General features: G+C 42.0%; 3 protein-coding genes across 4 annotated transcripts in view; 1 reads left to right on the top strand and 2 right to left on the bottom strand.

Annotated features, from left to right (window-relative positions):
• Positions 1-2,109, bottom strand: part of SNAI1 (snail family transcriptional repressor 1) — a 6,907-nt gene extending 4,798 nt beyond the window's left edge. The window contains exons 1-2 of the mRNA XM_070744633.1: positions 1,704-2,109; positions 1-137 (exon numbers count right to left, since the gene is read on the bottom strand). The exon at positions 1-137 is cut by the window's left edge and continues 385 nt beyond it. Coding sequence (XP_070600734.1) covers positions 1-137; positions 1,704-1,782 — 216 coding nt within the window. The 5' untranslated portion in view covers positions 1,783-2,109. The remainder of the gene's footprint in view (positions 138-1,703) is intronic.
• Positions 2,110-30,469: 28,360 nt separating this feature from the next.
• RNF114 (ring finger protein 114) lies at positions 30,470-41,539 on the bottom strand. The gene is made up of 6 exons (XM_070744634.1): positions 41,282-41,539; positions 38,808-38,958; positions 36,629-36,735; positions 35,835-35,949; positions 34,758-34,865; positions 30,470-34,408 (listed from the first exon to the last, which is right to left on the bottom strand). The coding sequence occupies exons 1-6, from the start codon at positions 41,413-41,415 to the stop codon at positions 34,343-34,345; spliced, it is 681 nt and encodes a 226-aa protein (XP_070600735.1). The 5' UTR covers positions 41,416-41,539; the 3' UTR covers positions 30,470-34,342.
• Positions 41,540-44,534: 2,995 nt separating this feature from the next.
• On the top strand, positions 44,535-57,525 carry SPATA2 (spermatogenesis associated 2). 2 transcript variants are annotated; one of them, XM_070744635.1, is made up of 3 exons: positions 44,535-44,845; positions 51,136-51,553; positions 54,023-57,525. In XM_070744635.1, the coding sequence occupies exons 2-3, from the start codon at positions 51,242-51,244 to the stop codon at positions 55,259-55,261; spliced, it is 1,551 nt and encodes a 516-aa protein (XP_070600736.1). In that variant the 5' UTR covers positions 44,535-44,845; positions 51,136-51,241; the 3' UTR covers positions 55,262-57,525. The 2 variants fall into 2 exon arrangements, with proteins under 2 accessions (XP_070600736.1, XP_070600737.1); XM_070744636.1 differs by having other exon boundaries at positions 44,597-44,767.
• The last annotated feature ends 14,564 nt before the right edge of the window (positions 57,526-72,089 follow it).

Raw genomic sequence — 72,089 nt, forward strand, 5'->3', positions numbered from 1 at the left:
CGATTCAGCATTGAAGAAGTTAGAGAACAGCCCAGTGTCCCAGACTAGAGGAGGGTAGTAAGAGCCAGCACTCAAGAGGTCTGGTTGAGGGATGACAGACAAGGGGCGTTTGTCGTACAAAAACGGAGAGACGATCACTGCAAAAAAAGAGAGAGACCAAAGGCAATTAGGAAAAACAATCCTGCAGAACTGGACACAAACCTCTTTTTTTGAGATCTGTCGGCTTTTGACATGCTCAGGGGGGCTCTTGCATAAGTTATCTGGACATATGCAAAAGGCCAGAAATCTGACAAACAACATCTTAAGCGTCCTTTGGATTGGAATTAGCCACAGAGGGAAGTCAAAATAGCAAAAACTCCAGCACACCCACCAGCACTTCTTTGGAAGGACCGAAAGGTTCCCTGGCTTCAGGGCCTGGTTTTAAAGAGTCGTGGCAAAGAAATAGAAAGAAATTTATTGGCCAAGTGTGATTGGACACATGCAGAATTGGTCCTTGGTGCATATGCTCTCAGGGTACATAAAAGAAAATATAGATTTGTCAAGAATCAATTAATTTATTAATTTAATTATATGTCCTCCAACTCCATAAGGACTCTGAGCGGCTTACCAGAAAGGGAAACAACGTTTAAAAGAAACTGTTAAAATGATTAAAGAAACCCCTAATAAAACCATACATATCTCTCACTATTGCTCACGGCCAGATCTACATGGTACCTCATTCAATCAACGGCCTCAGGCCTGCCGGAAAAGCCAGGTCTTTACAGCTTTCCGGAGGGCCCGGCTCACAAGCCACTTAAATGATTGTTATATGATCCAAAGAAGCAATTGTATGTATGTATGCTGATAGGACTTGGCGGGTTTTGCATTTCCAAAGTCAAAAGCAGCAGGGTTTTTTTTTATTAGAAAGCATTCCGTTGCAGAGCGCTCCTCGGAAGGAAGGCCCGCCCAGCCCCAAAGGGATTTTTAAGTCCCAATTTACTACTTGCGGGAGCTTGTCTCCCAACCGAGCCCGACTGGATGGCAACCCAGGATTACTTTCTTCCCTAATTGCTAGGTTTAGCATCCGCCGCTCCGCGTCCTCCCGCAAGGCGACGATCCACACATGTTTCTCATCTCCCAACAAGTTATTCAGCCCGAGACGCTGCACTGAACCCGGCAGTCCCCCGACGGGCCGTTTAAAGTTAGCTCGGAGGTCTTCAAACTTGTCCATTTTTTAAGACTTGTGGACTTCAACTCCCAGAATTCTCCAGCCAGATAAAGCAAAAGCATAAGCCCGGGATAACTGGCGGGAGAATTCCTGGGAGTTGAAGTCCACAAGTCTTTAAAAGTGGCCAAGTTTGAAGACCTCTGACTTAGGCAGTCGTATGTATGTATGTATGTATGTATGTATGTATGTATGTATGTATGTATCTATCTATCTATCTATCTATCTATCTATCTATCTATCTATCTATCTATCTATCTGTGTTGGAAGGGACCTTGTAGGTCATCTAGCTAGTCCACCCCTCCTGCGTAAGCAGGAGACCCTACACCACTTCGGACAAATGGCAGTCCAATCACCCCTTTAAAGTCCCAAATGCTCACAACCTTCGCAGGCAAAGTTGTTCCACTGGTTGATCGCTCCTCTTCCCCGTCCCCTAAGCAGCAGCCCCCATACCAGCGCCCCGCCACCCTCTCTCTCTCTTCCCGGGCGCCGCGCCTACCCGTCTGGCTTTCCAATTCGCTGTAATTGGGCTTCTTGCTGGCCGAAAAGTGTTTCTTGACGAGGAAGGAGCGGGGCATCTTTCCGGCGACGCGGCTCCGATGCAAAGAAAAGGGGGTAAAAAGGCTACTGCGGAAAAGAACTGCAAGTCTCGCCGCTTTTCCCTCCCTCTCCTTTCCCAAATAAACCCGGATCCTCCCTCCCGCGTCCCGCTCGCCAGACCGCCGCGCTGTAAAGCAATCGGAGCGGCTCGCAAACCACGAGCTTAATATGGGCCGGGCGGCAGGTGGGCGAGGCCGGCCCGCCTCCCCGCTCTCCTCTCCCCCCCTCCCCCGGTGTCACCCGGCAAGCCAATCGACAAAGCCGGGGAGGGGTCCAGCTGCGAGCCTCCTTCCAGCAGGTGCTCCTCAAACAAAACCCCCACCGGCGAGGCTTTGAGAGGGTGGGGGCTCGTCTGAAAGAACCGCTCGACACACAAAGCTTTGCGGGGCGCAAAAGGCCAGGCCTCGAAGGTCCGGCCGGGTAATAACCTTCCGACTCGGGGCCGGCATTAAGAAGCCGCCTGTGGGTCGGTTTTCCTCAGGAAAGCGAGGGAAACCTTGCCTGAGAGGAATTGGGGTCAGCGTTGAGTTGCTGCATTGCCCCTAACCCTCCGCGACGTCTACCATGCCTGTCTTAAACTATATTGTAGTTATATTGTACGTGTAAGGGGTATTTATATGTTTTTTCTATTTGGTGTGAGCCGCCCAAAGTCCTTCGGGAGTGGGGCGGCATATAAATCCAAAGTACTGTAATAGATAACTAAAGCCAGGGGTCCCCAGCTTTGGCAACGTTAGGCCTGGAGGGACTTCAACTCCCAGAATTCCCCAGTCAGCTTTGCTTTGGGACTTAAATTGGATACGTATAACCAGCTTTGCTGACTGGAGAATTCTGGGAGTTGAAGTTCCTCCAGGCTTAACGTTGCCCCGTTGGAGACCCCTGCCTTAAAACCATTCCTGTCAGAGTGACTCGAGTCAGCGGGCGTCTATTCCGCAGGGTCGAGTTTTCCTTTGGAATAAGCCCCCCCCCCCCAGTTCAAAGAGGGTTTTCCCCAATATAAAACACGTGGAGCGCGCTTGTAGCTTTTCGCTCAAACCCCCGGCGCTTTGGAACTATTCACACCCACAAATCCCCGACCTGCTTAGAGGTTGTGCTTGCCTTCCCGTTCCAACGCATAAAACGCTTGCAAGCGTTAACGAAAGGCACAAGTAACACCCCGCCTCAAGCCTTCACCCGCCTAGGAGGCGCCGTCCCGGGATTCGCCACCCTTATTTCGGGAGCCTCCGGCGGTGTGTGTTTGTGTGTGAGTCCCGAAATATGGGTGGCGATCACGGGACGAAAGACGCGGCCTTTCCTGACGCGTTTTCGCGGGAAATGGAGGAAGGCGTGGCTCCTGCTCTCCTCCTCCTTCCACGTTCTCTTGAAAATGCTGGGTCAGCGTTTGCTTCCAGAGAAGGAGGAGGCGCCGCGGATCGAAATCACTGCCTTGGGTTCCCTAGTAGAGGGGGAAATGACGGCGCGCCACCCACCCACCCCCATCTCCTGTAAAAAAAAAAAAAGGGCGCTCCCGCAAGCGCGCGCCGTGGCGGTCCGAAACGGGAACCGCCCGCCCGTCTTCCTGAGGGGGAAATCCGCAAAGCGGTTTAAATCCTCTCCGTATCTTCCTTCTTCCCCGCCGCCCCTCATTCCTCCCCCCGGGGCCATAACGGTCATCCATGTCGCCCCTCGTGGGGTTTTTTCCTCTCCGGTGGGAGTTGCGGGGTGGGCTTCCATTTCCCGGGCGTCAGGACGAGCGAATTATTTATTTAGAATAGAGTAGAATAGAATTCTTTATTGGCCAAGGGTGATTTGACACACTAGGAATTTGCTCTCAGTGTATATAAAAGAAAAAGATACATTTGTCAAGAATCATGAGGTACAACACTTAGTGATTGTCATAGGGGTCAAATAAGCAATGAGGAAACAATAGTAATAAAAATCTTAGAATACTGTACAAGCAACAAGTTACGAGTCCTATAGCCCTAAATGGGAGGAAAAGGATAATAGGAATGATGAGAAAAAACTAGTAGAAATTGTTTGTTTGTTTGTTTGTTTATTATTAATGTAATTTATATGCCACCCAACTCGCCAAAGACTGGGTGTTTTACAAGAAAGTAATCCCCACTCCCTCCCTCTCGCCCAGTCTGCCTGCAATCCCGCAAATGCTTTTGGGCTGAGTTTGGAGAAAGGTCGATGCTTGTTTTAAAAGGAAGTAGAGTAAGGGACCAGAGTTCTTCTCAAGCCTGACAAATTCAACAGCTTGTAAGCTAATTTAGTGTCTTAAAAATCCAGCCACAGTAACTAACCCGGCCGGCTCCCTTTTTCCTCACTTCAACCACAATAAAACAGGAGCACACAACAGATACAAACTTAAAAGTAAATCACTCTAAACTCGACTGTAGGAAATACAACTTTAGTAACCGAGTAGTTGATGCATGGAACTCACTACCTGACTCTAGTATCATCATCACCTAACCCCCCCTTAGACTATCCACTGTTGACCTCTCCTGTCCTGATTCCTAAGAGGTCAGAGTAAGGGGCATGCATAAGTGCACCAGCGTGCCTTCCGTCCCCTGTCCTAATGTGTCTCTTTATTATTATTATTATTATTATTATTATTATTATTATTATTATTTAATTAATTAGATTTGTATGCTGCCCTTCTCCAAAGACTCGGAGAGGTTTTGGGAAGTCTTGACACATGGTTCCTAACCCGTGAGGCACAAAATATTGTGGGAAAAACCCAAACAAAATGCATGCCCTGCTCTAGAAAATAGTATATAAAGGATTGGCGGTCATGTTTTGGCTTTATTGCAGCGCCTGCTGTTGGTATAAAGAAATCAAAGTACACAGAGAGAGAGAGGAGAGAGAGAGAGAGAGAGAGAAACGATTTAATGAATATCTTCATTTGACGCTCTGCAAAGGCTATGAGCGCCCTCTATGGGATCCCTTCAGCAAAGCCCTTCAAGCAAAATTTAAAACGCTTTTCTTATATTAAGTCCACCCAGGTACCTAATTAATGCAGGATCACAGCCTCAAACAGTTTGTTTTGAACTTCTAGTGAAATTAACTTTTAATATTCCTCATGTTGGCCAGTTTTGTCCTGGATTTGTTACTTGGATACGAACTGATTGCTAACAAGCCACCATTTTTTCCCTTAAATGCGGTATGCAGAAGCCTTCAATATTAAAACTTTATGCTAATGGCGTACTTCCTGCTAATAGTGTTCACGGGACTACACTGATTTGGATACACTGATTTGTATTCTTGATGACCAAATAGTCTTTTTCCATGATCATCCAGATAGTAAAATTGTTTCCCCATCTGCTTTTGTCCCTGGTGTCATTAAATATAGTTATTAAAATGACAATGGGAGCAGGGGGAACTGGAGGTCAGTTTAACAGGTGGCACTATGGTTATGTTAAATAACCCAAACTGCAAACAAAATTCAGTTTGTGAACTGAGATTGCAAACAAGCCAAGATATGCAATGAAATGCAAAGATCCCAAAATTTGCTACTGATAAGCACATCAAATATCCAACTGAGACAAGTGAAATAGTTTTAATAGTTGCCAGCTTCCCTCTTTTTGTCTAAAGGATTAGACAAATTATTTGTAATGAAGATCATCTTCATTGGATTTGGTATTATGTACTGTACTGTTTTTTATTATTGTTGTGAGCCGCCCCGAGTTTGCGGAGAGGGGCGGCATATAAATCCAATAAACCTAACCTAAACCTAACATAAACCTAACCATCTAGATTAAGATCACCCAGAAAGGTGTAAATGCAAATTAAGGGACTGCTGTTGCTAACAGAGAATGAGGTTTAATTGGATTGTTTTAAATGCAATCAATGGATTATGTCTACCTGAGAATTTGCAACAGCATGACTTGCCATATAAGGGGAACTCTAGATAAAATTATTTTCATCTGAACAAAGGAAAATGAATATTTCAAGACATTCACAATTACGGTAGTTCCTTTAAGGGTATAGTTATATATAGTTCATAATTCTTTGGAAGTAATTTTTTAATTTATATATAGTTCATAATTCTTTTGAAACAATTTTTTGGGCTCAGTCCTATACATATTTATAAGATAAATCCTATTGAAACACCCTATTGCCTTAAAAACACCCATCAATCTTTGGTTTAAAGATTGCATATTTGCATATATCATACTTTCAACATGGGTGATGCATGTTGATCTATTAAAATGATGAAAGTGAGAAACAGTTTAGTTTAATGAATACTGATAGGTAGGTTCATTAAAGTAAAAAGGGAAATGGTAATAATGATACAAGACCTTTATTAAACTATTCTACGTGGAACTAGAAAGGGTTTTCATGTCATGAAAATATTAATCAGAATCAGTACAAAGCAAAAGAGACTAAAATGAGGCATTGCATACAAAACTGAAAAACACAAGCCTGCATTTTACAATAACTTATGACTTGCTTCATGTATTGCACCCTAAGCCATAATGTGATTTACTTAGCCTGCAGCATGCAGAATCTGATTGTGACTTATTAAATTAAGCAAAAAAAACCCAACAATAACTGCTTCCTAATCAAAATTTCTAACCTAGAAGAAATGTATGGTGGTTTTTTTGTGGGGGTTTTTTCAATTGTATGGGCACAGAATTAACATTCTACCAAAACAAATTTGGGGTTTTCACATTAATCAAAGAAATACTAAGGAGAATTCAAATGTCAGTTAAACCTATTATTGACACCACCATCCTGCTCAAAAAAGAAAAAGAAAAGAACAATAAAATGAAAGCAAAGCATCTTTAGACCAGTGGCCAAATGGTAGGAATAACCTCACATTTAGGATTATGAAAGAATGTGGGCAAAACTGGTCCTTGATAAATTCTATAGTCCCAAGGCTGTGTTTGCAACAATGTGCTAAGTTAACTCCAGCCAAAGTAAACACCCATTCAACCTTTCAAAGGCAAAGCCTCTGTCCCCATTGACAGAAACAAGGGACTCTTTTCAAACAAGAGAGGGCAAGGCAATGTCACCATAGTGGTAAACTGCTTATTGTGCTAAAGTGTTCCAAAAATGAATACAATTAGGTGTATTTAAAGATGGGTTTATACATTAGTCAGACAATGGTTGCTGGTCATAAAGCGAGATAGCTATTGACTGAAAGACTTAGGCCCTGTTGATTCACTTAGACTGATTAAACTCAACTACAAGGGAATGTTTGGGGGAGGGGGGATTTGGAGAAGAAGTTCTAATTTAACTTGCCAAGAAAAAAAATAGTTGTACTGTACAAGCATCTACTTTTCCACAGGGTGTTAATGTCCTTTGAATAAGTTCTCTGCAAGACTGATTTGGGGGGAGGAGAAGTGAAAAAGGAACACCCATGGTTTCATCAAAGGAGATTGCATACCTTCAGTTTGTTTGTGTGTGTGTGTGTGTGTGTGTGTGTGAGAGAGAGAGAGAGAGAGAAAGAGAGAGAGATAGTCACGAGTAAGTAAACAGCTGCAGTGATCTTCTCACCTTGGTCTGGTGATTCAGGAAAATTCTGATCAGGTAATGATAACTTCATTGTAAAGGGACCTGTTGGAAGACAGGATGTAGCCACAGCCAGATCATGTGCCTTAAATTGCATTATTCACCTGTAATCCAATCAAAGTCATCAATGAAAAGGAATGGAATTTTATCACAATGGTGTAATACTTGCAAAACTACCCTATATTTTTCCATTTTGCATCCGTGTTGCATTTTGCAACACACGAGCACAAAACAGATACAAATATAAACTCGCCTGCAGGAAATACCACTTTAGTAAAAGAGTAGTTCTGTTCTATTCTAAAAATTCTATTCTATTCTAGTTTATGCATGGACCTCACTACCTGACTCTGTAGTATCATCCCCTAACCCCAAAAACTTTACCCTTAGACTATCCACTGTTGACCTCTCCCGATTCCTAAGAGGTCAGTAAGGGGCGTGCATAACTACACCAGAGTGTCTTCCGTGCCCTGTCCTAATGTTTCTCTTTTACTAGTATCATGTATATAAAGGTATATCTTTGTATACCACCAATACGTACATGACAAAACAAACAAACAAATGTTTTAGTGGCTTAGATTGGATGCATTTGTTGAATGGGTATTCTCAACGCTATAATAAAAATCTGAATGAAAGTGAAGGCAGACTTTCTGAAGTCTGAAAGCATGCACATAGAGGTAGAAGAATGCCTCTAAGAAGGAGGATGAAAAATGATGAGAATTTGAAGGCAAACTTTCTGAAGAGATTAATTTATGGGTTGTGGTTAAATGCCTTGGACCCCATTTGTACTCATGACTTGTAGGTTAGGTTAGTTAATAAATTTATATGTAACACACACACCCCATCTCACAGTTAGAGGCTAGAACGTGACTAATGTGTGTTCTCTTGAATAAGTAGGATTTAGCTGTGATTAGATATTGTTTTTTATGATGAATAGGAGAAAAAAAAAGTTAATTTTCCTTTGAAGGTAGAAATGGCTAGCAGGAAAAGCTATGAAATGTGGTTGTTCCAGCCATAGCATGCCGCTCCGTGTCTCCGGAGAGGGGTGACATACAAATCTAATTAATAATAATAATAATAATAATAATAATAATAATTCTCATTTTTCATCCTCCTTCTTAGAGACATTCTTTTACCTCCATGTGCATGCTTTCAAACTTCAGTTGGTGTCTTTAGATTTTACATCCTCAAAAGCCATTCATTGTATTGATTAGCAAAGGCGGTTGGGATATTGCCCAACAACATTGGTCATTTGCAAACACTTGCTGGACATTTTTCCACGCGGAACATGGAATATTTTTCCATGGGGAACCAGGAATAAGTCTTATAACTATAGTTCCCAGCTGAGCATGGATCAGCATAAGGTGCAAGTGCATCAGTGTTTCTTTTAAGAGTCCAGGATTTATATATTCAATGGCATTTGAACTTGAGAGATGCAGGTTCAAATTCTACTCCAGCTGGGAAACTATACAAATTACAGTGAAACCCAGTGGGGTGTAGTAGCTAGGAAGCTGGATCAAGATATGAAACACTTAAGACCACACCCACATTTCCACTGCAAATTCACTAGGTAACTTAGGGTCAATCAAAGGCTCTTCTGTGGTTTTATAAAACCTTATTCCTTTTAATAAAATATGTTAGAAAAGTCACTGTGAACTTCTGAATTAGAGTCAATCATTGTCTCTCACCTGACAAGGTTGTGGAGAAAAACTGGAGCAGTGAATGTTATGCACTGCCATTTTTGAGCTTTTGCAGGAAAAGTGAGATATTAATGAAGGAAACAAGCAAATAACCTTGTACTTTTTCAGACTAACTTGCCTCAAAGGCAGTTGTGATGAAAACCTTGCCTCTCGGCTCTGAGAGAAAATAAAGATGGAACTAATACTATCCTTGATATTACTTTTAGTCACTGGGAAGAACGTTTATAATGAATTTGCAATATTTATCTTATTTTAGGCAAGCAATGATTTATAGAATTATTTCCCAATCTCAGGCACTCGATATACTGTTGCAGCCAGCATGTTGGGGGAAGTTCACACATTGTTGTTGAGGTTAAAAAATGCTGGTTTATATTGTTTTTAGTAAAAAAAAAAAAAATCTTACATAGGTCTTTACAGAATCATCTGCAGCCCAATTAAGGATATAAATTTTCATTTTCGTTGGTCATGAAAAATATACAGATGGGGTACAGTTGAGCCAACATTATCCAAAGTTTCCCCCCCCCCCCAACATTGCAAGTCAAAATGTCCCACTCTAGGTTGCTCTGTGAAGACTTCTGGAAATACATGTCTGAAATGTATGTTGAAATGGCTGCAAGGCAAAAGAGGAAATGCGGAAAAGGGCACATTTTAATCATAAAGGAAACCAGGCAGCACAATTGCCCACTCATGTTTCTGTACTAAGTATTTCCAAAACACTTTCAAAACAGAACAGTTGGGTGGGTGGGGGACCTTAAGTGCTAGCTTGCTACCAAGACTCACAATCATATACCATCCATGGCTTGGCTGACTTCAGATCCATGTGTGTTACTGAATGCATACATAAAAAATGATTTTCACATTTACAAATATAGTAGCCAAAACAATTACCATAGATAAGACTTACTCATGAGGGATATGCCTGGTACGTGCATGTAGTGGCTGAAGGTGGTTTTTTGTTGACAGGGTGTCGCAATGCCTTTTAAAATTATGGCCTGTAGGATTATTTGGGCTCAGCTGTGATCTTTGATTTTGGGAATTTTAAAGGAATGTTTGAGAAAATCCTCCCTCTCAGGCAAACTTTGTGGAAATGTTTACTGAAAAGCAGTTCTACTGAAGCCAGATTTCACATAGCTGGGTAATTTAGGTAATTTGTGTAGAAATTTCAGACCTAAAACAAGGTTTGGTAACTTTTTAAAGCAGGGCTTTCCAACCTTGGCAACTTTAAGACTCGTGGACTTCAATTCCTAGAATTCTGGGAGTTGAAGTCCACAAGTCTTAAAGTTTCCAAGGTTGGAGACCCCTGTTCTAAAGCAAGGATGCCCAGTCTTGGCAACCTGTACATTTCAACTCAGAATTCCCCAGCATAACTGAAATCAACAAATTTTAAAGTTGCAGCGTTGCATATTTATTTATTTATTCAATTTTTATGCCGGCCTTCTCCTTAGATTCTGGGCGGCTTACAACATGTTAGCAATAGCACTTTTGAACAGACCCAGTCTATTGCCCCCACAATCCGGGTCCTCATTTTACCCACCTCGGAAGGATGGAAGGCTGAGTCAACCCTGAACCGGTGATGAGATTTGAACCGCTGACCTACAGATCTACAGTCAGCTTCAGTGGCCTGCAATGCAGCACTCTACCTGCTGCACCACCCCGGCTCTTATCCCCATTCTAAAGTAATCTTCTTCAGCTGGGCACATGTTTTAGTATTACAGTACTACTTCCAGAGTTCATAGCCATTCTGCTTAAAAACATTTACTATAATAATTTTCACTGTTGAATAGCTCTTAAAGTATGAAAGTAAGACAGATCCTGATTTTAAAAAAAACTTCACTTAAATCTGCGGTCCCATATCCTGCATTTTGACTGAGATCATTTCAGGTCTAGAAAGAATGACATCATTCCTACCCTCCTTTTCTCAAAATCTCCTAATCTTTCTATTGCAGGGGGATTGGATTTAGTCCCCTAACCAGGATTGTTCTGAAACCCTTCCAGCACATCTGAATACAGCTACGGAAGGTGGAATTCGTGGTTCTAAGTCGCCTCCCAGAATTAAACAGTAGCAGAATTCGTTTTAAAACAATTACTGATGTCTTAGAAACGTGATAAATCTGCAGATTAAAAATCTCCAAAAGGTCAGTGTGCAAGTAACATCAAAGTCAAATGAGATAGAAGACTCAGCAGACTCCTATCTCATTTGACTTTGCTCATTGATAATTGCTGTAAGATGCCTTGTCCAATTCCTAATGCATTTTCCGTAAATTCATTTGGAAGGGAAGGGGTGGGGGATGCAAGAGAATCAGAGGAGCTAGAAAACAGCTTCCTCATCCAGGCCCCCTGCCCAGAAACTCCAGGTCTCATTGGCATGTTCCCTGAACTAATCAGCGGTGAAATAGTCAACTGCATTATCTAACTTTTTACCTATAGGTTCTATGAACTTTGTAAAGGCATCTTATATTTCAACAGAGCTAATTAAAAGGTCTGTTGGTATCTAGCCTAACACTTACAGTGGTTATTAAGGCATAGGTTCAAATTACTGGAAAGGATTTAGTGAAGAATCTCTAGAATTTTTATGTTAAAAAAAGGGAGTGTTTTTAGAACATTCTCTCAACTGAATATAAAAGAGTACAAATCTTCAAATAAATAAATAAATCTAGCTAATAGCAAGTGCACCCTTCCTCTACAGTTGTCAAATTTAAGTTTAATTTTGTTTGCTTAGCTTTATATGGATCCAAGATGAAAGAAAAACAGTCCATTCCTGCCCTCTGTATGTTATGATAAGTAATACAGGTGTTGATCTTAGGAGCACCTGTATTATGAAATAAACCTGTCTTCAGAAAATTCTGAATCATAAAAAGAGTGGTGAATATGTATCTCCCATCTTATGTAAAGGTAAAATCAATATATTTTATTTATTTGTTTGTTTTTGTCAATCATGTATAATAATAATAATGATAATGATAATGATGATGATGATGATGATGATGATGATGATGATAATAATAATAATAATAATAATAATAAACATTAGGCCATAACAGCATGTTAGCAATAGCACTTTTTAACAGAGTCAGCATATTGCCCCCGCGATCCGTGTCCTCATTTAACCCACCTCGGAAGGATGGAAGGCTGAGTCAACCTTGAGCTGGTGATGAGATTTGAACTGCTGACCTGCAAATCTAGCAGTCAGCTTTAGTGGCCTGCAGTACTGCACTCTACCCGCAGCACCACCTCGGCTCTATGTATAAGATAATAGATATCATAGTTCCCTCTAAGCTGAGCAGTGAGCAATCGCTCACTTAAAAATCATAATCAACTCAGAGTTTTCCAAACCTGCCCAGAAGCCGAGAGGGAAATTATATTATTATTTCTGGGCCGCCCAGTCCCGAAGGGACTGCCGCTCAGACACTATACTTTTCCGCCCACCCCCCAAAAAAATTAGAGGAAACACTGATAGATATGTATATATAAGATTATGAAAAATGAAATCAGTAATGGGCAGCCAACTGTGAGTATGGCTTATTTTGTGGGTGTGGCTTAATGGTAATGTGACTGGGTTTCGAGTGGCTTGCCAGCCATATGATCAGATGGGAGTGGTTTGAACGAGCATCATCGTTCAAATGAACTGTTAAGTCTTCAACTTACAACCTTACCAGTGTCGCTCGCTGGGGTGACAATTTGCTTCGCGTTTCCCGCGCTCTCCTTCCTGGGTCCCCCCTGCCTCAGGCTGGGTTGCTAGGCGAATGAGTGCTGCCAGAAGCATAAATGCTGCCAGCGCCGCTTCCACCCACGCCTTCTGCTTGCACCTCAGGTGGGAGGTGGCTGCGTGAGGCTGGAGGGGAGCCAGGAGAGAGGGAAACTCGTCCGAGGCCAGGAAGGAGGAAAGAGGAAAAAAGCAAGGAGCGCAGATGCAGCAGCAGCAGCAGTAGGGGAAAAAGGAATCAAACCAAGACCAGTAATCCAGGAAGTGACAGCCGCCGATCAGCTGGAGCTGCATACACATCTTTATTTCCGCCAGTGGAACTATGTTCCACCCCGTCCTGCCTGCTGCCCACCCCTGCATGAAATGGATACAAATAAATGGGGTCATTAGAATAGGGGTGGTGTTCTGTCTGGGTTTTCCCAGACCTCCACACCCACTGAAAAAACAGCCAGACACTCTGGTAAAATCCAAAAGTAGTTTATAGCAGGAAAAAATAAGCACAAAGGAAAACCTGTCTTCACAGCAGACAGGTTACAATACGTTACAACAGGGTCCTGATGTCCAGTCAATTTCACAAGCTTCTTGCTGGCACACCCCCCCCAAGGTTTCAATAGTCCAAGGCACAAACCAGGATTGTAGCCACCAAAGTTCACAGACAGGTCTCACGAATCTCCAAGATAAAACTCCACAAGCCAGGAAGGGTGGGGCCGCCTTTTATCCTTTCCCAAGCACCACACCCAAACCCAGCTGTGACCTCTAATGCTGGAAATACCTAGCCAATTGAGTTCGTCTCTGATTAGCTCTCCTTTGTCGCATATCTATGATGTCATGAGCATCTTCCCCCAGGGAATCCAGGCTGCTTGCTGGGGAGAGCTCCCCCTGGTGGAACTCTGTCTGTCCTTCTTCTTCAGCCTGGGATTCCGCTTCCTCGTCAGTCTGCACCTCCTGGTCCTCAGCCTCTCCCTCTGAGCTGGAAGCCGACAGCAAATCAGCCATTCCCGGAGGGGTCCCAGGCTGAACCACAACACCATCCCCCCGCGGAAGGCCCCTCCCCACCTGCCAGCGGAGAGGACGCGGTTTCTGAGGGAACTGGGCGTGAAAAGCCCGAAGAAGATCGGGAGCGTCCAACAACGCCGCTTCCACCCAGGAGCAATCATCCGGATCCCCCTCTACCCATTGCACCTTGTACTGGAAACACCCATCCACCCAACGGGAATCCACAACGTCATGTACCATAGCTTCAGGGAGGTGATCACGAACACACAGGGCAGGAAACACGGGAACATTGGGACGGAGCGGACAATCGGGAGGGACAGGGACTAGCAGCGAACGGTGAAACACAGGGTGAACCCGCAAGTTGTCCGGCAGGGTGAGCCGGTAAGCCACCGGATTAATCACCCGCTCAACGGGAAAAGGACCCAGGAACCGGGGATCTAGTTTGTGCCGGGGTAATTCAGAGGCTACATATTTCGTGGACAACCACACCTGATCCCCCACCACCAAGGGGGGCACATCCCGTCTGGAGCGATCAGCCACCCTCTTGTAGTCCTCCTTGGCTTTATTCAGGTATCTCTTCACCATCTCGTGAACCGCCTGCAGCTCTGAGAGAAAGTCCTCAGCAGCAGGCACCGGGGAATCTAGGAGGGTCAAGGGAAAGAAGCGAGGGTGAAATCCATAATTTGCGAAAAAGGGCGTGAGCCGGGTCGATGAGTGACGGGAATTGTTGAAAGCGAACTCCGCTACAGGGATAAACCGGGACCAATCCGTCTGGCGATCCGCCACTACACACCGCAGGTATTGTTCCAATATCCCGATCACTTTTTCTGTACCGCCATCGGTCTGGGGGTGCTGCGTCGAGGCGAGGCACACGGACACATTCAGGGCCGACATCAATTCCCGCCAAAACCGGGCTGTGAATTGTGTGCCCCTATCAGAGACCACTCGATCCGGAAGCCCATGTAACCGAAACACGTGACTAATAAACATTTGAGCCGTGAGTTGGGCAGTGGGCACCCTAGTGCAAGGGACAAAATGCACCATCTTGGTGAGCATGTCCATCACCACCATGACTACCGTGAAACGAGCAGAGGAAGGCAAATGAGTGACAAAGTCAATGGACACGGCACCCCAGGGTCTCTCAGGCGTGGGCAAAGGTTGCAGTAATCCCGGTGGGGCTCCAGTCACCCCCCTTGGCCGTACGACACTGGACACAGGTGGCCACATAGGAACGCACATCATCTTGGAGGCGTGGCCACCAGAATGTCCGAGAGACTAGCTCCAATGTTTTAAACAGACCAAAATGCCCCGCCACTGGACAGTCATGACACTGGGTCATAATCAACCCTCTCACTGGGCCGGCGGGAACATACAGCTGCCCCCGGTACCGAAGCAGACCGTCTTGAAACGTCCATGGGGAATTGGGTGTTAACTCCCGCACTCTCTGCGCTACAAACCCATCCTCACGCTGCGCCTCCCGTAAACGGTGACGCAAGTCTACTGGGTCCTGAGTGGCAGCCAAAGCTGCAGGGGGTAACACTGTCTGCAGAGGGGCCAGCTCCTTCGGGTGCATGTATTCTGGCTTGCGCGACAAAGCATCCGCTCGGGGGTTCTGGGCACTGGGAGTGTACCTGATGCGGAAATTGAACCGCGCAAAAAAGAAAGACCAGCGGATCTGTCTCTGGTTTAATTTCCGGGCCGTCTGCAAATACTCAAGGTTCCGATGATCCGTCCGTACCTCGATTTGATGACGGGCCCCCTCCAGGTAATGCCGCCAATGCTCAAAGGCGGCCTTCACCGCTAAAAGTTCCTTCTCCCAAATAGTATAGTTCCTTTCCGAGGGAGACAGCTTCCGGGAGAAGTAGGCACACGGGAACAACATGTCACCGGGCCGATGGGCTTGGAGAAGCACTGCGCCAACCGCTACATCTGAAGCGTCGGTTTCTAACACAAACGGCTGAGCGGGATCAGGATGGCGCAGAAGCGGTTCCGCCATGAACGCCGCTTTCAGGGCATCAAAAGCCCGCTGTTCTGCCTCCCCCCAACCAAATGGGACTTGTTTTTGTAACAACCGAGTCAAGGGCGTGGTTAACGTGGCATACCCCGGAACAAAAGCCCGATAGTAGTTTGCAAACCCCAAAAGACGTTGTACGTCTTTCACCCGTCGTGGAGGTTGCCAAGACTGAAGTGCGGCCACTTTGTTCGGGTCCATGGAAATGCCACCTGGAGATAAAATGTGCCCCAGGAATTCGACGGTAGTCTGGAAGAATTGGCACTTCTCCAGCTTGGCATACAACTGCTGCTCCCGCAACCGGAGCAGGACCCGGCGCAAATGGGTCAAATGCAAGGCATGGTTCGGGGAATACACTAAAATGTCATCAAGGTAAATCACCACAAAATGGTCCAACATGTCCCGGAACACGTCGTTCATCAGATGTTGAAACACGGCCGGGGCGTTGGTGAGGCCAAATGGCATCACTGTATATTCAAAGTGGCCGTAACGCGTGCCAAACGCTGTCTTCCACTCATCCCCGGCCCGCATCCGGACCAAATTATACGCACTGCGCAAATCGATTTTGGTGAATACCGTTGCCGTCCGCAACCGGTCCATGAGTTCAGGGATCAAGGGCAAGGGGTACCTATTCCGCACTGTGATGGCGTTAAGGCGGCGATAGTCACAGCAGAGGCGAAGATCGCCTGTTTTCTTTTTCACGAACAAAACAGGGGCAGACAAAGGGGACTTGGATGGCCGAATAAATCCCTTGGCCAGATTCTTTTCCACAAACTCCTTGAGAGCCACAAGCTCCGGCTCGGACATGGAGTACAAACGACCAGCCGGGAGCTTGGCGTCAGGGAGCAGGTCAATGGCACAGTCATACGTCCGATGTGGTGGTAGCCGATCCGCCTCTTTTTCGTTGAACACATCGGCGAATTCCTCAAGGCAACGGGGTAATTGAATCGCGGGAACTACTGGGCCGTGGGCTGCGCACACATGTCGGTGATGGTCCATGCACTGCAAACTGGAGAAGGTGACCAAGTTCTGAGACCACACCACCTGTGGGTCATGTGCACGCAGCCATGACAACCCCAACACGAGGGGAAAATGAAGCCCCTTGGTAACATAAAACTGTAGGGCCTCCTCATGAGTTCCGATGCACATCCGCACCGGCAGGGTCTGGAAATGGATGGGACCAGCCAACAAAACCCGCCCATCGATAGTCTCCACAGTTAATGGCGGGGTAACAGGACAAAGGGGCAAGGAATGACGTTGGGCAAAGGCTTCGTCTAAGAAGTTCGTCGTCGCCCCCGAATCCACAAGGGCCAACGCTGGGTAAGTCCGAGTCCGTTGCGCGATATGCAAGGTCACCGCAAGCGTCAGGTGTCGAAACGGTCCAAATTCGGGAGTCGTGGAGTCAGACGAAAGTGGGATCCCCGCCCGACCTAGTGTTGCCACCAAGCCGGGCCCCCCTCGTTTCCCGATCGTTCCGGCGACGGAGGACATCCAGACGAAGGCCCCGCCATCGGAGAGTTCAGGGCAGGAACGGGGACACCAGGGGTTGTCTCCTGTAACTGCACAGGGGACGCCATGGGAAGCACGGGAGGGCTGTAGGGTACAGGAACGACGGCAGCCACGGTGCTCCGCCTCTTGTGGGGACAAACGACAGCAAAATGTCCCGGGGCCCCACAATAGAAGCACAACCCAGCTGCCCGCCGACGCCCTCGTTCCTCCGGGGTCTGTCGGGGTCGAGCGTAACTTACGTCCATCGGCTCCCCGGCAGCAACACGATCCATCAAGCGTGGAGGCAGCGCTGGTGAAAAACGTCGGGGCGCAGGGACCGGAGCCGGGGTGCTTACGGTTGACAACCCCCGCCGCGAAACAGGTGTCGGCGGGACGCCTGATGCACGGGGGTTGGACCGTCCCGCTCGACGGACTTCCCTGGCCAACAGCCTGGCCTCTATTGCCAAGCAATGCCGCTCCAAACCGTCCAACGTGCCGGGCATCACCTCATGCACTAAGGCGTCCAACATCGTGTCGGATAGTCCATCTTGAAAGGCCTCGATCAGGGCAGCCTCATTCCACTGGACTTGCCCGGCCAGAGACCTAAAGTCAGCCATATAGTCCACCAGGGGGCGCGAACCCTGGCGTAATTGCTTCAGCGCCCGCGTGGCCGTTTGTTCCTGCACCGGGTCCGCAAATTGGTGACGCAGCAAGTCACAAAAAGCATTGTAGTCCTGGAGTAGCGGATCATCCCGGGCCAGGTAAGGTGCCACCCACGACGCTGCAGGGCCAGCCAATAAACTGCACAGAAACGCCACCTTGTGGTCATCCCCTGGGAAGTGCATCATCTGCGCGTTGATAAAAAGCTGCACCTGGCTCTGGAACGCAGAAAACAGCCGCCGGTCCCCCCAGAACTTTTCCGGCATCGCCACAAAACATTTCCTTCTGGGCAAAGGTGCTGGAGGTGGTACCACAGGTGCCGCCTGGGGTGGGGCCGCCTGGGACAAAACCTCCACTTGACGTTGTAATAACAAGACTGTCTGGGTCAAGTGAGCAATGTCCCCTCGCAACTCTGCAAAGACAGCCTGCATGTCAGCTGCAGAAACATCCATGGTGACAGGCAAAAACAGGAAGCCGACAAACAAAAGAAGTCCAACCAGGAACCAGCAGCAAAGAGCAAGGAACAAAACAACCAAACCACCCCTCCAAAATGAGCACCAGGTGTCTGGTGGTTGGTGGAGTTTTATTCTGTTCTGTCTGGGTTTTCCCAGACCTCCACACCCACTGAAAAAACAGCCAGACACTCTGGTAAAATCCAAAAGTAGTTTATAGCAGGAAAAAATAAGCACAAAGGAAAACCTGTCTTCACAGCAGACAGATTACAATACGTTACAACAGGGTCCTGATGTCCAGTCAATTTCACAAGCTTCTTGCTGGCACCCCCCCCCCAAGGTTTCAATAGTCCAAGGCACAAACCAGGATTGTAGCCACCAAAGTTCACAGACAGGTCTCACGAATCTCCAAGATAAAACTCCACAAGCCAGGAAGGGTGGGGCCGCCTTTTATCCTTTCCCAAGCACCACACCCAAACCCAGCTGTGACCTCTAATGCTGGAAATACCTAGCCAATTGAGTTCGTCTCTGATTAGCTCTCCTTTGTCGCATATCTATGATGTCATGAGCATCTTCCCCCAGGGAATCCAGGCTGCTTGCTGGGGAGAGCTCCCCCTGGTGGAACTCTGTCTGTCCTTCTTCTTCAGCCTGGGATTCCGCTTCCTCGTCAGTCTGCACCTCCTGGTCCTCAGCCTCTCCCTCTGAGCTGGAAGCCGACAGCAAATCAGCCATTCCCGGAGGGGTCCCAGGCTGAACCACAACAGGTGGTAGGCACATTGGTGCACTTATGCACACCCCTTAGAGACCTCTTAGGAATGGGGTGAGGTTGACAGAAGGCAGACTAAGGTTAAAGCTTGGGTTATCTGGCAACGCATTCCAGGCAGTAACCACTCTGTTACTGAAGTCGTATTTTCTGCTACCAAGTTTGGAGCAGTTTACCTTGTATCGATTGTGTGCTTGTGTATTGTTGCAGTTGAAGCTGAAGTAGTCATTGACAGGGCAGATAATTTTGTCTACTATGCTTAGGTCAGACTAAAGGCGGTGTAGTTCTAAATTATCTAAGCCCAAAATTTCAAGTTTGGTGGCAGAGGATATTCTGTTGCAAACAGAGGAGTGGAGGAATCTTCTTGTGAAATATTTCTGGACTCGCTCAATTGTAATAATGTCTGATATGCAGTGTGGGCTCCAGACAGATGAGCTGTATTCAAGGATTGGTCCTGCAAAAAACCACTCATTAATATGAGTGGTTAGATTGATTTCTTTCAATGGGACACTAGGTAAAAATAATGCATAGATGTACATGTGAAAATATATTTAAAGAAAAAAAATGCAATATCGGAGTCATACTCAGTAATGATGCCCGCTCAATATTTATAAAGATGAAGGTAATTATTAGAAAACATTACAAAAATGCTTTAAAAAGGGAGACCAAATGGTTTTATTTGTAATTGTTTTCAGTCAATGAAACAAAATCACTGTTAACTTGAGGCTATTAAAATAAGACCACAATGCTTAAAATAAATGCTCCTTTTTACTTACATGTCTCTTCCATATTAATCTCTGTAGACTTTACTGCTTTTCAAATTCAAATCTGATTTGTGAAAGCAAAGGCAAAGCATAGATTTAAAACCCTCACGGACTCTGCATTTAGCAAAATACAACATGAAGTACAATGTGGGTTGCTGTAGCAGAACAAATTGTGGTATCTTCAAAATTGCTAGGTTTACTATAGTTTACTATGATCTAAATATATGTACCATCCCATTATAGATCACTGGTTGTTTTTAAAATAATACATGTTTTGGTGGTAACTTTTCTGAGATTGTAGTTAGCTGCTTACCATGTTATAGTATCCTTGGAGTGGGGTGGGATATAAATCCAATCAATCAATCAATCAATCAATAGTTTTGTTCATTTAATGTTCTGTTTTTCAAACAAGTAAGCAGGAAAGAAGAGGCACATGGTATTATTTCTTAGCCTCAGTGCAAGTTGAAATCTATTGATATAACTTCATTAAGCTACATCAATAGATCACAAGCTGATCTATTCATGTAACTTAATTAAATATACACAACATACCTTATTTCATCTTAAGGATGCATCATTTTCAACTGCCTCATTTTTGTTGTTGTTGTTGTTAGCCTATGCAGGGGTCCTGAAATTTGGCAAGTTTAAGATTTGTGGACTTCAAGTCCCATAATCCTCAAATCTTAAACTTGCCAGGTTTGAAGACCTCTGGCCTACTGCTACACAAATTAATGCAGGTGACAGTGCTTTGTCAGTGTGGGCAGATTTTTTTCTAAACTATACAAGATCAGACCAAGTCAGTTTTTGAATGGGAAATCACCAGAAAATCCCAGAGCAGTAAGCTAATCTTGTTTCAAGTTGGGGGGGGGGGGGAGTAGACCAGCATCAATCTCTTCTATCTTGTTGAAATTATATAGATATTGCAATCATATCATTAGTAGATGAGTTGAATTTGAGACCATCTTTAGCTTCCACAAAGTTCTGGAAGAATTAGGGTTGGATTCTGTATAGCACTTTTTAATTAAACATAGTGCGAGTATCTTACTGTGGCTTAAACTATGGCTAATAGAAACATAGCTTAGTATGATGTATAAAGCCAAGCAATATCTTGCTGGTTTAGTGTAAACTCTAGGACATTCTAGGGCAGGGGTAGGCAAAGTTGGTTTTTCTATGACTTGTGGACTTCAACTCCCAGAATTTCCGAGCTAGCATGATTGGCTCAGGAATTCTGGGAGTTGAAGTCCACAAATCATAGAAGAGCCAACTTTGCCTACCTCTGCTCAAGGGTGTCAAACTTGCCGTGTCATGTTGCTGTCATGTGACGTATGGCAACGGTTTTTCCTTTCATGGAGCTGGGGTGGGTGTGGCCTGCATGTGATGCATGCAGCCCGCCAGTTTGACACCTAGGTCATATAAACGTATGCTGGCTGGGGAATTCTGGGAATTGAAGTCCACATATCTTCCAGTTGCTAAAGTTGAGAAACTAGGTGACAACAGTTTGCCAGTGATGCCTACAGTTAAGATGGCTGCTACAACCATTCAATCCATGCCATTTTTTTTTTGCATGCAACACATGTAAACTATGGATCATCAGTTACACAATCATAACCATAATCTAGACTTTTAAAAATCCTCCCTGGGGATGCCTCTGTTGCTTACCCTTATAGAAACTGCATACAATAGAAAAATAGCATTCCAAGGGAATAGGTAGTCAGCTTTGACCCTATTTTTCTTACCTGCAGGCTAGGGAGATAGAGAAAAATGAGCAAAAGGTGATGCAGGAATTCATGAAAGGACATGATTCAATCCAGTATTTGCAGATGATCTGAGCATCATCTTCTATTGAGACAATTGCCTATGGCTAAGTTTAGTCTTTACATCTTTTCCAAAGGACTGAGAAAAACATACAATCCAGTTCCAATTGCTGCTTTTTCTTCAGCTGAGGGCTATTCCAAGATTAAGATCTAGATTTATTATATTCGTATGCCGCCCCTCTCCGAAGACTTGGGGCAGCTCACAACAACAGTAATATTAGATTAATCCAATATTAGATTAAAAAGCTAAATTGAAAACCCATAAATATTAAAAACAATCGTTACTGCACAATCACACCATTCTCATGTATTACAGTCAGAAAAAAGGGTGGTGAGGGGGGAAAGAAATAGTTAGTCCCCCCATGCCTGGTGACATAGATAGGTCTTCAACATCTTGCGGAAGGTGGGAAGAGTGGGGGAAATTCAAATCTCCGGGGGGGGGGGGAGTTGATTCCAGAGGGCCGGGGCTGCCACAGAGTAGGCTCTTCCCCTGGGTCCTGCCAAACAGCATTGTTTAGTCAATGGGACCCGGAGAAGGCCAACTCTGTGGGACCTGATTGGCCACTGGGATTCGTGCAGCAGAAGGCGGTCCTGCAGGTATTCTGGTCCGATGCCATGTAGGGCTTTATAGGTCATTACCAACACTTTGAATTGATAATTTTTGTATGACAGTGGCAAAATAGCATTGCTCAAGATGCTGTCAAACTGAGTTTGCAAAAACAGCTTTTTTGGGGTGGGGTGGGGGGGGAGTCACAAGGCCCACTGTATACTTCAAGTAGGCAGACTGCAAGTTGATTAAAAGCTACCCCCCCTGCTGCTTTTTCCAGTCTCCAAACTCACCTGCCAACACAGCTGCCTCTTAATGAGTAATAGAAAGACCTAAGACCAATTCTTGCCTACTTTACTGCTTGCAAAAAATGATCCTCAGCTTAGACTTCATGTTGTCAGAAACTACTAAGCTAAAGGACTGGTTATGTGCTAGTGTTGGGTATTCACCAACACAAAGTTGCCTATCTTTTCAATCCTATTTCCACCCCTTTAATAAAGCCTGCAGGCTCTGTAAGTCTTCTCCTCCAGCTTCTACCATGACATTGGCGGGACCCAGGGGAAGAGCCTTCTCTGTGGCAGCCCCAGCCCTCTGGAACCAACTCCCCCCAGAGATTAGAATAGCCCCCACCCTTCTTGCCTTTCGCAAGCTTCTTAAAACCCACCTCTGTCGTCAGGCATGGGGGAATTAAGATATTCTTTCGCCCTAGGCTTCTACAATTTATGTATGGTACGTTTGTATATATGATTGGTTTTAAAATAAGGGTTTTTAGCTTCTTTAGTATTGGATTGTCGCATGTTGTTTTTACCACTGTTGTTAGCCGCCCCGAGTCTACGGAGAGGGACGGCATACAAATCTAATAAAATGAAATGAAAATGAAATTACCTATCTCCAGTTCCACTGGGTCTTCCGTCTACTGCAGTTTTCCGTCTACTGCAAGGGAAATAGCACTTTTAAACTTTTGTGATTGGACAAAACTCATCACATATAGTTTGGCTGCAGTTTTACCTGCTGTCTAAGAATTAGGAGTTACAAATTGGAGGGAAGAAATGACTTTTTAAGAGAAAAAGTGAGTGCAGATATTTTCACCGAGATTTATTCCGCTCTGTTGCCTCAGTCATTGAAGGGGAAACTTTCTCAAAAACCTTTCGGGCTTTTTCATTCACCAGCCCATCTTCTTGTCCTGCTGCCCAAAGTACATCATGGCCTTCCTTTGCTTGGCAGCCCAAAGTGGCACCTGCTGAAAGTTCTTGAATTACTTTCAGTTCCAAAACAGCTGCTGATTTTTTTTTCTTTTCCAGTATTGGAGAGGAGTCAGATGTTTCATAATATATGATTTAAGCTCCTGGGAACTTTATTTCCCCTCTGGCTGTGGAATAACCTTTGTTCCTCAAGGATAGGCCACCCAGTGCAATCCAGATGTTTAGTATACCCTAACTCTTGGTATACTAATAACAAAAGATTTAAGTGCCAAAGCCCACTGCAACAATATAGCCAAGAAGGCTTCAAGAGTTGTAAACCTAATCATACGTAGCTTCTGCTCTGGCAATCTCACACTACTTACCAGAGCTTACAAAACTTTTGCCAGACCCATCCTCGAATACAGCTCATCTGTTTGGAACCCATATCGCATCTCAGACATTAACACCCTTGAAAATGTCCAAAGATACTTCACAGAAGAGCCCTTCACTCCTCCGCTCGAAATAGAATACCCTATGAGCATAGTTCCCTCTAAGCTGAGCAGTGAGCAATCGCTCACTTAAAAATCATCATCAACTCAGAGTTTTCCAAACCTGCCCAGAAGCCGAGAGGGAAAGAGTGAGAGGGAAGGAGAGAGAGAGGAAGAGAGAGAAACAGATAGAAAAAAGAGAGGAAGGAAAAGAGAAAGAAAAAGAATGGGAGTAAGGAAGAGAGAAAGAAAATAAAAATCTAGTTTGAAACTAGCTCAACTATTTAAGTGGCATTTTGATATTGATAGAGTTGCCCTATTATGAGCTCACTGTTATAGACAGACAGTACAGTATTTTATTTTGAAATTCTCTGAGGCAAAACAGGGTGGGTTTTTTTGTTTGTTTGTTTGTTTATTTATTTATTATTTCTGTGCCGCCCAGTCCCGAAGGGACTGCCGCTCAGACACTATACTTTTCCGCCCACCCCCCCAAAAAATTAGAGGGAACACTGCCTATGAGACTAGACTTTCAATCCTGGGCCTAGAAAGTTTAGAACTAAGACGCCTTAAACAAGATCTAAGTATTGCCCACAAGATCATATGCTGCAACATCCTGCCTGTCGGCGACTACTTCAGCTTCAACCACAACAACACAAGACCACACAACAGATTTAAACTTAATATTAACCGCTCCAAACTTGACTGTAAAAAATATGACTTCAGTAACCGAGTTGTTGAAGCATGGAACTCATTACCGGACTCCATAGTGTCATCCCCAAACCCCCAACACTTTACCCTTAGATTATCTTAGAGTCTGTGGAGAGGGGCGGCATACAAATCTAAATAAACATAAACATAAACATCTACGGTTGACCTATCCAGATTCCTAAGAGGTCAGTAAGGGGCGAGTACAAGTGCACTAGAGTGCCTTCCGTCCCCTGTCCTATTGCTCTCCTATATCTCCTATACCTTTCTTCTATTCCTATATCTCTTCTTCTATTCTTTCATTGATATGTTCTATTACTTTATCTTCTTTTCTATTATTTCTTAGATATATTTTACTATGAGTATCTCCTCTATAACCTTCATCATGTATTTTACTATGTGTATATAGATATATACCCACTAAAACCCTCATTGTGTATTGGACAAAATAAATAAATAAATAAAATAAAATAAATAAATAATTCTCACTTCCTTGCAAATGGCCATACTAGTTGGGGATGGAGGCAAATAACAAAATATAATTACTAACCAGCAAGGTTTACCAAGCAAGATTTATCCCTTCCACTGTGCTAAAAGAGCATGAGTTAGAAAATAAGTCTTAATAATGGTTCCCACATTGTGGAAAATGTTGTCTTTGGAGGCACGCTTATTTTCCAGCCTGGAAGACCCATAAATCCATTTTAGTTCTGTAACCTCCCCTTCACAGAAATGAAAGGGTATTTTAAAGGTCTAGAACAGTGATTTTCAACCTTTTTTGAGCCGCGGCACATTTTTTACATTTACAAAATCCTGGGGCACACCACCAACCAAAATGACACCCTAAGACACTCTCCTCTCTTTTTCCATCCCTGTTTCCTCCCCACCCTTGTGTGTGTCTGTGTATACACACTCTTGAACCATTTCCAAAAACAGGTGAGGGCTGGGTTTTTTTCTCTCTTATTCTTTGGGTGTTTTTTATCATATGCTTTAAATCAAGAGTCACTTCTCTCTCTCTTTTGTTTCTCTCTCTTTCCTCTCATTCTCTATCTCAATCATTTTCTCATTTCTCTTTTTCCTCCCCTTTTTGCTCATTTCTCTCTCTCTCTCTCCCTTCCTCTCCTTTTCTCTCTCTCTTGCTTTCTTTCTCTCTCTCTTGCCTTCTTTCTCTCTCTTACTTTCTCTCTTTCTCTTTTCTTTCTCTTGCTTTCTCTCTCACTCTCTTTCTCTCTCTTTCTTTCTTTCTCTCTCTCTTTCTCTCTCTTTCTTTGTCTCTTTCTCACTCTCACTCTCTCAGCAAAAAGTTGCGAGACCGGAACCTGAGCTTTCTTCTTCGCGGCACACCTGACCATGTCTCGCGGCACACTAGTGTGCCACAGCACACTGGTTGAAAAACACTGGTCTAGAAGGCCATCTAGCTGTAGTAATGTAGACTGTTATGAGGTTGTGTTACATTGGATTTTTCTTCCTGTGTACTGCCTAAGGTTCTTTTTGAATGGAGGTACTTTTTCAAATACTATAAACAAAAGACAAAATTGTGAGATTATTTTCTGACACCTTCCTTTTAATTCTCTTCTAGCTCCTCAGGATTCTTGTCAAACTCCAGGCAGATTTATTTTCAGTATAGGGAGTTCTAGCACTCTTATCTGGCAGCCCAAGAGAGGGTTGAGTTGTCTTATTTGAAACCTTGGTACTGCAGTCTTTCTCAACCTGATAATGTCTAGATCAGGGGCATCCAATCTTGGCAACTTGTGAACTCTGACTTCCAGACTGGGTGTTTAAATTCACAAGTCTTAAAAATTGCCAAGGTTGGACACCCCTGGCCTAGATGGTCTTGCTCTATTTATGACCATTTCCTTTAAAAAATGATACACACAGAGAGGTATATGTATATATTTGCTCTACTTTGGAAACTTTACTTCCAAAGATGACACTGCCAAAGTTTGGCAGTTAACCTGCAAATCATAGGCTATGGATTCAGAGGCTTATTAAATCTGGAGACTTTCCGTTTTTAGCTCTGAACAAGTTGTTCCCCAAAAAGTACTTGGCTCATGATGTGGAGACTTAGCCTTCCTGCTGGAATACGAGAGCCTTTGCACAACGACGTCATGTGTACAAATTGTAGCCATTTTTGCATCAGGAAGCTTTGGGGACATGCAAGCCCTTGTCATCTCATGAGTTGCTGTATATGTTTATGACCTTGAATATCATTCAGGTTTAGCTAAAATGACTTGCAGCTGCCCATATTTGTTTGTTTATTGATTGATGATTGATTGATTCAATTTTTATGCCGCCCTTCTACTTAAGATGCAGGGTGGCTTACAAAAGTTTAGCAATAGCACTTTTTAACAGAGCCAGTATATTTTGCCCCCACAATCCGGGTCCTCATTTTACCCACCTCGGAAGGATGGAAGGTTGAGTCAACATTGAGCCGGTGATGAGATTTGAATCGCTGACCTACAGATCTAGTCAGCTTCAGTGGCCTGGAATACAGCACTCTATCTGCTGTGCCATCCCAGCTCATATACATATTGTTCTGTCTGGGTTCCCCCAGACCTCAACACCAACTGGAAAAAACAGCCAGACACTCTGGTAAAAGCCAAAAGTAGTTTATAACTGGAAAAAATAAGCACAGAGGAAAACCTGTTCTTCCCAACAGACAGGATATCATACGGTACAGCAGGGTCCTGATGTCCAGACAATACAGCAAGCTTCTTGCTGGCACCCCCCCCCAAGGTTTCAATAGTCAAAGGCACAAACCAGGATTCCAAGACGCCAAAGTTCACAGTCAGGTCCCACGACTCTCAAAGATAAAACTCCACAAGCCAGGAAGGGTGGGTCTGCCTTTTAGCCTTTCCCAAGAGCACCACACCCAAACCCAGCTGCTGCCACTTTAATGCTGAAAGTATTTAGCCAATTGACTCCGTCTCTGAGTAGCTCTTCGTTGTCGCAGATCAATTATGGCTTGTGCACTTTCCTCTAAGGAATCCAGGCTGCTTGCTGGGGAGAGCTCCCCCTGGTGGGACTCTGGCTGTCCTCCCTCTTCTTCAGCCTGGGATTCCTCCTCGTCTGTCTGCACCTCCTGTTCCTCAGCCTCTCCCTCTGAGCTGGAAACCGACAGAAGGTCAGCCGTTCCCGGAGGGGCCTCAGACGGAACCACAACACATATGAGCTACAAGTCCAAATAAATATATACAAGTATATATTTGGCATACAAGTCCATTTATATATTTATTATTTGGACTTGTATGCCGCCCCTCTCCTCTGCTTCAAGAGCCCAGCTTCTCTGTTCACCTTTATATTATAAACCTCTTTGGGATAGGAATCTGCCCACTTGCATTCCATGCCTATTGTAACAATGGACACTGTCAGAAATACGCTGTTTAACTATATGCTAGATAAGTATTGATATGAATTAACTGTACTTATGGCCCAAAGGTGCTTTTTTTCAAGACAACTGGACTTTGCTTTGAAAAATGAAGGTCAATTGCCTTTTGATAAAGCACTTTTTGGACAGCAATGACCTGAATAACTGAGCACTCCCATAGACATTTAGTTGTACATATACTGTGAATTCTTGCATTTTCAGCCTTTCCCTCAATCTCCCAAGCCTTTAAGTAAGCAAGCAAATTCTGCCAGCTATCTATCAAAGTTCTGAGATGCTTCATACAATGGATAGAACACAAGCCAACTAGCCCACCTACTGGATGGCTGAAACATTTCCCACAGCTGCTTCTTCAGCATTTTGGCCCACCTACTATTCTCTTGACACAGAGGTTACAATAGCCACTAGCTGTTGTTTCCCCCAGTACTTAGTGTTAGGAGGCCAAGAGCAGCAACAGCCTGAACCCAGTTCAAGTTTATTTTAATTCTCTCTCTCTCTGGCAGCAAAGTAATATTCTTTCCTTTTGGTATTTATAGCGGACAAAACTCACTAAAAAAGGAGAACAGATGTCTGACAGGCAGGACTGCAACAAAAGCAATCCATTTGTGCAAGTGCCACAGCCAAGCCCTAGGCAGCTGTATTGAAAGGGAAACAAACCTTAGCTAAAACCTGGAAAGTTTGCCCATTTTCAGGCAGTTTTAAATTTAACTCAAAGCGTTTAGCACCCTTGCCAAATGCTGAAAGCCACAAGCAAGGGGTTTTTTTTCTCCCTAGGGCAGAGGTGAGAAAACCTTTGGCTCTCTCAACCCATTTCTTAAGTCACCCACAAACTCTAACGTCAAACATGGCTGGGGTAGCTGTCAAATTTATGGCAACGTATTTTCTTCATTGATGTTTAACAATATTGGAGGAGATAATAGTGCCAAGACTCTGATAAGCTTAGAATCCCTTATTAAAAGCTGCTCAATCCATTAAGTAGTGAAAAGCTAGAAATTGTAGCCTCATTTCCAGGGATGCCACTTCCATGTCATCTTGATACCTTGGCATTGCCCAAATAATTTTTTAAAAATTGCTTCAAGGGATAAAGATTGTTTACCTGACTCCAGCCCAATCATGTTTGGACCGGGACTCACTGCTCACAGTCATTCATGCCCTCATCACCTCGAGGTTCGACTACTGTAATGCTCTCTACATGGGGCTACCTTTGAAAAGTGTTCGGAAACTTCAGATCGTGCAGAATGCAGCTGCGAGAGCAGTCATGGGCTTACCTAGGTATGCCCATGTTTCACCATCACTCCGCAGTCTGCCTTGGCTGCCGATCAATTTCTGGTCACAATTCAAAGTGTTGGTTATGACCTTTAAAGCCCTTCATGGCATTGGACCAGAATATCTCCGAGACCGCCTTCTGCCGCACGAATCCCAGCGACCGATTAGGTCCCACAGAGTGGGCCTTCTTCGGGTCCCGTCAACTAAACAATGTCGGTTGGCGGGCCCCAGGGGAAGAGCCTTCTCTGTGGTGGCCCCGGCCCTCTGGAACCAACTCCCCCCAGAGATTAGAACTGCCCCTACTCTCCTTGCCTTCCGAAAGCTCCTTAAAACCCACCTTTGTCGTCAGGCATGGGGGAACTGAGACATCTCCCCCGGGCATATACAATTTATGAATGGTATGTTTGTATGTATGTTTGTTTAGCAATGGGGTTTTAAAATATTTTAAACTACAATTTAGATTTGTGATGAATTGTTTTATTTTGCTGTGAGCCGCCCCGAGTCTGCGGAGAGGGGCGGCATACAAATCTAAATAATAAATAAAATAAATAAATAAATGTGAGAACAGTAGTAGAATGGCATGCGTTTGATCTTGTAACCTCAATTCTTCACATAGCAGGATCACTGCTTGCAGCTCAGTAGTTCCCAAGTATGAAATTTACCCCCAACCCACTATTTTCATTTTTTATTAGATATAGACAGGTATACACCTGTATATACAGATATACATCTGTATATCTCCTTCAGCAGTAAAATAGCATTCCCTCCTCCAGTCTTTCTCTGCAATAGCTCACTACAAAGGCAAAAGAATAGCAACAGGTCCAAAGTAATCCCAACAGGTGGACTTGAACATGAGTCTTAAGTACCATATCATACTAGATTACTGAATGTCATTGTGGCTTCTGAACTTATACTAACTTGGGCTGAATAAAAGCATTTGGTATAGAAACAGAATAAAAGGAAAAAAATCAAGAAAGGATGATTAAAATATTTATCAGCATGATCCATAATGTAGGACTGACTGCAGCTGTGGTTAAATGTCTTTTTGGGACATCTATTTTATTAAACAAATTGAACAAACACAATGCTAAGAAGACAACAACCATAACACACAAAATACCATACAACTGACAACTACAATTCTTGAGAATTGCAACTCAGAACTCTTCTGTCCAGATGTTAATATATTTTAAATATGACAATGGAATAAGAGACAGGTTCAAAAAATGGCAACCATAGAAGAAGAAAAAACTTGTGGTATCTTAATATTTTTATTGTCATGGTATGTGATGAACACTGTTTATTGCAATAAATGCCATTTTTATATAAATTACACAAATAGGCCTTAACATCATGGAGTAAATCCAGAGGCAGGTTTCAATTATTATTGCACTTTCTCTTCTTCCGCTAATCTTCTGCATTGGTGCTCTAGAATGCCTCCAGATTCAGAACACAAAGGGTGAAGGAGCTGCCTATACCAATGGAATGGATACATCAATGCTCATCAAATTTCAGTCCGGGCATCTCCTTTTGCCACTTGCTTACTGGAAGATGGGAATCTAATCTGAACATCATAAATGTCCTGGAAATTTGAAGGGTTGTGGCTATAAAATCAGACACACATTGAAATATGAACAATACAGCCAAGTTCCAATTATGAATTATGCTAAATGAGAAGCCTGGCCAGTTCTTTCTAGCAGTTATAGAATGTGCAATTAAGCAGTACAATTTCTCATTAAAAGTTGATGAATGTACTTCTCCCAAATAACTTCAGTGAAGGTAAAACACTATCTAGGAATGCCTGTGATATTCTATCATTGTACAACAATATCTCCATAGGCCTACACTCTTCATGGAGCCTCAATTTCCCATTAAACAGAGGAAAAGAATATGAGGAAACTTCAATCTTGGGGATGATTAGATGGGTTGGTAGTGATGCTATTATTATTACTGAGGGTGGATTTAACCTTGAGAAAGTTTGAAAACGTCTTCCACTAGAAAGGAAGTTTCCACCCAACATTTGTACATAGGGATTTTTTTTGGTAGAACTTGATGTTGTTACCTAGTTTGGATAATAAGGTGTCTGCCCAAAAACCAACCAAGCTCAGAGAGCACCAAGGACTCTCCGTTTCAGCTCTGAGCTACATACATTCTTTTTGTTATTTACTGTCCATTTCTGAATAGGGAGACAAATTTCAGAACCTTTACTTTCTACAGAATTGGAAAAGACAACAGGAAGTACAATAGGGATGATGTGGTGAAACAAAGAATGACAAAGGGAGAATAATTTTAATAGCCAGCATTTCCCAGTCACATGATGCCACATTCTTTCAGATTTGTCAGATTCCTCCAAACAATTAACTTTGTGGATTCTTGGAGAGAACACTTGCAGTTCTCAAGAGACAAAAAAAAAATCCACCTAGGAAAAATAACTGAACTCTACAAAAGCCCTGCCATCCATTTTTCCATCTGTTTTGGAAGACCATTTCCTAGAAAGCCCTGTTAAAACCAATTAGCTTGAACCATTGCTCACAAAATTGCATCCCTCTCAACCTTGTGGCATTTTCCCAATGAGAGGCTGAGAAAAGTGTTGTGTGTGAGCATAGTTTCTGCAGAAAATGATACGTCACTCCATATCCTTAATGCATCCGTTAGTTCAGGTATGAATTCAATGAATTGTTCTGCTGAAGTCTAGGTTTCATCCATACCAACAATCTAACTTATGCTGATCCACTTTGCAGCTGCACTGTGGAATGCATATAAGTGGGGCAATGCTGAAATAGATTTAGTTTAAAATAATTGATTAATTCAACCCCATTATATGCCAGCATCACTTCACAGTAAACAGAAGAGATAGGGCAAAAACTGGGAGAATGCAATTTACTATTCAGTTTATTAATCTAGTTCAAATGACAGCTTTGGAATTTCTATAACAAGGAACAAAACTTCTGTACATTTTATCAACTAAATCAATTTATTTAAAAGACAAATCTGAACTTCTAAAATTCTTGTTAAAACACTAGAAGTGCACTTAGAATGGGGGAGGGGGTACTTTCAAGCATTAGGATACCTTGTGTCTTGTGAATTCAGCAAGTGACTGGCAGAAACATTTCTACTTGTTAGAATACTGAAAGGCAATGGCCTGGGGCCAAGGAGCTCACATGCATGCAGAAGGCACTTTGGAGCATCTATATGTGGTCATTTTCCCCTTCTGGTTCCTTCAGGGGTCATTCCAAGATGGGTAGGAGTGCACAAAGGTCAGCTGTTGGAAGAGGTAACTTGAAGAAGGCCAATGATAACCCAGGCACTCTTTATTTCTTGGTCTACTTCATCAGAACAATCACTAAATGATCCAGTGGAAATTCCCCAAATCCTCGCCACCAAAGACTTATTAGTCAGTGCTGAAGCATAAATTAAACAATTCTGTCCAGAAGGCAGCATGAGCAATTGGCAGTTAAATCAAGACACCCATGCCAGATATGCTATGTCATCACTGGCTCTAGGCCAACAACTAAATTTAAAGGAATCATCTTCCAGAAGGACTTTCTCACATAGACATTTAAACTTCAGATCAATACCACATGAATCCTCAGCCAAATGTGTACGAATCAATCTTTTCCTGGCCAATGTACACTCAAGGTCAGCATCACATCTACTTAGTGCAAAAAGCTGCCATTGAATGCATTTAATTATGTAACAAAAGCATCCATTATCTACCTCAGGTCTTATAGTATTTGCCTCTTGTGGGCATTGTAATTTCAGAACATGTCTTGCTTGTGCCACCCTAAAATTAAAATTTTAAATTACTGGGGACTAATCTCCGAACGCTGTAATACATTCAAAAGTAATCACCATGTCCGAGAAAATCTTGTAAGTCACTTCACCACAGCAATCTTATTTCCATTTATTAGTACTCTCAGTAAACACGATGGAGTAGAAATCCACCTGCAACTTCTCTGTAGACAGTGAAGAAGTATGTACACACATTTTGTCTTAAGACCAGGACTCCCAGGTGTATATATAGTCAGTCTAACTCCATTGTAAAGACACAGATCTTTACAAATACTTTCATTTCCTACTGAAAACATACATATCAGGACTAGTTGATATTATCCCTGTTTGCCAGATTTGGCCTCAATCAACACTTGAGCAAAATAAAATCAATCATCTTCAAAAATTCAAGACCAGAATCAGAACTGGAAATAACCTGTATGACAAGAATTCGTAGCAGCCTCTGAATTCAGGATGTAGCAATTTGTATGGCATGATTTGTTAAGTAAATGAAATATCCATGGTCTGCATGGAAGCCTCACTTATGAACGAACAAATTTCTGCATTAGACAGAAGCAGAGTTTTCACAAAACATAAGAGGCTTTAATATTTGTTATACCTAAAGAACCAGATGTTAAAGTCTGTACCATTGTTGCTATCAGATTGTTCTGAATTCTAGGCATAGAGGTAGAAATATATAAAGATGTAGTCAGCTTTAGGAAGCTGGAAATGAAATATGAACTTGAATAATTCTTCAACCAGGAAGGATACAATGATCTCTTCATAGTCTCTATCTCAACTCTGTATAAATGTTCAGCGTCAAAATATATATTAAGATAAACACCGTCTTTAACAGGGGGGGAGGGATGGCTGTATTGCTGAAGGCTGATGCCAAATCTAGCTTTGTAAAAGTAGGTATCAGATTCCCAATTTATTAGAAATGAAATCCTGTATCTGGACTGAGGTCTGAATCTAATAACCAGAGTTTGCAATATTTAGGAAACCTGGGCTTCTGATGATCCATGTCAAACATTATAATACCACTAATTAAAATAAAGGTGCTAATACATTAGAAATATTTGTAGTCTTATGACTGCAAGCATTCAGATCTGAAACAGATATTTTTAAAAAAATATCCAGAAAGGAGTTTTTAAAAAACGAACCTTGGAGAAGATGAACTTCAACAGAAAGTCCATTAGAAAAAAAACAAAATTAGAAATATGAAGACAGGAATAAGAACCATGGGAGAGTCTTCAGCTTAAGTTTATGTGTGCCAAAGTATCTTGGAGGAAGTCATGTCTGTGATCTTTTCTCACCAATGGAAGCTAAGTATTAAGAATACTTCTTGCTTTTTTCATTGATCCCTCAAGGAGCGCAATAGGACTTGGGCCATCATATCATCTTCATCAGCATCATAATCCTAAATACAGAAGACATAAGTATGCATCACTGGACCAATTTTGCCTAATCCAGGGACAGATCACAGCTGCTCAAAGGAGGTTTGGCTGGAATAGCATGAAAGACAAACAAAAGAACAGATGCTTTACCTGAGCTTCTGTCATCAACTTGATATCTAAATAAAAGTTTAGAAAGACTCAGGGCCTAGCTCCCCAGCTGCTTTTTATACTGAATGAATTATGACAAGCCATATTTTTTTAAAAAGCAGTCTATTTTGAAATTCGTAGAACAAGACTAATCAGAAATTATTAAAAAATATTATGCTGCTCTAGGTTTTTGTACAATAGACGAATAACCCAATTATAACTTACCACAAACGTATCATATGAAAACTGATGGCGTCGCTGAAGATGTTCCATGAAGTTAGCACTTCTGTAGTGTGGATCTCCCCAGGGCATTGATACACAGATTGGGCAAACCTGGAAAAGTTGGCAAAAAATTACCCATCAGTTTTTGTAGTATCTCATTGCCATGCATTCTAAACCATGTCTATCAGCAAAGCGGCTATAGAAGTTCCTTAGATTAAAGGTTCTGTTCTTGAAAGTAGTGCTACATTCTCCCAATATTAATTCAACAACTACTCCTAAAATGGAGAAACAAATGTAGTCCAAAAGAAAATGAGCTTTCTAGAGTCCTCAAAAAATTCCCTTCCTGAACTGTAAATTTTATAGATTTCTCATTCATTTTCACCAGGCACAAATATATTATGAATGTCTTCTCTCATCTAATTGAATATCCCAAATAAGTATTTGGGTGGGCAATTTCCTAAATGATTCTTGAAATAAAGATCAACATATTTAGTAAATCATGTTGCTGCTTTGTCAATATATTTAGGGTTCTGAATTCCTTTTTCAAGAATTAAAATTTTGCTCTGAGATTATTAATCCCCTGTGTGAAAGGCTTCAAAAGTTTGAATATTTTCTATGTGGTTTAAAAAAAACAAGCCTTATCATTAAAAAGACAAACATAACTCTAGAAAGCCTTTGAGACAATACCATCATTTTCTCTAATGCATAATTTTTCCTAGGAAACTACACTCTGGTATTTGGCCTGTATATGACACGATTGGTGAAAGGTGTCATTAAAAAAAAAAAATCTGTTCTTTGATGTATGGGTTTTTAAGGGTGAAAACGGGCACCTTAAAAACTTACAAGGCTGCTCACTGCAATTCTGTCACTTAACCCCACCAAATCTTAAAATGTTGGCTTGATCTTTGCAAAATTTAAGGCAACTGTTTCACTTCTTAGAGTACCCCAAAGCAAAAAAGGTTGAACTTTTTAACACTAATGAACTTTAGGGAGCACAAATGTGATGCTGGGGGACCAAATGCAACCTGTGGATTCCTCATCACTGAACTAGACTATGCCAAGAAAAAAAACATCAATTACCACTCGCTTTGTATCGGTGCTGTGATAGCTTTTGCAGTGTTCTACGAGTCCTTCTTGGTCCAGGTTCTTTTCACTACAATAAGGGCAAGGAAATGTAAATCTGTTGGGGACACCCCTGCAGGAACACAGGAAAAAAAGGCCTTTACATTTTTTTAAAAAGGACATAAAACAAAATATTCAAGAACAATTGGTGAATACATCAAAAGCTTTTTCCACTGCTGTATAAGATTAGTGTTTTTTAGTTTGATCATAGCAACAGTTAACTTGTCTGAGAAAGAAGACTGATAGTAATTATGGTCAGAAGTCTTTCACAAGCAGCTTTATCGTTCTCCCACTCCCACATGTGAGCCTGATACAGAAAAAGCCTTAAAACTGAGCAATGGCTATATAAAATTTATCAAGTTGCTCACAAAAGCAATTAACTCATACCTTACATAGAATTCTGGATTACAGGTGTTAAAAATTAGAGAGTTTTTTGGAGTGACATTTTCAATATTAAACCTAAAGGTCTTGTATAAAACTTTCAAAGGAAAAAACAGCAAGTAGGCCATGAATTTCAAGGTAGCAAGTTTGGGAGGGAATTTTGGCCATAAATCAGAAATGCAATCATCAAACCACTTCCCATCTTTTGTTGCTATTCAAACGAAGAGTGGTTGGCAGTAAGGGTTCAGATGGGGAAAAAGAAGAAACAAATATCCCGTACAGCAGATTTCTCTCTAGTCATTTGTTCAAGATAAATACTAGCACACAATTTAAACTTTCTAAACAGGCATGCTGTAATTCACTAAGATTACCTGGTATTCAGCAATGGTTCTTTAGTCACAGCTTTAACACCTTCCATTATGTAATTCTGGTACTTCGAACAAGTAGCTGCATGACTTCGCAGTTTTGAGAGATTCATCTGTACAGAAAATATAACAAAGTAGTCACATTTTGATACATTTTTTTCACATATTTACACTACAAATATACCATTTTATTTTCTCAATAATAATACAATACATATTTTCTATTTCATTAATACAATCATTATATTTTATACCATTGAGGCTGCTTTGGGCATCCCTTAATTCCATTTTTTATTTCCTACATACCCCCTCTCTTCTTCCCCTTCTGTTCTTACATTCCTTTCACTCCTGTCTCTTTACATTCCTTTACTCTCTTATGTTCCTTAACTTAAACCTGAAGTATAACTTCAACTTATCTGATTTAAATTTGCACTGTAAAGGGATCTCAATAATAACGTAGCATGTTCTAAGTGAGTGTCAACAAAATTGTGGTACATGTTAATGTTTTAATGTTCTCCAGTTTTCATTATGTCTGCTTGCTATTAACACTTTTTTTCTTTAATTGGTATTGTTGTGTTGTTTCGTTTATGTATGTTTTTAAAGAATTTCAATAAAAAACTATTAAAAAATACTTCTGTGCCCAGAAAGCAGGAAATAACTCCCAAATCACATAATCCCCACTGAATTTTCCATATGTAATTTGCTTTAAAAATATTTAAGCAACTTTTGATCTATCAATTTTTTTCAGAGAATATTAATATTTACAAGTAAAAACTAAGATATTCACCGTATCTCAATATATTACCAATATTCAATGCCATATACTTACATTTATAACTTTAGAAATACAGGTATGTATAGGCATATTTCTAAAATTTGCATTAGACACTGAATCAATATTACTGATATCGTATATACAGTAGCTGGATAAGCTATGAATTTCCACAAAGTTCATAGATTAGGGTAGAGCATATTAAGTGTGACTCTGTTATTTCCTGAACTGAAATTTATTAACTGAACTTTTAATTGCAAAACTCTTTTTACAATGGTAGCTTCATGGAGTAAGATGTAATTCTAAACAGCCACAATAGTATCAACTTCTATCAGCTGCTTTGGAGGGAACACCCCCCCCCCCCCAAAAAAAAACAAAAACACCAGCATGTTTCTGGGCATCACAACTTGAAAAAGATTGTAACAAAAAGAAACAAGCTCAAAGATGGTAAAGAATCTGAAAATAAAGTCACACAAAGCAGGGATCTCCAAACTTGGCAACTTTTATACTTGTGGACTTCAACTCCTAGAATTCCATAGCCAGCTGAGGAATTCTGGGAGCTGAAGTCCACAAGCCTTAAAGATGCCAAGGCTGGAGACCCCTGCTATAAAGTGCAGTTAAAGAAATTGGGAAGAGCCAGCTAAGGCAATACAGTATAGGTCAGCAATCTTCAAGTACAGTATCTGAAAATTAGCTGACATCTAGAAAAGTAATGGACAGTCTCCATTGTCAAGAAGGCAGAACCAGAATTATGAGACAAAAAAATAAATCCAAGGGAGTTTGTTCATGCTACATATGAGAACAAACTTTTGACTGCATAAACTATTATTGGAAAAAAGCTGACATATTAAGTTTATTAATTTTCAATGAAGGTTTTCAAATAGAGCATTCTGTCAGAGATGCTGTAATTAAGTCAGGATTTGGATGAAATGTCTTCTAAGGTCATTTTCATGATTCTTCAAAAATGTCACATTGACATACATTTCATATTAAGTTATTAAAAAAAACATAGCTAAGGGCACATTAGACCAAAACTTTCTATGAGCATTTCATTTTAAAAAAAACAGTGAAAAGTGACATGAGGAGGATTTGCATATAGTTTCATCACTGTCACAGTGGTTTTGGCAAGGAACAACTGTGTGTTGTGGCAAGGTTTGTTAATTCTATCTTGTTTATATAACTGATTGGTCTTATGATATGCTCTGCAAATTATTATTTCCAATGCTTTAGTAGAGTGAATAGAAGAAATTAAGTCTCCTTTTGGAATTTCTTTCAAACATTTCCCCATCCCACAACCTTTTTTTGAATTTGTTAACAACAATAATTGCTTATCAAGACAGAGTATCAGTATATTTATTTGCATCTATATTCATTCTATGTAGGTAGCAATAAACACAGCTCAGTTTTTCATACTTTTTGATTGCAGCCATTGCAAGTAGCCTCTGTCATTTCAATTTGCTTTTCCAAGTCCAGAGCTCTGCTGCCATTAGACAGGGTACTGCGGCAAACTCCACAAACAGGCTTTTTAGGTTTAAGACATTCTTGAATGCATGGCGTGCAAAAGCTAACACAGAAAAAAAATTATATATGAATTTTATTGATTAAAAATGCAGGCATATACTAATTCCCTTCCACTCCCCCAATAAACTAAAATAATTGATAAGCATACTTCAACAATGTATCAATGCATTACAATATAATCTTAAATGGGGAAAAAAAAATCTTATACCAATTATTATTTTAAGAATCCAGAAAAGTTGCTAACAGTTTCATTAGTGAGAGTGGTATACGTAACTGTGTAGTGTGGACTGTAAGATAAAAATATGTTCAAAGGTGAAATTGTGTTACAAATAGTATTATACATAGAAAGAATTGAATCCTGTTTTTTAGCCATATTTTTAAACAAAATAGCTCAGCATAAACTTTATTAAGAATGCATATATCTAACAGGGTTTAAAGTAAAACTTCCATGCAGGTACTCCAATAAAGGTTATCTTCTAATCCTCTCAGTAACCAGGTTCAGAGACAATTACAAAGTCATAAGTGTTAAAACATTGCAAATGAATATAATAAAATAACCAGGTACGGAAAGGTAAAATACATGCCACAATCCCAGTATACCTAAAACACCTTACAACAAATTATAGGTGAGAGAAGAGAATGTTAAAGTCCTAAGTACCTAAGGTTATATCATTTGGATGTAATTTAGAAATTACCAATAAAGATGAAAGTTATCTTAGAAAATGTTTCTGTTGCAGAATTAGACAAAGTTCTGAGCAAAATATTAATGTATAGCTGATGATATTTGATAATATACAGCGTTCAAGTTGGGAAGGCCTGAAACAAGATGTAGTTTCCAACCTATCATGTCCAAAATATTTATGACCATGACCTTACTGTAGGCATATTAAGAAATAAACTGCATACAGGTGAAAGAAAAAACAGTACCTTACCTCAACTGGAAGCTGGTCATTACCAAAGCTGTAAAAATTGATGTCACCTTTTTAAAAGATTCACATCATAATCCTCTCAGGAATATACAAGGATGAACTTACAGGTAGCCCTCAATTTACAACAGTCCATTTAGTGACTAAAGTTACAACTGCACTGAAAAATATGACTTAGGACCGTTGTCTCCCAAGAGAGATGAATTGTATTTATCTTCCTGCAGATTTATTTGCTATATCTTTCCTTCCTATTGGCTAACAATGGCTAACGCTAACCCTAACTCTCAGCAAGATGTAAACAGAAAATAAGTAGTCTTCGGAGAGGGGCAGCACACAAATCTAATAAATAATAATAATAATAATAATAATAATTATTATTATTATTATTATTATTATTGAATGAATGGGTTTTGAAAGGCATAATGAACAGATAAACCAAAACATTTACACCTTCTCATATTTGATTAACTAACAGAAAGAAATGCCTCTCAACTTATTCAAGGGTTTTGTTCTCTAATCTATTTTTATCTTTTTTTAAAAAGGTGTCAATTATAGAATTTTAGGAGTGACCCAACGACCGAACCTCCTTCACTTTTAAAACTTTTGCACAGAAATTCTGGTTAAAAACAAAACATTACTGGCAGTGCTTAAGATCACATGAGCAAAAAACATCCCTCCTACCTAGCCACAAAGGCATCCCTTGGATTCTGCCCACAAAGTTCATTTCACTTTCGTTTTATGAAAATAAGTATTAGTCATAGCTCTGCCCCTGGCAACTAAACGGGCTGCAATTCTTGAAAGTTCAGGTGCTTTACAGTAAAGAGAGATAAATGGGCTGCAGTGAGTTAAAAGGTTGCAAGCTGATTATTTTCTGACCCAAGTTGATAAAAAGAAGAAAAAAGCTAAACATAGGAGGAGCGCCCAAACCAAAACCAAAACCATCCGGTTAGAAAAACGTAGAGGTTCAATAGATTCAGTGTAAAATTGCTCTGGGCTTTTAAGGGGCTTTTTATAATACTTGCCGCCCCACCCCCCCGCCTAGCTCTTCCTAGACCAGGAGCAGGCAAAGTTGGCTCGTTTATGACTTGTGGACTTCAACTCCCAGAATTCCTCGGCGAATCATGCTAGTTCAGGAATTCTGGGAGTTGAAGTCCACATGTCATAGAAGAGCCAATTTTGCTTACCCTTGTCCTAGACCGGTGAACTTCCACCAACCCCAGCCAGCAAGCCTAAAATGCTAAAGGTGGGGACTGAAGTCCATGTATTGGGAGAATACTAGGCCGGGGTAAAGTTTTTCCACCCATTTTGTCCCTCCCACAAGCGAGTTTCCCCGACTCAACCTCCTTTCCGACCCGCCACTCTCCCGTTGCCATGGTTACCCAGCTATCTCACACGACCTCTCTTGAGGCGGCCTGGCTCCCGCCTACTCTCCGTACTCACATATGACCGCAAGGCGCTCGCACCGGGCTTTCAAATACCTCCAGGCACACCGGGCAAGTGAAGCGGGAAAGAGGGTCCACTCGCTCTCCGGTCGCACCCTCCGGCAACCGAGCACCGGCCCCGGCCAGCGCCATCTTCCCCGAAGGACTTCCGCGAAGCCACTCTGGCAGCCTCACATAAGAACTGCCGCGAAACCACAGACGACGACGGCGGCCTAAAAGGGCCGCTCTAGTTCGGCCACGCCCATTACGCCCGACGGCGGGGAGAAAAGTGCGCAGGCGCGGGCAAAGGAGAGCGTTTCAGGTCGAGGCGGAGGTTGGGGAGAGCGAAGCGCAGGTGGTTAGAAATCAAGGCAGGCTAAAAACTGGGGATGGGATATCGAAGTGGGTCACGTGATATAGAGACGCGAACCCTGTAAGATCGAATGGACTGAGGACCTAAACTCGATTCAGTGAGCTGCTCCGTGTGACTGTGTCATACATGTGCGTGTAGGCATAATACACCGTATTACAAAAAGCCCCTTAAAAACCAGAGCAATTGCACATTGATCTTCCACGTTTTTCTAACTGGATGGTCCAGTTTTGGGTTTTGCTCCTTCTCCTATGTTTAACTTTTTTTTCTTTTTATCAACTTGGGTCATAAAATAATCAGCTGTTCAGCATTTTAACTCATTGCAGCCCATTTATCTCTCTAGATATGATTGAAAAGCACCCGAATTTTCATTGTATTTATTTATTTTGCCATGTTTATGTAGTGTATATTAAGAGCTGTTGCAATGAAATTTCATTTTAATGTATGCCAATTAGTGTTCGTTCAAAATGACAGTGTTATTCTAAGTCTTCTGTATTAGCAAGACTAGTTCGTTCAACAAACCATGATAAACTTTAGTGGGATGCCAGCAAAATTCAACCCACTTAATAAATAGGGTCCTTGATTAAGCAAGAGGCAAACAGAAAATGAGACCAACAACTCTCAGGACTGTGTCTCTATGTCGGAGGAGGTAGGTACTAGTAGAACCCCTGAACCTATGGGCTACAGGTTGTAAGTCAAGCAAGGAGCCATTCAAGAGTTACAACCTGGATCAGAATCTGCAGACCACTAATCACAGGTGTTGAGGTCGAGCTAAGGCTCACTTGTATGATGAACAAAGCAGGTGGAAAAACTACCCCAGCCACATATTCTCCCATTGCATTGGACCTCTTTCCCCATCTAGCTCGTTGGGATTGGTGGAAGTTCAGCATGTCTAGAAAGAAGTATATAGGGGACAAGAGTAAAAGCCCCTTTAAAAATGTAACAAGTGTTCACAGTATTAAAATGCTAAAATGGACTTGCCTCTCTTTGATGTTCTTAGAAATTATCTAAATATTCATCATTTGTCTTTGGCCTCAGGTAACACAGCACTTAAAATATCCAAAAGGGTGGTTGGATGTTTTCTTGGTATTGTGGTCTCTGCTCCCTTATTGGCAACAAGTAGTACTTGTCCTGCTACAGTATCAACTTAAGAGATGGATAATGTGTTAATATTTTACTTATGTTGTTACTCATGTGTACTTTGAAGTATTTTGTGCAGAATGGTCATATCAATCTGTCAGTTGATCTAAGAATTACATCTTCTGTACGTATGATGCAAGAAGATAATGTAAACATTAAAGGTGGCATTGCCTCTCACATTTTTCATTTATGTAACAGAATTTTGATTGCACTGAAACAAATATGTCTCCCCCCCCCCAGGTTCAGCTGTTGCCTCTGAACTATTATGGATAAACTTAAGAGATTGAAATCTAGGTTGATAAACCATCATTTAATTCCTTCATATTGTCCTTACCATCTGCAGATCTCAAATACTTTCTGCCTGTATGAAATTCACAGAAATTACGGTCAATCAATCATTGCTCAAATGGCCAGATGCAAGGAACATCAGTATTACTCTATCAAGCTGGCCTTTCATTGAATATTTCCAGTGCTTTTAAGAATCAAACAGTCCCCCTTCCACATTCTTATGCCCATGTTTCCCCGAAAATAAGACCCTGTCATATATTTTGAACCCTGGAATAAGCACTTGGCTTTGCCATACACTCAAAAGCCCAATTGGGGCCCAAACGTCTTATTTTGGGGGAAACAGGCTATATTGTCCACATGTATTTGTGATTTGTAAAATAATTCTTTTGACAGAACAGTTGCAAAGATAAACTTTTTAAGACCATTATTAAAGGCACTGAGGAATGTAAAAAGCATTGTATTCACAATGATTCCGGAACAGGACTGAAGAGAGGATGGCATTCTAATCAGTGCTGCAGAGTGCATTCCCTATCAGCAGAATTGCATTTGAGAATTTCTCCCTTTCACAAATACAAGGTTACAGTACCTTAAAAATACCACATGCATACAACTATATTATTGCTTATGTGTATTTTTCTCTTAATTTGTACAACCTTCAACTTTAATTCAGACTGGTTTCACACAGTTATGTAAATATCATTGGATAGCGATAGTGATTCAACACTATCTCTTATCATAAGTGCAAATTGATATTTTTAAAAACCCTAACAAAATAGGGATTCTGGCACAAACCTGTATTTTCACGGTGACATCTCATCAGATGGATGCACATAAATACCTTGCACTGTAATATCACAATGCACTTTCTGTCATTCATCCACACTAGTAACTCAAAGCACAACCCAGTGATCCCTGAAGTACTGTATATAAAGTTTTCCCCATTACAATTATTTTGCAAAAAAAAAGGTGACCGGATGAATCCAGAAGATAGTGTTAACTCCTACTGCAGAAATAACGCTTTCTGCAAGGGCATCCGTATTATTTTTTCCACAGAAAAAAATAGCAAGGGTCTTGCAGACCTTCAACCGTCCGTCCCCCCCACCCAATTTTGGTACTAGTATTAGTTGTTGAACTGCAATTCTCAAGACAGCTGGAGCACCAAGTTGGAAAAAGACCACAGAAAAATGAGTTGGTGTCCCAGAATCCCTTTTAACTGGCCATTCTAGCTAGAGTTGTTTGAAAATCGAAGCTCCTCTTTATAGGACGATTTGTAGGAAGCCCTCAGGAACGTAGGAGACAAGGCGTTCTTACTTGTCTTGGATAGTGAACAGTTTCCACCCGTTCAGTTTAGAAAGCAGACAAACGCAGCAGAGCGAACACGGATGGAGAATCACACGCATGCGCGCGCGCGTCATCCGTGTCAGTACCTCCGCGAGCTTTGGGGGAGAAATTGCGCTTGCGCTCTCGGCAAAAAGGACCAGATGCTGGACACGAAGACGAATCCCATTTCCGGGTTGCTTAGAAAACGGGAGGGGGGGAGAGAGAGAAGAGCAGAAGAGATTGTTCTTCCGGGTCCTGAGTTGTCTTCCGGTCTGGCCAGTGTCGAAGGCGGCTGCTGGTCGGTGGTTTTAGGTGGGCTGCCGCTGCCGGATTCCCGTGGTTCGCCCGGTGGGAGAAGCGACGAGTCGGTGGGCGCGAAGCGAAGAGGTGGGCAGGACAGAGGCTCGGCTAAGCAAGAGTATCGGGGCCCGGTACCGGTCCTGGGCTTTCCTGGTTAAGCGTCGGGTAGGTTCGCCTTGAGCGTCGTTGGACGTGGCTGCTGGTTGGGGTGGCGGGTTGGTTTGGCTCCCCGCATCCTCCAAGGAAAAGAGTTACTCTTGCTCAGCTGTGCAGTGGTGAGGTCCAGAAAGCGGGGGGGGGGGGGGGGGCGGTGTCTGATGGGCCAGTGAATAAATACAATATCGGCTCCGGTTCTGAGGTTCTTGGGTCGCTCTTTGGGATTTTACAGAGATTGTACGAGCTGAAAAGGGAGACAGAGACCCACTAGAGATGACGGGGGAAAGCATTGTTTTGCCGTATGTAATAGCTGCAACTTCTGTGTGATGCAGATTAAGGTCCTTAAATGCTCCTTGAAATAAGGGAGTCTTTTTTCAAGAGACTAGTATAGATCTACTTCAACATTATTTTGCTCTCATCAGCTAGCCAGACCCTTACCGGGATTTGAACCTGGGGGGGGTCTATCTGTAAGGAAATGAAAGGAAATTTCATTATCAGCAATAATAAGTTACATTCACACACACACACACACACACACATATATATATATATGATCAAATATGTTACACATACACACATGTATGTATGTATGTATGTATGTATGTATGTATATCTGCAGCTAATAATCTCTTTATTAAAAAGAGTCCTCCATTATTATTTTGTGCAGCATTATATTGGGAAAGGGTATGTTTCTTCTTGAATGGAGAACATCTTATTTCCGTTTCAAATGTTTTGGCAGTAGTAAGAAGGGCTTTACATTGCATTCATTCTGTCTATTCTTTGAATGCCACTGGATCACCCACAAAAACTTTAGGAATTTGTCCAGTTATCAGGAATCAATACAATACTTTTCTTTACAAATAATAATCAGCTCTGGTTATTAGCTTTTTTGCAATCAGCCAAGATAGCTTGGCCATGGCCATCTGTTATGCTATGAGAAGTGTTAGACAAGCTGCTAATTGGTTTATTTTTCAGAATATAGTCGGATGATCAGAAACTCTGAAAGTACTGTAAGAATGTTATAGTTGCAGCAGAGCAATGCTGAAATGGATTGATCACCCTTCTCTTTGTGTGTTTCTGAACTTTTCAAATGCATCTTGGTATTAGATCATAAAATGCTATATTAACTCTGATCTGATCCATCAGCACTGTAGCTAAAAGTGAATTCTCCCTTGAGTTATGTTTAGCTTCTGGTGACAGTGGTCATGGCTCTGTAATTTTGATGGCAACGGTGAAGAAATAATTTGCTATAATCCCCTTTTGTGATTTTGCTTTTTCAGATTTCCACCTTAGCCTAATAATTTAGGCATTGTTATGATAAATACAAATTGTACATTATTTCAGAATATTAACATTAAGGTAAAGAGTGAAATTAAGATGTTAAGATGGGAGAAATTAAAATACTCACTGTTAGGAAGAATTTCTATGATAAAAATTATATTTCTATTTCAGACAATACCCATTTGAAACCTAAGGCTATACATTAAGCAGGGATATATGAGTGTGTGTGTGTATAAAAATGTGTGTGGTAAGTTAAATACAAAGTGTTAAAATATGTAAAGGAAAGATAACAATTGTGTTTACCAGCTTTGAAATTGTGTTTTGCAGCCTGGTGTTTTGTCTGGATGAAAAGAATGGGTGTTGCTGAGATTAAAACTTTTAGAATCACACCAATAAACCTAGGCAGTACATTCTTCATGTGTTTATCCCTCATATTCCCTCTCTTTTCCTTAGTATGCTGATATTTGTGAATTGTGACAAAGAAATACATTTTTAAAAAAATAGTAAATGTACAAGGAATTCAAAATATTTTTACTGTGGGAAGTATCATGAGTTTGCCAGTTTTCCACAGACATTTACTAAACTTTAATTAAATAAATGAAACATTTGAAAAGCATTTAAAATGCTACCCTTCTAAGTGGTTGAAAAATAATAGAGAAAAATACTTATTTGGCAAGCAACATTTCTTAATGGGAATTGAATATTTGAAGCATAATATTGAAGACAACATCAAATATTTTCTTTTGTGAGTGTGTTTATGTTCTGGGAGGGGGAATTATTTTTTTAAAAGAATGTAATTTTAAAAATACAAGAAATTTACATAAAATTTAATAACAAGCACTTTATTCAGGATTTTTAATCAGGTGTAAGGTTTTAACTTGGATTAATTCCTGTTGAACTTTGTGGGACTTCTGTATGGGTATGATAAAATTACCTCACCTATGATAAAAACCATCAAAATCTAGTAATAATTTAAAAAATAGAAGAATTCAGATCAAATAAGATTTGAACTATAGACTTTTTTGAATAAAGTACTATCCTTTAAAGCATCATACCCCACTACTGTAGTTTTCACTGTTGTTATTTCATAATGTAATTCCCCTACCTTTCCCTTCCTTTTCATGTGGTCAGGGATGCTGAGGCCCAAAGGCTCTGTTTTCCTGTCACCGGACTGGCCTTCTGGAATGGTTCTATCATGAGAAGTGCATACTGTGTTTCCCCGAAAATAAGACCGGGTCTTATTTTCTTTTGACCCCCCTAAGTAAACGCTTGGCTTTATTTTCAGGGAGGTCTTTTTTTTAAGGTGCAGGAAGTGACTAGCATGGTCACCTTGTGGCTGCTGGGACCCTTAATCGCGGATCAGCTGAGCTGATCGGGAGCTGCCTATCGTTCTATCTCTCTGGATGCCAGAAGGTTTTCTTGCACACTCTTGCCAGCCCCAGCCCTGCCACAGCACATGCAACCTTGCAGCCGAGGGCCTCTTGTCAAGTCCCCTGGGAGGGCAGGGAGGGCCACTGTAACAGTCTCTACATGGGGCTACCTTTGAAAAGTGTTTGGTAACTTCAGATCGTGCAGAATGCAGCTGCGAGAGCTATCATGGGCTTTCTTAAATATGCCCATGTCACACCAACACTCCGCAGTCTGAACTGGTTGCCGATCAGTTTCCAGTCACAATTCAAAGTGTTGGTCATGACCTATAAAGCCCTTCATGGCATCGGACCAGAATATCTCCGGGACTGCCTTCTGCCGCATGAATCCCAGCGACCAGTTAGGTCCCATAGAGTGGGCCTTCTCCGGGTCCCGTCAACTAAACAATGCCATCTGGTGGGACCCAAGGGAAGAGCCTTTTCTGTGACGTCCCCGACCCTCTGGAACCAACTCCCCCCAGAGATCAGAGTTGCCCCCACCCTCCTTGCCTTTCTTAATCTCCTTAAAACTCACCCCTGTCGTCAGGCATGGGAGAACTGAGACATTCCCTTCCCCCTAGGCTTATAAAATTTATGCTTGGTATGTCTGTATGTATGATTGGTTTCTCAAAGTAGGGTTTTTTAATTTAACTTAAACTTAAATATTAAATTGGTTTATATTGTCTTATTATTGTTGTTAGCCGCCCTGAGTCTACGGAGAGGGGCAGCATACAAATCAGATAAATAAATAAAATGGAGCTCCTCCCCAGAGCACCCAATTTGCACTGAAAGATGTTGAAAGAAACCACGGCCACAGTGTGGTAGTAAAATTTTTGGTAGCCCTTCACTGGGGGGGGGGGGGGGGGTTGGGGGGTTGTCACAGAGCTGCAACCATCGGAGCTGGCAAGTCCAACAAAGAGTGAGGTTGCGGTAGCAGTGGCACACATGAGGACAGCGCTGGCCAGCCAGTCATCAGCAGACCGCTCGTCTGGCCGTGAGCAACACTAGCAGGCAACGAAGAGCGAAGCCAATGGCAGCGCAACACAGTTGCTCATCAGTTGTTCAGCCCTGTGGCTGTGCAGGCACTTCCAGCCATGCTTCCTAGGACTCTGCAACATGCTGTCAGCCCGGCCACACCGCCGCGACCCGAGGTCCTGTCGCTGTTGCCGCTCACCGCCAGAAATGGGCAGGAGAGCAATGTGCTGACAAGCAGCTGTCCGGAGCTGTCCTGCCGGCACTGTCCTCATGTGTCCTCCCCGCCGCCACCTCTTGGAACAGGACTGCGTGCAAGGAAAGCAGCAGAAGTCTTTCTTTCTCTCCCCCAAACTCCAGCAGAAATGAGTCTTTGTGAAACTTGTCGCGCCACTGCTGCCACAACAAACCTTGCAGGGTCTTGCTCCAAGAGGCGGGGCCTGCAGCGTAATGAGTCTCACAGACTCATTTCTGGCGGAGTTTAGGGGGAGAAGAAAGAAAGACTTCTGCGGCTTCTGCTGCTTTCCTTGCGTGCAGCCAAAAGCAGAAGCATCAGAAGTGTTTCTTTCTCTTCCCCCAAACTCCACCAGAAATGATTCTTCGTGAGACTCATCAAAGGAGCCCCATGCAGCCCCTGTCTGCTTCAGCTTTGCCAGGGCAGTGGGCGCTAGAAGGGTGCTCTCCTGAAGCCTCCCTGCCGATTGGTTTGGGGCAGATGGTGCCCGGCGGGCACAGGTGCCACGGATGGGCAGGTGGAGCAGAAAAGAGAAACGGCACAGAGGATAAACCCTTTCAAACTGTAGTCGCCACCTGCTCGATAGCCACAAGGTGGGCTGCGGAACAGAGGGGCCCTTGGCTTGCAAAGATTGCCTGCCCCTGTGGGAAGAGCTGAAGCTAGCAAGAGTGCACTGGAAATATCTCCAGCCACCTGGAGAGACAGAACTCCTGGCCTTCTCTGGATCAACTGATCCGCGGACCGTGGTTAAGGGGCTAAGCAGCCATGAGGTGACTGGGGAAAGGAAGTGCTGCCTCCTGTGTTGGCCCCCCTCCCCCCTCCCCAGGTCTTACTTTTGGGGGAGGTCTTATTTTCAGGGTAACATTTATTCATTCATTCATTTATTTATTTATTTATTTATTTATTTATTTATTTATTTATATAATTGGACTTGTATGCCGCCCCTCTCCAAGGACTCAGGGCGGCTCACAGCATACACAAAAACAGAACAATAATATAAATCCAATTAATACTACTAATAATAATATATTAATTAATAATATAATCCAATACTACATTGAAAACAACCCTTTAACCCTTGAACATGGTAGTCGTCTTCCCGAATCTTGTGCAAACATCTTTTCCAGAGGATTTTTTTAGGGTGAGTCCGTCGTGCAATCTGGATTGTATGCTAATTCATGTTTAGAAAAATACAATTCGGGATTGACATGTTAAGGACAAACATTTTGAAACCACTATATCAGTGATAGCGAACCTTTTTCTAACCCGGGTGCCGAAAGGGCGGGCACGTGCGCTATCGTGCATGCACAAATGCCCACACCCATAATTCAATGCCTTGGGAGGGCAAAAACAGCTCATTCCCCCCCTCCTCCACCGAGGCCCTCTGGAGGCTGGAAACAGCCTGTTTCCCAGCTTCTGGTGAGCCCAGTAGGCTCGTGTTTCACCCTCCCCAGGTTCCAAAAGATTCCCTGGAGCCAGGGGAGGATAAAAACACCCTCCCCTATCCCCCTGAAGGCTCTCTGGAAACAAAAAATGCCCTCCGAGATCCTCTGCTGGAGCCTAAATCAGCTGGCTGGCACACACATGCACATTGGAGCTGAGCTAGGGCAACGGCTCATGTGCTAGCAGATATGACTCCACGTGCCACCTGTGCTACCCGTGCCATAGGTTTGCCATCACTGCCACTATGTGCTATATAATGAGTAAGCCTTGTTGCCTTTCTGCAGTTTCTTCTCATTCTGTTTTCCCTGTATGAAATAAAAACAGTGCCAACAGCAATAGTACCGGAGAACCCATGCAGTCAAGACGTAGGGCCAGATAAATATTCAGAATTGCTTCTTTGTACTGATTCATGTGAAATACTTAATTATTTTTTCTGAAATGAAAGGAATCCCCAGAAAAGCTGTAGTTCTATAGGACCGCCTTCTGCCGCACGAATCCCAGCGACCGGTTAGGTCCCACAGAGTTGGCCTTCTCCGGGTCCCGTCGACTAAACAATGTTGTTTGGCGGGACCCAGGAGAAGAGCCTTCTCTGTGGCGGCCCCGACCCTCTGGAACCAGCTCTCCCCGGAGATCAGAACTGCCCCCACCCGCCTTGCCTTTCGTAAAGTTCTTAAGACCCATCTCTGCCGTCAGGCATGGGGGAACTGAGACATCTCCCCCGGGCCTATACAGTTCATACATGGTATGTTTGTGTGTATGCTTGCTTTTAATAATGGGGGTTTTAGCGTTTTTTTAAATTATTAGATTTGTTCTTACATTGTCTTTGTTATTGTTGTGAGCCGCCCCGAGTCTACGGAGAAGGGCGACATACAAATCTAATAAATAAAAAATAAAAAAATAAATAAATATTGATAAAATTTAAATGACACTATGATGTGATTTGTCTTTTTTTTTCTTTTTAGAATCTACGCCGCTGCTGTCTTACATTGCCTGTTGATCAGTGGGCTTCAAGAGAGCGATGAATGAGCTGAGATAGCCGCCCACGAGCGTGCTTAAATCCAACTCCAGATGGATACGAAATACAAAGACGAAGTATTTAGGAAATATGTACAGTTCCATGAATCTAAATTGGATACCTCTGACAGAAAGCAGTGCCCAATTACCAATCTACAAATGGCAGCTTCAGCTTTGCTCTGCTTCCCCAAGATTGATCCCTTTTATAGATTCCGGTTAATTAAGTTTTATGAAATTGCTGAAAATTCACTTCGGTCCTTGAGAGCTTCAAGTCTGCATTCACTCCAGAATGCATTTGAAGTGCTAGAATCAGTTGGAATTAATCTTTTTCTTTACCCCTGGAAGAAGGAATTCAAAAATATAAAGGTAAGCCTCTAGAAATATATCGTATTTTGGGATCTAAGAACCATATTTATTTATTTATTTATTGGATTTGTATGCCGCCCCTCTCCAGAGACTCGGGGCGGCTAACAGCGACAATAAAACAGTGTACAATAGTAATTTGGTATTGATGATTAAAAATCAATTAATATAAAAACCAAACATACATACATACATACCATGCATAGAATTGTAAAGGCCTAGGGGGAAAGAGGATCTCAATTCCCCCATGCCTGGCGGCAGAGGTGGGTTTTAAGTTGTTTACGAAAGGCAAGGAGGGTGGGGGCAGTTCTAATCTCTGGGGGGAGTTGGTTCCAGAGGGCCGGGGCCCCCACAGAGAAGGCTCTTCCCCTGGGTCCCGCCAGGCGACATTGCTTAGTTGACGGGACCCGGAGAAGATCCACTCTGTGGGACCTAACTGGTCGCTGGGATTCGTGCAGCAGAAGGCGGTCCCTGAGGTAATCTGGTCCGGTGCCATGAAGGGCTTTATAGGTCATAACCAACACTTTGAATTGTGACCGGAAACTGATCGGCAACCAATGCAGATTGCGGAGTGTTGGTGTAACATGGGCATATTTGGGAAAGCCCATGATTGCTCTCGCAGCTGCATTCTGCACGATCTGAAGTTTCCGAACATTTTTCAAAGGTAGCCCCATGTAGAGAGCGTTACAGTAGTCAAGCCTCGAGGTGGTGAGGGCATGAGTGACCGTGAGCAGTGACTCCCGGTCCAAGTAGGGTTGCAACTGGTGCACCAGGCGAACCTGGGCAAACGTCCCCCTCGCCACAGCTGAAAGATGTTTCTCTAATGTGAGCTGTGGATCGAGGAGGACGCCCAAGTTGCGAACCTTCTCTGAGGGGGCCAGTGATTCTCCCCCCAGGGTAATGGACGGACAGATAGAGTTGTCCTTGGGAGGTAAGATCCACAGCCACTCCGTCTTGTCTGGGTTGAGTTTGAGCTTGTTGACACTCATCCAGGCCCTAACATCCTCCAGGCACCGGCCCATCACTTCCACTGCTTCGTTGGCTGGACATGGGGTGGAGATGTATAACTGGGTATAATCTTCCAAGCATTGTGCTATCCATTCTTTTTTTTGCGGACTTCTTATTTCCTTTGATCTGAAGTTTAAAAATGAAATGAAAATGCTTTAAAAATAAGATGCAAACGAGAAATATAATTTTAAATATGAACGTTTGGTTCTCCTGTTCCTTATTTGGCAGAAATATTTCATCAAGGATTTTAAAAAATGGAAGGGCTACCAAAATTTTTACTACCACACTGTGGGCATGGCTTATGCAGGACACCCTGCATTTTCTTTCAACATCTTTCAGAGCAAATTGGGTGCTCTGGGGTGGAGTTCCATTTTCGCTACCCCACTGCGTTCCCCCACCTGTCTGGGCAGCAGCTCACCCCTGCTCCAGTACTTTCTGAAGGGAAGCAAAAATGTTCTTATCCCAGATTTTCTTGGGTAATGCCGTCATTTACATAGGAGGAAAATTGAATGAATGGTATTCTGATCCTTCCATGTAAAGGAGAGATTTTAAAATTCCCATGGCCCTCTAGATCAGGTTCCCAACCCCTGGTCTATGGACCAGCACTGCCAGAAACTGGGCCATGGCATGCCAGAAACCACGCCGCACAAACAATGGAAGCAGGCCGCATGTAAAACCACGTCCCCTGCAGGCCGCAGAAGAACTCTCCAACTCTCCCTGGTGCCAAAAGGTTTGAGGCTGCTGTTCTAGATGCTAATGGTCCTCAATTCTAGCAATCCCAAGCCATCCTTGTTAGTGATGAAGGAGCATCACAGGTTTTCTCTCCCTTCTGTAAGAAAAGAATCCTAAAAGACCTTTATAACACTCAAGTTGATAAACTACCCTATCTTGGGCATGAGTCTCCAAAATCTAAGCTGATGTTATATTTCTTCTACTAAGTTCTACAGGTAAATTCTTTCGCAATTGTTTAGCAATTGTTTTCGGTCCCAATGGTTTAAAAAGTAACTTTATGACCAGTTGGTGCATTTATGACCTTTGCAGGTCTGTAAAGCAACAGAAATTGAAATGCGATCATCAGCACCATTTGAAGTTTCATTTTGTGACTGCTTTGCTTAATGATCGAGTTGCCGAGTACCAGTTCTGGTTGCTAAATGAGGACTAACCATAAAGTTTCAACTCCTCTTGTCAAATGTTCTTTGGAGTTTCAGTGACTATTACAGAAAAGCTTCAAACCACCTCTGGTTCTGATAGAAAATAGTATCAGTGAGAAATTAACTGATAATTCATAACTAGAATAAAGGTTTGGCTTCAGTTGGAATCTACTACCCAATTTACCAAATACTGAAGTTGATTATCGTATACTTGATATCGATGCACTGTGATAGAAATTAATACGCTTTAATATTAATTTGATATTTGACTTCATTAATATATGTATAAATATTTTCTCTTCCCTATTTTCAGACTTATACAGGCCCTTTTGTTTATTACGTAAAGTCTACTTTATCTGATGAGGATATAAAACAGATATTAAGCTTAATGGGATACGTTCAAGAACTTGGAACTGTGTATAAGCTCAAAGACCTGGTCGATACCTTTCAAGTCAAGATGGTTTCATTTGAACTGTTTCTGGCCAAAACAGAGTGTGAACAGTTGATCGAAATTCACTTGCAGGTGAAGGAAAAAGGTTATTCTGAACTTGACATTGTAAAGGAGAGAAAAAATAGCAACGATGATGCCCGTGCCTGCTCAGATGCCTTGAAACGCCGTGCTGAATGCAAAGAGAATCTAAACACTTCCATGTCACGAATGGTACTTCAGAAATCTGCCAGTGAAAGAGGCTCTAAAGATTATTTCAAACCCAAAGTTAGCAAATCATCTAAATCGGTGGACACGTATGACAATTACTTGGATAGTAAGAAGCCACCTTTGATGGCATCGCTGAGTTTCCGGAAAGAGCCCATTTTGGTTGACACTGAAGATGACATTAAAGATGAAATAATTCGACCCTCTCCATCCCTCCTAGCCATGTCCAGTTCTCCACACGGATGCACTGAGGAATATTTACCAATTTCATCCCACACCAATGGCATATTAAGAACAGGTATGCCGTTTGGTACTTACTATTCCCCGCAAGATGATTTAGATTTATATACCGACCCTGATTCTAGAAGTGTGTTTAAAAGACAAGAATCCTCTAAACATGACGTCTGGCTGCTCAAAAACGACGCCAATCCAAGTTACCATAAACGTACGCATCTAGCCAAAGAGACCTCTTCCCTTAAGTGCCAAAATTGCGGATTGTCTTGCGGCACCTCCATTTGCCAAAAATGTGACAATGTGCTCCTCTGCAGACAAGAATATCCAGCAATAAAACAAAGCAACTATTCACTCAAATCACTATCAGGCGAAAGTACGTCCGGATCTTCTGGAAGGGAGAAGCCACAATATATGTTACAGACTCAAGAGCAAGCACCTCACAGTTCAAAATCCAGCAAAGCTCTGGGTTCTTCTCGCTGTGGCTTTTGCAACCGGCCAGGAGCTGCCAACACATGCACTTATTGTTCTAAAGTTTCCTGTGATGTTTGCCTCAACGCTTACTATTACGATCACTGTTGTCGAAAAAGTGAGGTTCATAGATTTTTGCCAAACAATCAGTTAAACTACAAATCAAACCAGCTCTCGCACCTGGTTTATAGATAATTTTTTTAAACAATATATATTTTTTCAGAATCCTTTATTTTGGGTCAAAAGGGCTAAAAACACAAATACGCCGATAATTATTTTAGCAAACTTTTAAGAGAAGAGAAAGAGATATGCCCCATTAATAGTGTATACAGCATAGGTGCCAATCCCGATGATGTGGTTTTTATAAATGTTTATGGCCTAGTTGATGCTGCTACTCTTTTAGGCAACCATTAGTTGCTTGTCCATTTAGATGAGGAGGAGAAGCACTTCTTTTTGGGTTTTGGGTTTTTTTCAGAACCGGGCAATCAATTTATTTTCTTTTACTAAAAAGAAATCATAGCTCTTTCATTGCTGTGTTTGCCTCATTTATGTAACATAGCACCAGAATAATAACTAAAAGGGCAAATTAGGAATCAAGAACATTTTAGATTGTTGTACAATTGTTTGAAGTTTATACAAAACATTCACACATACGTTTGCTCTTAGTTCATCCCCTCCACAGCCATTTAAAAACAAAAATGAAGTTTTATTTACATTTCCTGAGTTTCAGTACAGAAATCATGGATGTGTTATTTTGTGGACTTTCCAACATTCTTTCATTTTCTCTCTCTCTCTCTCTCTCTCTCTCTCTCTCTTTCTCTCTCTCTCTCTCTCTTTCTCTCTCTCTCTCTTTCTTTCTCTCTCTTTCTTTCTCTCTCTCTTTCTCTCTCAAGTGTTTACTTTATTGTCCACATTGCCCGAAATATCCTCGTTTGACTGTTCTAGTATTCTAAAGATATCATTTTGTATGTGTGATATTATGCCTGGAGTGCTCTGTTTTCTAATAATAATGATAATTCTTCTGCACATGTATCAGATTCTTATTTTTACTGTAAATAGTTAATTTGGAAGTAGTTTATTTTAATAAATATATTCAATATGTGGTCTTTTGAATATGGGTAAGATCATGTAATCGAAGTCTCCCAGTTATTTTTTCAGATAATATTTTACTATGTATTTTATTTGACCTGCAGCATATTATTATTATACAGACTTCTTCCTAGAAATCAATTCTTTCTTTATTCCTTTCAGCCGGATGGAATTTTGATTCCTGAATCAAAGACAGTTGGATACATAACTTCATCTTTCTTTAAACTCAATAGTAGAAAGATACGCATACAGACATATTTACTTATGCTTGCTCTCATTCACATTTCTGGGAGTAAGTTTACATAAACTCCACATAGGTGCACTCCACCACAATTTGGTTGTATTAAAGCAAAAATGAGGAAAGGAGTTAATGCTGTTGCCAGCTATTAAGATTTCTCTACCCTGGAGGTAGATTTAAATGCATAATTTGATCTAGTTCCAAAGTGTATCAAGGTGTCACTCTTAACATTTATGTAGCCTTTTTATGCCATTGCATTGAATTCCGAATTTTGTGGAATGTTATCCTTGACCTAAAACTGTACATTTTAAGAGCATGGTTGTTGATTCTAGGATTTGTAAGAATATAATCCTTTTACCTTTCATGTGATGAAACTTATACGAATGGCCAGTGATTACTTTATCAGTGTGCAGGGAGGGGTTGGTGGGAAGAAGATTAGCAAGGGCGGGCATGAATTCAAAAGGGATTCAATATTTGTACATTTGCTGACATTTTTTGGTCATTGACATCTTCAAATGATTGTCATAGAAAGTTGCAAAATAGTGTCAAACTAAGGATACACTCAAGAAAATCTGAAAAAAGGTGATCAAAATGGCTTTCTGCATTCAGTATTTTATTTCATTTCCCACCAACAAGAAAGACTCATTAATAGAATCATTGTTTATGCGAGTTATTAAAGTTTTCAAAATTATAGATGGTCTTTTATCACTGTATATTAATATACCTGTAGATACAATGTGTATATAATGTCAAATTTAAAACAATTCTAGTCTTTCTAAAGAATCTGCTTGTATAGTTTATTTTGTTGTATTGAGTTTCTCCTCAACCTTTTAAAGCATCAGGGCTGTTATTAGCTGGCTGCTATACTATATAGTTTATGATTTTTCTCTTGTTTGGATACCATGTTGTTATTCACATAACACTAACTAAAAACTGTGATGCCACGTAATTTATACAGTGAACCTAGCAGGGATTAACTATTTTGCTTTCAATGAAACGGTCCTATGTATATACTTATCATGAAATACCTGTAGTTCAGAAAAATGTGATACTATGCTAAATATATTTTTATGTGTAACTTACTGTATGAGATTGCTGTGATTGAGATAGTAAAATATATGTTAATTTAAAATGTAGCAGCTTGGCATCTGATTTGTTAGAACATCAGTTTCTGTACAGAGTAAGTTCATTCTTAGAATTTGGAGAGGGGTTGGCATGTTTTGTGTGAGAAATGTTGTTTGCCTAGCACAGGGGTAGGCAAAGTTGGCTCTTCTATGACTTGTTGACTTCAACTCCCAGAATTCCTAAGCCAATCATGCTAGCTCAGGAATTCTTGGGCTTCCCTAAATATGGGCTTCCCTAAATATGCCCATGTTACACCAACACTCCGCAGTCTGCATTGGTTGCCAATCAGTTTCCAGTCACAATTCAAAGTGTTGGTTATGACCTAGAAAGCCCTTCATGGCACCGGACCAGATTATCTCCGGGACCGCCTTCTGCCACACGAATCCCAGCGACCAGTTAGGTCCCACAGAGTGGGCCTTCTCCGGGTCCCGTCAACTAAACAATGTCGTTTGGCGGGACCCAGGGGAAGAGCCTTCTCTGTGGCGGCCCCGGCCCTCTGGAACCAAGTCCCCCCCAGAGATTAGAATAGCTCCCACCCTTCTTGCCTTTCGTAAGCTCCTTAAAAACCACCTCTGCTGTCAGGCATGGGGGAACTGAGATATTCTTTCCCCCTAGGCTTCTACAATTTATGTATGGTATGTTTGTATGTATGATTGCTTTTTAAAATAAGGGTTTTTAGTTGTTTTAGTACTGGATTGTCACATGTTGTTTTTACCACTGTTGTTAGCCGCCCCGAGTCTGTGGAGAGGGGTGGCATACAAATCCAATAAATAAATAAATAAATAAATTAATTAATTAATTAATACTGGGAGTTGAAGTCCACATGTCACAGAAGAGCCAACTTTGCCTACCCCTGGCCTAGCACAGTGATGGTGAACCTTTTTTCCCCTCAGGTGCCGAAAGAGCATTTGTGCGCACTGTTGCACATGCGCGAGTGCCCACACCCATAATTCAATGCCTGGGAAGAGCAAAAACAACTTCCCCCACCCACCGGAAGCCTTCTGGAGGCCGGAAACTACTTGTTTCCCAACTTCTGGTGAGCCCAGTAGGCTCATATTTTGCCCTTCTGAGGCTCCAAAGTCTTCCCTTGAGTTGGGGGAGGGATAAAAATGCCCTTTCCCATCCCCCCTCCAGAGGCTCTCTGGAAGCCAAAAATGCCCTTCCAGAGCCTCTGCAGGTCAAAAATCAGCTGGCTGGCACTGGTGCAAATTGGAGCTCAGCTAGGGCAATGGCTCGCGTGCCAGCAGATATGGCTCTGTGTGCCGCCAGTGGCACCCGTGCCATAGGTTCGCCATCACCGGCCTAGCATGTAATATGCTTAGGCATATTTTTGCCTCAAAGTTTGGAAGTAATGCCGCCTTACTATCTCGGACACACACTAAAATATTGGTCACAGTGGCAGGATTAGATTTTGAACTTGGGTAACTGATTCCAAACCCAGCGTCAGCCGCCTTTAAAGACTGAGGGACGTTTTAAAAATGGAAATGATTCATTCAACTTGATCCTCCTAAGAGGTAACGGAAAGGTCACTGAGATTACATCACCTAATTTAACATGCATCATGAAATATCCGACTACGATGCTGCTTCTCAGAATAGTCGGGACTAGAACTGCTGTAGTAAAAGCCCATTTCCAGAATGCTGTAACTTTCCTCCAAGAAGTCTTGGAGCAACCAGATGGATCACATTCTTGAGTCTGCACACAACAAGCCTAACAAAAACCCACACACTGCTTCCCTAGTTATGTACTTTCTCACCTCATATAACCTTTCAGTCAGAACATTGCCAAGCAACTTCTCAAATACTCTTAGCAATTCCCCCACAGTTTATTCTTGCCAACTTATTTCATATTTATTTAAATTCCACCCATCACACAGTCCTTTCATCTATTTCCAAAGTATGTTTTTAGTTCTATTAAAATAGTTTTGTTTTATTTAATTATTTATTTATTTTATTATTTAGATTTGTATGCCGCCCCTCTCCGCGAACTCAGGGCGGCTCACAACAAAAATATAGACAATCGTACAAATCCAAATAGATTCAATAAATTTAAATATTTAAAATAGTTTTAAAAAGAACACCACTACATTAACAAGCACACACACAAACATACCATACATAAATTGTACGTGGCCGGGGGAGGTGTTTCAGTTCCCCCATGCCTGACGACAAAGGTGGGTTTTAAGAACTTTACGGAAGGCAGGGAGAGTAGGGGCAGTTCTAATCTCCGGGGGGAGTTGGTTCCAGAGGGCCGGGGCCGCCACAGAGAAGGCTCTTCCCCTGGGGCCCGCCAACCGACATTGTTTAGTTGACGGGACCCGGAGAAGGCCCACTCTGTGGGACCTAATCGGTCGCTGGGATTCGTGCGGCAGAAGGCGGTCTCGGAGATATTCTGGTCCGATGCCATGAAGGGCTTTAAAGGTCATAACCAACACTTTGAATTGTGACCGGAAATTGATCGGCAGCCAATGCAGACTGCGGAGTGATGGTGAAACATGGGCATACCTAGGTAAGCCCATGACTGCTCTCGCAGCTGCATTCTGCACGATCTGAAGTTTCCGAACACTTTTCAAAGGTAGCCCCATGTAGAGAGCGTTACAGTAGTCGAATCTCGAGGTTTACTTACTTACTTACTTACTTACTTACTTACTTACTTACTTACTTACTTACTTACTTACTTACTTACTTATTTATTTGGTCTTTGACTATGTTTTTTGCAGTTAATTTTTTGGTCTTGTAGTTATTTCCGCCCCGAGTCTTCGGAGAGGGGTGGCATACAAATCTAATAAAGTATTATTATTATTATTATTATTATTATTATTATTATTATTATTTCTGTAGCATTCTGTTCTGAACAGATTACATTATTTTTCTTTATGTGCACTTTCTATTCAATTCATTGGAAAATAATTGACTTTGTAACACTTTTTAAAATATGTATATAAACATTTGGACCACATTTGGAATACTGTGTTCAGTTCTGGAGACCTCACCTACAAAAAGATATTGACAAAATTGAACGGGTCCAAAGACGGGCTACAAGAATGGTGGAAGGTCTTAAGTATAAAACGTATCAGGAAAGACTTCATGAACTCAATCTGTACAGTCTGGAGGACAGAAGGAAAAGGGGGGGACATGATCGAAACATTTAAATATGTCAAAGAGTTAAATAAGGTTCCGGAGGGAAGTGTTTTTAATAGGAAAGTGAACACAAGAACAAGGGGCCACAATCTGAAGTTAGTTGGGGGAAAGATCAAAAGCAACATGAGGAAATATTATTTTACTGAAAGAGTAGTAGATCCTTGGAACAAACTTCCAGCACACGTGGTTGGTAAATCCACAGTAACTGAATTTAAACATGCCTGGGATAAACATATCCATCCTAAGATAAAATACAAAAATAGTATAAGGGCAGACTAGATGGATCATGAGGTTTTTTTCTGCCATCAGTCTTCTATGTTTCTATGTATTACTTTCCATCCCACAGTTCTATTTATTGTGTGTGTGTTTGCATGTGTGTGTTTGTGCACGCTCTCTGGAAGCCAGGGACATGGGCACATTTTTGGCCTCTTCAGCTTCCAGAACCACTCTGCTGCCCCAAAATGGGCACATTTTTGGCCTACAGCATCCGTGCATCCTGTTTTTGGCCTCAGCCACCAGAATCACTTTGCCACCCAAAAACAAGTCTGTATTTTCCCTCCTGAGGCTTCCCCGCATCCCATTTTTGGCCTCCCTGGCCTCCAGTAGCATTCTGCCACCCAAAAACGGCCTCATTTCTGGCCTGAGGCCTCTGCACATGCCATTTTTGGCCTCCAGAAGGCAGGTGGGAGCTGGTGGGTAGATGGGGTGATGTGGGCAGGGCAGCCTCATGGTTCAGTGTGGGTTGGATTAATTGCTTCATCAGGCTTTGACCCGCAGGCCATAGTTTGAGGACCCCTGCCTTATAGCAATATCATTTACAGACTTATATACCACTTCACAATTCTTTGCAGCCCTCTAAGCAGTTTAAAGAGTCTACACATTGCCCTCAGCAATCTGGATCCTCATTTTACCATTGGAAGGATGGAAGGCTGAATCATCCTTGAGCCAAAGCCATCTCTGTGGCTTACTAAAAGCATTATTTTTATCTATCTATCTATCTATCTATCTATCTATCTATCTATCTATCTATCTATCTATCTATCTATCTATCTATTTGATTTGTATTCCGCCCCTCTCCATGGACTCGGGGCAGCTAACTACAGTAATAAAAAACAGCATGTAACAATCCAATACTAAAACAACTAAAAACCCTTATTATAAAACCAAACATACATACAAACATACCATGCATAAATTGTAGAAGCCTAGGGGGGAAAATATCTCAGTTCCCCCGTGCCTGACAGCAGAGATGGGTTTTAAGGAGCTTAAGAAAGGCAAGGAGGGTGGGGGCTATTCTAATTTCTTGGGCGAGTTGGTTCCAGAGGGCTGGGGCCGCCACAGAGAAGGCTCTTCCCCTGGGTCCCGCCAAACGACATTGTTTAGTTGACGGGACTCGGAGAAGGCCCACTCTGTGGGACCTAACTGGTCGCTGGGATTCGTGCGGCATTATTTGTACACTAGTGGGGAGGAGTTGGAAAAAAAGATTTTAACCAGTCTTCTATTGGAAGAGGGCATTGAAATGGGACTAGGTCAGTGAAGGGCTACCAAAATTTTTACTACCACACTGTGGGCGTGGCTTATTTTGTGGGTGTGGCTTGCTGGTCATGTGACTGGGTAGGAGTAGCTTGACGATCATGTGACTTCACCAAGGATTTCCCAAAAACCACAAAACAATCCCCATATCTATGGACTCAAAACAAGCAGGTCATCGAATTCACCCACATCCTAGATGTGAGCCGCTATAGAAGAGTGAAATGACAGAAACATCTCACTTAGAATTTTGAAAGCACATTTTGAGTACATTGTCATAAAGGTGCCTTCATGATTAAAATGGCCACTCATAAAATAATCACTTGCTCAAAGACAATCTAAAGTGTTCCTTGCTACTTTCACAGCCTAAGTAAATATCCCAAAATGCTCCATTCGACATAACAGTATAGTCTCCCTTTTCCAAAAGGAGTAATGATCCTCCCACATAATATTCAGTGCTCGTTGTCCTCTGACTTATCAATATTGTTACACTGGCTTGCTTCCAGGTGAATCCTTCCATTCTGTTCGCTTTCAAGCAGATTTGGATAGAATTTTTCTTCCTATAAACACATGCATCAGCCAAAACTCTTAATTTCACAATTTGCTCCTTTAACAGCCTCTTAAATACATTATTCATTTATTGCAAAGTTGCTTCTTGTGTTAGTATCCTTGGCCTGCCATAATCTATCTATCTATCTATCTATCTATCTATCTATCTTTATTTATTTATTTATTTATTTATTTATCTTGTTTTATAAGGAAGCAAAATAAGACCAATTACCCATCCTTCCAGTGACTAATTTTTTCATAGCCCAGAATCATCATCCTTTGGTTAATAATATAACATTCTGCCTGTAAATATCTTTCCCATCATGTGGTCTATGGACCTTTTAAGCTAGAGTTGCCAGGGATTGAATGTAGTGTTTTTGACATGCAGACTAACCAAACTATGCCCCCACAGATGGCAAAAAGAGCAAGGAGTTTGCTTTTATTGTGGCTAGGGTCCTCCAAATTGGAACTTCCCTTGGCAATTGGAATCCAAGGAAATTTATGGCAATCCATAGCTCAGATACCCTTTTCCAAATTGTCCCACAAATATTAATTTATTTAGAAAATTTATATAGCAGCCTACTCACTGACAGCAACTGCAAAGCAGCTTATACACAATAAAAAATATAGGAAAAAAACCTAAATTTAAATAAAAAACAATAAAAAATACATAAAAGTAACCACTTACCCATCCCCATTAACAACACCTGGTCCAAAAGCCCATTTTATGAGCTCCTTCACATTCTGGGTTCCCCAGACCCAATGGCAAAACCAAAGGAAGGGAGCCACCTCAGAGAAGACTCTTTTTCTGGGTCTCACCAGACTACCTCCTTAAAGGAAGGAACCTGTTTGGAACCCATATCGCATCTCAGACATTAACACCCTTGAAAATGTCCAAAGATACTTCAACAAAAGAGTCCTTCACTCCTCCATTCGAAATAGAATACCCTATGAGACTAGACTTTCAATCCTGAGCCTAGAAAGTTTAGAACTAAGATGCCTTAAACAAGATCTAAGTATTGCCCACAAGATCATATGCTGCAACATCCTGCCTGTCGGCGACTACTTCAGCTTCAGCTTCAACCACAACAACACAAGAGCACACAACAGATTTAAACTTAATATTAACCGCTCCAAACTTGACTGTAAAAAATATGACTTCAGTAACCGAGTTGTCGAAGCGTGGAACTCATTACCGGACTCCATAGTGTCATCCCCAAATCCCCAACACTTTACCCTTAGATTATCTACAGTTGACCTATCCAGATTCCTAAGAGGTCAGTAAGGGGTGAGTACAAGTGCACTAGAGTGCCTTCCGTCCCCTTTCCTATTGCTCTCCTATATCTCCTATACCTTTCTTCTATTCCTATATCTCTTCTTCTATTCTTTCATTGACATGTTCTATTACTATATCTTCTTTTCTATTATTTCTTAGATATATTTTACTATGAGTATCTCCTCTATAACCTTCATCGTGTATTTTACTATGTGTATACAGATATATACCCACTAAAACCCTCATTGTGTATTGGACAAAATAAAAAAATAAAATAAAATAAAAACATTCCTTGCCTACTTGCTCTAGTGGATTGGGTGGATGTGACCAGCATGAGAAGGTCCCTCAGATAACCAAGTCTTAAGCCATGAGGGCTATGCATGCTGTCATTGTTTTTCTCTAATGTTTCAATTCATGCTGCTTCTATTTGGAATGTCTGAGGAAGACAAACTACAAGGATGCTCTTTCCAGCTTCTCTGTGCCTCCACAGATGCTTAGGTTTGCAGGGGGAAAGCTAATTAGTACAGCTTCCATCAGGTTTTGTTAGACCGGTGAAGGGAAAGAGGGGGAAATGCAGTTCATAACTTGAAAAGTTGCTCTCCTTGTGTTGTGGTTGGTTCTGGCCCAGCTCCTGCCCCAGGGAAAGGGGAGGTGGATGCAGGGGAAAATTCAACATGTCACAGGCCTGTGTTATTGCCGACAGAATCAGTTCAGAGTTTAGTTTCCTCGGACGAAGAAGAAGGTGAGAGTGACTCGGCAGAGGAGGGCTTGGCACACAGCCCAGGCAGTCAATCTCCCTTATCTTCCTTTGATTCAGATGATGACGTTTTGGACCCACACAAGTGCAGAATTATGCGTAGAAGAGACCAAGTAAGAACATATTACAGGAAATAAGGGAGGCCACCTGTGTTTGGGTGGGGCTCCAGTAATTAGGGCTGCTGCTATAAATAGCAGCATGTGGGTTTGGCCGTTGTGGAAGAATATCTGATCGGAGTTCGTCAGGAATCTTATGTTGTTGGACTTCGTTGCTTTTTCATGCCTTTGAAACCAAAGCAGAGCAATGTGTGTGTGGGTGTGTGGGTGTGTGTCTCACTTCCTTGGAAGAAGAAAGGGTGTGAAGTTTCTTCACAGCTGCTAGCTAAGTACTTAATGACTGCTTAAGGGAAATTGTACAGACTGCCCGGTTGTTTTGGGAAGAGTGCTCTTTGCAATACAAAAAGAGTGCTTAGTTTATTTTGAATTTCGGGATAAAGAACATTGTTTTGAATTTTCAAACATGTGCGTATCTGAAATTTGTACCCTTGAATTTTCGGGAAGCTCCTATCAGAGAGCCCGGCAGAACACCTTGTATCAGGGAAGGTATTTATGTTAGTTTGTCAAATTTGTTAAAATTTTCAAAGGTTTTAAGCCACATTATCACCATGCAACATTCTGCATCCATTTTAAGATGGTCACCTGGAATTTCTTCCTTTTTTATATTTGATGGATGGTATATAGGTTACAATCCTTCATATATTTAACTGGGAGTAAATTACATTGGGTCCATAGGGATTAAATCTGGAGTAGAATGAAACAACAGATTTTGATGAGTGTAATCATGCCGAATCCAATTGTTTTATATCTTCCCCTTAAAAATATGAAGAAACCATAACTAGGAGTAAGATAATTAAAAAACCAAACTAAACCATACCCTGAAGATAATTTAAATTAGAATTTGGGGAAGCCAATTTTACTATGGAAAGTAGACTTTATAGTTCTAAAATAAACTAGTGTGTCTGTGTCGTGTAGATGAAATTATTGGAAATTCCTGTAGATGGCAGTCTAATATCAGAGAGTATTGAAATGGTTTAACAAGAAAAGTTTTTTAAAAAAGACAGATGTTAAAAGAGTCAACTCCAGGTGACTCTATAGATCAGTGTTTCCCAACCTTGGCAACTTGAAGATATCTGGACTTCAACTCCCAGAATTCCCCAGCCAGCATTCGCTGGCTGGGGAATTCTGGGAATTGAAGTCCAAATATCTTCAAGTTGCCAAGGTTGGGAAACAATGCTATACATGAATGCTTGTCATTTTCACCTATCTTTAGTAATAAGTCTGTTTTTCTCTTCCGTCATGCCATCTGCTGAAAGTCATTCCTGGACAGAAGCTCAAGCAATCTGTATAATTGTGGGAGGCAACGATCAACTATGATGGCCTTGCAAGATTGTACTTGAATTTACTTCTATCTGGAAGAAGACTGAATATGATATTAATGAAGACAGCAGGAAGGAGATCAACACATTAGCTTGTCTGACTTCATTGGATCAAGTCTCACCAGTTTCTACCGAAGATATGGATAGGGGGCTCTTCCTGTCTTTCTGCCTCTTTCTAAATATTGGCTGGTTCTTATAGGGATGAATCTACTTAGGATGCTATCCTACGAGGGTCGCCCAGAAAGCAATGCACCACATTTTTTTTCTCAGCCTACAGTAATGGTACAAATGCAAAACTTTAGATATACATTACTTGAATTATTAGGAGTGTGTATGTAAATTTTGCGTTTCTTCAGACAGATAGCATAGCTGCAGCAGTGTTTCGAAATGGCGCCTGTAAGTGATATACGTTGCAAGAAGCGTGTCATCACTGAATTTCTCACTGCGGAGAAAGAAACTGTTGGGAACATTCACAAACATTTGTCTACAGTTTATGAAGAATCTGCAGTCGACAGAAGTACGGTTAGTCGCAGAAGACATTTTGAGGATGACGAAGAGGTGATTCGCACAGTGCAGAAATGGCTTCGTGACCAGAACAAGGAGTGGTACCACCTTCTGCCGCACGAATCCCAGCATCTGGCGAGGTCCCACAGAGTTGGTCTCCTTAGGGTCCCATCGACCAAACAATGTCAGCTGGCGGGACCTAGGGGAAGTGTTCGGAAGCTCCAGATCGTGCAGAACGCGGCCGCGAGAGCTATCGTGGAGCTTCCTAGATTCGGCCACGTTTCTACAACACTCCGCAGCCTGCATTGGCTGCCGATCAGTTTCTGGTCACAATTCAAAGTGTTGGTTATGACTTTTAAAGCCCTTCATGGCATTGGACCAGAGTACCTCCGGAACCACCTGCTACTGCACGAATCCCAGCAACCGATAAGGTCCCACAGAGTTGGCCTTGTCTGGGTCCCGTCGACTAAACAATGTCGTTTGGCGGGCCCCAGGGAAAGAGCCTTCTCTGTGGTGGGCCTGGCCCTCTGGAATCAACTCTCCCCGGAGATTAGAACTGTCCCCACCCTCGTCTTTCGTAAATTACTCAAGACCCACCTTTACCGCCAGGCATGGGGGAGTTGAGACACCTTCCCCCAGGCTTTTTGTATTTATGTTTGGTATGTATGTGTTGTTTGGGTTTTTTAAAAAATATGATAGGGTTTTTATATGCTTCTTTTTAATATTAGATTTATTCCACCATAATATTTTTTTTACTATTGTTGTAAGCCGCCCCGAGTCTCCGGAGAGGGGCAGCGTACAAATCTAATAAGTTATTATTAATTATTATTAAGAGTCTCCTCTGTGGGGGCCCCGGCCCTCTGGACTCAGCTCCCCCTGGAGATTCGCACTGCCCTCACCCTCCTTGCCTTCCAAAAGAGCTTAAAAACACATCTTTGCCTCCAGGCCTGGGGATATTAGATCTTCCCCCTGACCAGTAAATGTCTTTAGTGAGATTTATTGAGTGAATGTTAATGAATGTTTTAAAGTTAGAATTTTTAAAGGATGTTTTTAGTATATTAACTGTATACTATAACTGTATTGTTATGTCTTTTGAGTTCCAGTGACCGGTTAGGTCCCACAGAGTTGGCCTTCTCTGGGTCCCATCAACTAGACAATGTCATTTGGTGGGACCTAGGGGAAGAGCCTCCTCGATGGGGACCCCGGCCCTCTGGAAACAGCTCCCGCTGGAGATTCACACTGCCCCCACCCTCCTTCTGACCTAAGTGCCAAAGCCCACTACAACATCGCCAACAAGGCTTCAAGAGTTGTTAACCTAATCCTATGTGTTCTGCCGGCGTGTTTCAACTGCCCATAATTACAGGGTAATTAATCCAGGAAGGCACACACCACACAATAAAAGGAAAACCCAAAAGTTTTTATAAACAGAAAAACAGAAACAGCTCCCTTTTTAAATGTCAAAGGGATTTTCTGGTACACACAAGGTACAGGTTAAATGCAATCCAATTGCTCACCCAATAACTGGGAAATTGAGTCCAATTCTAAAGTCCAGAGAGTCCACACACAATCTTGAACAGCACAAAAACCACGACCTTGACGAAACAAAGAATCAGATAAACTGCCATGAGCCTAAAACACCAGACTGCACTTTTATCTGTAGCTCTAATTTCAGAAGCCCCACCCAACCACAGGTGGCCTCATTTTCTCTTGTAATAATCCTTCAGTTGTTGTCTCCTATGCATCACTCTACACATGCGTGGATGTGTCATTAATTCTTGTTCAGAATCCAGGGATGATACAGATGATTGATCTCCTACTGGGCTGCCTGCCAAACTCCCCTCTTCCCTGTCATTCACACTTCCTTGGTCAGAGGAGGCTTCAGCAGCAGATTCCATCGGGAGCAAAATGGGCCTGCGGCATGTGGACGTTTCCCCCACATCCACCTGCACATTCCTTGGGGCAGGAGCTGGGCCAGAGCTAACCACAGCACTATGTAGCTTCCGCTCCAGTAATTTCACATTACTAACCAGCGCATACAAAACTTTTGCCAGATCAATCCTTGAATACAGCTCAGCTGTCTGGGACCCACACCGCATTTCAGACATAAACATTCTAGAAATGTAGGTACGACATAACTAACCAAAGCTGAGTACAGACAAATATAAGCGTTTGGTAGTCAGAGATAATTCTGATTGGATAGAAGAGATATTAATGGCATTGCATTCCCTTGAAAAACAAGATTTTCAAGCTGGGATGCTTTTGATCCCACACCATCTTGGGTACTCAGGTGGGCAAGATGACAAGGGCTGCCTCTTTCACCTGTGTCTGATTAATTGACTTTTGCCCTGTCCAGAGAGGGCTGTTTTGGATTTTTGTGAACCCTGCTTTGCTTATAGCTCCTAAATAAATTATTGCAATGTCTTCAGAACATAGAAGCCAGATTTATAATAAATATCCCCTGTTCCACATTTTATTCAATGCCTGATTGAAAAAGAAACATTTATGAAGAAACATTTCCCGTGCATCTTTTTGTTTTGCTGGTTTAATGTGCTTTTTTAAAACTTTTATGATTTTATTATTGTTGTGTTTTCTTTATGGCGCTGCAATTAAGCGATTAATTGTTGATGTTTAGTGCTCTTTAATGTTATATTATAAGTTGCTTTGGGCTGGCGTGCCAGTAGCAGGCAAGTATACATCCAGCAATCAATACTTTGTAGAATAAAATTAAAATAAAACTTATACCAAAGTTAAGGACAGCTCAATAATGCTTTGAAGCTGTCTAATTACCTGTCTTCTTTTTCTATTTCCCTCAAGCTTATTAAGCATAATGGGTTTTTTCTACTCCTTTGTCCACCTGCATTACACATCCGGAATATGTGAGTTTCTATTTGCTGGTATCACCTCAAGGGAGCAGTCAGTTTTTATTTGATCCAAGACTGATTGATAGGCTCTTCTTGCAGTCATGGTACTCTTAGTAAACATCTCTAAATCCATAATTCAAAGGCATCTATCTTCTTTCTCTCACTTTTTTTTTCCAAGTGTCCAACTTTCAAGGCTATACATAACCTCTGGAAAGACCATTCCTTTAGCTAGTCTGATCTCTACTGTCATTGAAATATCCTTATCCTTCACAATCCTGTCCAAATTTGTCATTGCCTTCGGCTTTAGGATTAATTTTCTCTTTACTTCTCCAACGTTCTGTCCATCTTTATTTAGTAACCTCCTAAAGAGGTTTACTGAGTATAGGTCAAATCGTTAAAACAAAAATCCAAGTATGACATCAGGGCACAAGGGAACTGCATGGTTTTGATGCCAGATAACTAGCGTTTTGCCATAGCAACAAACACTTTGTATCAGAGAAATAATCTGATTTTCTTCCCCTTTACTTTCCTTCTACCTTTCCCAGCATTTTATTTATAGACATGTAGGGGGGACATTGCCATAGATTTGCAAAGTTTCCATACCTTTCACTGTTTAGCAATAAAATTACAATGTTACCTCTACTTACAAACTTAATTTGTTCCATGACCAGGTTCTTAAGCAGAGAAGTTTGTAAGTAGAAGCAATTTTTCCCATAGGAATCAATGTAAAAGCAAATAATGCATGCAAACCCATTAGGAAAGAAATAAAAGCTCGGAATTTGGGTGGGAGGAGGAGGAAGAAGAAGAGGAGGAGGACAGTTATTGCCCAGAGTGAAGGGAACTTTTCTTTTCTCTGGGTGCCGGCAGAGGTTTATTCCCTCTCCAAGCGCCCAGAGAAAAGAAAATGCTTTATTCGCTCTAGACTGCCAAAGCCTCCTTAAGTGCCACCGAAAGGCTCCTCTGGCAGCCCAGAAAAGCCTGTGATGGCCGGGATTAAAGGGGGAATGGCAGGAAACTGGCCGGGCCTTCATGCCGCTCTCAAATTTCCTGGGAAATTTTTTCGGGCTTGGGTTCTTAAATAGAAAATTGTTTTTAAGAAGAGGCAAAAAAATCTTGAACACCCAGTTCTTATCTAGAAAAGTTCTTAAATAGAGGTACCATTGTATTCCCCTCTTGCTGAAAATTATACTGCTGAAATGAAGCTTGTGGAAACCAGAAGCATAGAAGACTTTCTACAGGTTGAAGCAAGCATGAGAGTTACCCTGGACAAACTACAAACCACAGTTCCTTCTGTTTAGATTATGGTTATGTGCCATCAAGTCAATGTTGACTCTCGATGATTACCTAGATAGATTGTCTCCATCTTTTCAAAGATTTTTCAGGTTTTCTAATGGTGGACTCATCACTACTGTAACTGAATCCATCCAGCTGCTGCTGGTTTTATTCCTCTTCTCTTCCATTCTACTTTCCCCAAGTTTGAGCTTTCTCCAGTGAACTATGTCTTTACATAATTTGCCCAAAGAAAGATAATTAAAGCCTGGTCATTTGTGCTTCTATTGAGCACTCTAGGTTGATTTGCTCAATGATCCATTTCTTTATTTTCTTTGCTATCCACGATATTGTCTGGACTTGTCTCCCAACACGAAAGTTCAAAAATATCAATGCTCATCCTGTCCGGCTTGTATTTATTTAATTGTGAGTCCACAGTGGCTCAATTTGGTCTGGGATAATTACATTATTGCAGTAGAAATAGAAAGCTAATCTGATATGACTAGTTTATACAGGCAGAATCTGTTCCACAACATAATTAATTGGATTAATAGAGTAATGGTGCCTTGTGGAAATCTCCCTACCTGACTTAAGTTAGGCTGTGGTTAAGTGATTAAAATTTATTATTTATTGGATTTATATGCCTCTCCTCTCCAGGGATTCAGGGCGGCTTACAACATATAAAAAGAACAATACAATACAAATCCTAAATCCAATTAATATAAAACCCACTTATGTAAGGAGATTAGAACCACCCACACCCTTCTTGCCTTTCGTAAGCTACTCAAAACCCACCTACGTTGCCTGGCATGGGGTAACTGAGTTGCCCCTAGGCTATGCTAAGGCTATGGTAGAATTGTGTATGGTCTGTCTGAGTTGTATGGTTTTAATAATGGGTTTTTAATGTGTTTTTGATGTGGTTTTGATCTGGTCTGATGCCATGTAGGGCTTTATAGGTCATAGCCAGCATATTGCCCCCACAATCCGGGTTACCCTAACCAGGCCTAATCGTACATGGGGTTAAACTAATCCTACTGTCAGGCTGACTATCCTGCCTTTTTCCTCAGTCTTTGCTTAATGTCAGGCTGGCTTCAATTAGAATTTAAGGAAAATAAAACTCAGAGTCCATTTTGAACTTCCAAAGTGAATTTTACTCAAGTCAGAACTGAAAGTATCAAAAGCAAAGCATAGACTGAAGAAAAAGGCGCTATTGTTGCCCATATCAAAAAATCCCACTTGCCGCCCTTTGG

This window comes from Erythrolamprus reginae, chromosome 3 (genome assembly GCF_031021105.1).
Source record: "Erythrolamprus reginae isolate rEryReg1 chromosome 3, rEryReg1.hap1, whole genome shotgun sequence".
Taxonomy (NCBI): Eukaryota; Metazoa; Chordata; class Lepidosauria; order Squamata; family Dipsadidae; genus Erythrolamprus; species Erythrolamprus reginae.

Excerpts from the sequence above, each read along its gene's own strand:
- RNF114 (XM_070744634.1), bottom strand. The coding sequence starts at position 41,415 with ATGGCGCTGGCCGGGGCCGGTGCTCGGTTGCCGGAGGGTGCGACCGGA. Across the intron at positions 35,950-36,628 it reads GAACCATTGCTGAATACCAG|GGGTGTCCCCAACAGATTTA; the intron begins GTAATCTTAGTG and ends GTGTTCCTGCAG. Across the intron at positions 34,866-35,834 it reads GCACCGATACAAAGCGAGTG|GTTTGCCCAATCTGTGTATC; the intron begins GTAATTGATGTT and ends CAACTTTTCCAG.
- SPATA2 (XM_070744635.1), top strand. The coding sequence starts at position 51,242 with ATGGATACGAAATACAAAGACGAAGTATTTAGGAAATATGTACAGTTC. Across the intron at positions 51,554-54,022 it reads AGGAATTCAAAAATATAAAG|ACTTATACAGGCCCTTTTGT; the intron begins GTAAGCCTCTAG and ends CCCTATTTTCAG.